Source organism: Thamnophis elegans, chromosome 10 (assembly GCF_009769535.1).
Source record: "Thamnophis elegans isolate rThaEle1 chromosome 10, rThaEle1.pri, whole genome shotgun sequence".
Lineage (NCBI taxonomy): Eukaryota > Metazoa > Chordata > Lepidosauria > Squamata > Colubridae > Thamnophis > Thamnophis elegans.
The window spans coordinates 16,284,958-16,357,046 of NC_045550.1; the positions used below are offsets into that span (position 1 = coordinate 16,284,958).

Sequence of the window (72,089 nt, forward strand, 5' to 3'; positions counted from 1 at the left end):
TCTCTTGTCCAAGAAAGTAAGAAAAGAAGCAGTGAGTTGGAAGAGTCTACCAGGTAGATAGGGATGTAGTGACTCAGTGGCTAAGATGCTGAGCTTGTCGATCAGAAAGTGATGTGAATCTCTAGTGCCGTGTAATGGAGTGAGCTCCCACTACTTGTCCCAGCTTCTGCCAACCTAGCAGTTCGAAAGCACGTAAAAATGCAAGTAGAAAAATAGGAACCACCTTTGATGGGAAGGGAACAGCACTCCGTGCGCCTTCGGCATTGAGTCATGCCGGCCACATGACCACGGAGACATCCTCAGACAGCGTTGAAATGGAGATGAGCACCGCCCCCTAAAGTTGGGAATGACTAGCACCTATGTGCGAGGGGAACCTTTACTTTTACCTTTTAGTCGGTTGATATCAAGAAGATATTCCCGACTTGTACAAGCCATCAAAAACTGGACCAGATTGTCACACGAATTGGTGACTGCTCCTTCGTTCAAGATCTTCCCAGAGAATCTATGAAAGCTGCCCCAGTGGATCCTTCACTGAGCAGGAGTTTGGATGAAAGGACTTGTAAACTTTGTTCCGATTCTGAGACAGTCACACAAAGGAATGCTTCTCGTCCCACCAGTAGCACAACCCAACATCTTCATAAATAAACCAAAAATGATGGACCAATATTATCCAACGACCTCATGAGTAGAGTACACGGTTCCCTGGTGATTGGCCCAGTCACCCAGCTGACTTTCATGCAAAAGGCAGGACTAGAATTCCCTATCTCCTGGTGATTGCCCCAAAGCCACCCAACCAGTTTCTAGGCCTAAGGCAGAGCTACAACTCACTGGCTCCTGGTGATTGGCCCAGTCACCCAGCTGGCTTTCATGCCTAAGGCAGGACTAGAACTCCCTATTTCCTGGTGATTGCCCCAAAGTCACCCAACCAGTTTCTATGCCTAAGGCAGAGCTACAACTCACCGACTCTTGGTGATTGGCCCAAAATCACCTATCTGGCTTTCACGCCTAAAACTGGAGTTGAACTCACCACCTCATGGCTTCTTGACACCAGGGGTGTCAAACGTGATATCATTGAGGGCTGCATTAGTGTGGCCAGCTCGACATCACTCAAGTTGTGGATGCCTATGACGGGCCAAGCGTTCTGCTGTGAAAACGGGCTCCCGAGCTCTGTTTTCGGCTGTGACGGCTCCCTGCAACTCTTTGCAGAGGCACTGCGGGGCGGTTCTTTGTTGTTTCCACCGTGGCCCCTCGGGCTAGATCTAAGCCCCCCACATGCTGGATTCGGTGTACAGGCCTTGAGTTTGACACCCCTGGACGAGGCTCAACTGGCCAGTGGTGGGTTTTCCCACTTTTTTTTACTGCTGGTTCGCTCACACGGTCTTGTGCCCTCCTGCGTGCGTGCAATGCTTCTGTGCATGCTCAGAAGAGTCCAGGCGGGTGGGCAGAGGCTCCCGCCACAGCTACTACAGGTTCGGCCGATCCGGGCCAAACAGAGAGCACCTCTGCAACCTGCCCTTGCTTCTATCTGTGGGTTGCAGGACACCCACTTCCTGGAGGAAGCCGTTCCACAGAGACACGAAAGGGGCAGGATAGGTGGCAATGATGCCCGCAGTGGCCGTCGTCCCCATGATGTTAGGTTGCCTCCTGTGTAATCCTACAGAGCATCTAAAGAGGGAAGAAGAAAGTCGGTTTGTGGGGAGCAAACATAAAAACACAAAAGGGAGGTTGGGGGTGGGGGAAACCCCAACAGGTAATCCTTGACTTACAACAGTCCATTTAGTGACCGTTTCAACGTTACCACAGGACTGTTTCTCACAGCTACGACCTTGGCACCTTCCAAATTCTTTTTTTTTTTAATAATTTTTTTTTTAGTTTTTTGTTACATAAACAACCCATACCCACAACAGTGGGGGAAAAAATCAAAACAAACAAAAAAACAGAGAAAAAAAACACAACAAGTATATGTTATAAAAAAAGTATATCAGCTGGTTACAACAGGTTTTTGTGCATCTCTTCCATTAATTCATATTAATTCAAATATCTTAACTCAAATGTTTACCATATTAACATCATCATATCTCCACTTTTAGTTGACTACAGTTGTTTAAACATCTTTCATCCTTAACTATACCAAAGATTTAATCCATAACCACATACTGGCATTTCATTTACTTGTTTATAAAATCCTCCATTAACATCAAATCCTCATATCCTATTTTAGCTAAACATCCATAATATTTAATACCAAAAATTCCATCCTCCATGTATATAATTTATTATCATTCTCCTTTCTTTATTTAATTATATCGTATATCATAGCATTTTCCCCATATTAGTTAAGATTTAGCAATAGCAATAGCAATAGCAGTAGACTTATATACCGCTTCATAGGCCTTTCAGGCCTCTCTAAGCGGTTTACAGAGAGTCAGCATATTGCCCCCAACAATCTGGGTCCTCATTTTACCCACCTCGGAAGGATGGAAGGCTGAGTCAACCCTGAGCCGGTGAGATTTGAACCGCTGACCTGCTGATCTAGCAGTAGCCTGCAGTGCTGCATTTAACCACTGCGCCACCTTGGCTCTGTGTATAGTTTTATTTTATTTTTTATAATAATAATTATTGTGATTAATAACCTTTATATATAGTCCAAGGATATTTCTAACCTTCCCTTCTCACATCCAATTATTATTTATCATAGTAACTCAACATTATATACATTACTATCATTATCAATTATTATTCAACTATAATCCAAGCCCCCAGAGACTTTGCGAATGTCTCTGGGGCCACTGGATCTCCTCCTACCTTTCACTGTCTCTCCGGGACAGCTTGGGTCCAAAAAGGAACCGTCCAAATGCTTCAGAATAGGGGAATTTCAGGAATAGCCTGAAAATCCGTCTTCTCACTGCTAAGCCTCGCCTTCTCCCCTCAGCACCTTCCAAATTCTGACGCTTGGCCAATAATTCATATTTATGACGGTTGCTGCATCCCAAATTCACATTTCCCCCCTTTTTGCAACCTTCTCCCAAGCAGAGTTGATGGGGAAGACAGATTCGCTTAACAGCCGGGTGACTCGCTTATCGACTGTAGTGATTCACTTAGCGGAGGCAAGAAAGGTCGTAAAATGGGGCAAAACTTACCTAACAAATATCTCATTTGGCAACTGAAATTTTGGGACCAATTGTGGTCACTGGTCGAGGACGACTTGGCTACAGATTCCAGGGGAGGGGTGCTAATTTCTGCCATCACCTCCACCAGGAATGATTTTATGACTCCCCACTCTTCCCTGCAGCCTTCAGATCTCCTAGTGGTCTCTCATACTCATTGAGGGGGGGGGACTGATCCCCCCCTAATTTAAACTATCTTAATCAGGCACTGCCCCCTATTTGGGGGGACTTGTTAAAGGAGGAGATGAGATCATCCCTAAGGAGAATTCACCTTTTGTTTTTGTTTTTCATTTTTTTAAATATCTCCTGCTTCAAAACCAGTAGAAATTATCTCAGTAGTCATGCCAGAGAAAAAATATAAATAAAAGTTCCTCAATGAACCATCAGCAGAATAATGGAGACTATCTAGAGGCATTTTATTTTATCTAACAAAATGAAATTCAATGGTGAAAAAAAGTAAGATTCTACATTTAGGCAAGAAAAATGAAATGCACAGGTACAGTATAGGTGGTACCTTGCTCAATAGTAGTAACTGTGAGAGGGATCTTGGCATCCTAGTGGACAACCATTTAAATATGAGCCAGCTGTGTGCAGCAGCTGCCAAAAAAGCCAACACAGTTCTAGGCTGCATAAACAGAGGGAGAGAATCAAGATCACGTGAAGTGTTGATACTGCTTTATAAGGCCTTGGTAAGGCCACACTTGGAATACAGCATCCAGTTTTTGTCGCCACGAAGTTGCCACAAAGAAGAGGGAGTCAAACTATTCTCCAAAGCACCTGAGGGTAGAACAAGAAGTAGGGTGGAAACTAATCAAGGAGAGAAGCAACCTAGAACTAAGGACAAATTTCCTAACAGTGAGAACAATTAACCCGTGGAACAATTTGCCTCCAGAAGTTGTGGGTGCTCCCAACACTGGGGGGGTTCAAAAATAGACTGGACAGCCATTTTGTTGTCCATGGTATAGGGTCTTGAGAAGTGGGTTGGACTAGAAGACCTCCAAGGTCCCTTCCAAATATCTGTTATTCTGTTAATTAACCAGTGGAACCGTTTGCCTCCAGATGTTGTGGGCGTTACATCGCTCTTTCAAGAAGAGGCTGGACAGCCATTTGTCTGGGATATTATATGGCAGTGATGACAAACTTATGTGCCGGAAGTGGCACACAGAGCCATCTCTCTGGGCATGCCTGCCATCACCCATGGCTCGTCTGGGTTCCAGTACGCACATGCACACTGGCTAGCTGGTCTTCCCATGTGGGGGCACTCGAAACCATAAAAGCAGTTCCCTGGTGTGCATGCACGTGAGAGGAAGCTGAGCTGCTGGTTTCTGGCAAGCAGATGCGCTCCAGTCAGCTGGACCAATGCAAATAGACACGCCGGAAACCGGAAGCTCAGCAACCCAGGAAACTACTCTTCCAGTTTCTGGTGCTCTGGTGGGGAGCTGCTGCTCCAGTTTTTGGCACTGCCCCATAAACATGTTCACACCCCTGTTTTGACACTTGGTGCCGAAAAGGTTTGCCAACACCAGTCTAGGGTTTCCTGCTGGAGCAAGGGGTTGGACTAGAGGATCTCCAAAGGTACCTTCCAACTCTGCTCCTCTGTTAATTAATGAGTGGAATGGCTTGCCTCCAGATGTTGTGGCTGTTCCATCACTGGAGGCTTTTAAGTGGAGGCTGGATAATCCTAGGCCAGGATGCTTTAGGGTTTCCTACTTAAGCAGTTGGTTCAACTAGAAGACCTCCAAGGTCCCTTCCATCCCTAGGATTCTATGTTCCACCTTTTAAATGTTTTTAGATGCATTCATACTTCATTTCATCTTCCCATATAGTCTCCGCATCAATCAATACGGGAAATTTCCCATATTTTTAAGAGGATGAACTGGAAGAGGCCGGCCCACAGATCTGGACGCCAGCATCCACAAGAGCAATGTTGGCCCTGGTTAGGTAAAAGTAAACATTCCCCTTGCACATATGTGCTAGTCGTTCCCAACTCTAGGGGCGGTGCTCATTCTCCGTTTCAAAGTCAAAGTGACAGCGCTGTCCGAAGACGTCTCTGTGGTCATTGGCTGGCATGACTCAACGCCAAAGGCCCACGGAATGCTGTTCCCTTCCCACTAAAGCTGGTCCCTATTTTTCTACTTGCATTTCTTATGTGCTTTCAATCTGGGATCAGCAGAAGCTGGGACAAGGAACAGGAGCTCACTCTATTACATGACACTAGCGATTCAAATTGCTAAACTGCTGAAATTCTGATTGTCAAGCTCAGCCACTGAGCCACTGCGTCCCTTTTGGAGCAATTTTCAGAGAGGAAAAAGTGCATGACACAGAAATTTCCATCAGAAAAGCTTTCCTGATGAACTCTGAGGCTGGATGAGGAGGGTCCCAAGAGTCAGATGTCCTGGCTGTGGATCTAAAAAATGGGTGGGAAGTGCTGCCAGTTCTACTTGGACATGTTCCACGATCCACATGGCTCAAAGGTCACAAATATGAATCTCATACTTTGGCTCCCCCCACTTTTTCCATTTCTATGTTCGCCATTCCCCGCTTGAAATGATTGATACTACCTGGATTCACCCCTTGGACCTAAGCAGGTGATTGGATTAACTAGACTAGCAGAATAAGAGGGAAGGGACCTTGGAGGTCTTCTAGTCCAACCCCCGGCTCAAGCAAGAAACCCTATACTATTTCAGAGAGCTTTTGATCCAATCTCTTCTTAAAAACCTCCAGGGTTGGAGCACCCTCAACTTCTGGGGGAAAGCTGTTCCACTGGTTAATTGTTCTCACTTTCAGGAATAACTGATCTGGAAGGGACCTTGGAGGTCTTCTAGTCCAGCCCCCTGCTCAAGCAGAAAACTCTATACCATCTCAGACAAATGGAAAGACCACACTGGGAATCCTGCACCCAGTTTTGGTCACCACGATGTAGAAAAGATGTGGAGACGACTCTAGAAAGAGTGCAGAGAAGAGCAACAAAGAGGATTAGGAGACTGGAGGCTAAAACATATGAAGAACGGTTGCAGGAACTGGGTGTGTCTAGTTTAATGAAAAGAAGGACTAGGGGAAACATGATAGCAGGGTTCCAATATCTCAGGGGCTTCCCCAAAGAAGAGGGAGTCAAACTATTCTCCAAAGCACCTGAAAGCATCACATGGAACAACGGATGGAAACTAAGCAAGGAGAGAAGCAACCTGAAATGAAGGACAAAATTCCTAACTGTGAAAACAATTAACCAGTGGAACAACTTGTCTCCAGACGTCGTGGGTCCTCCATCACTGGAGGTTTTCAAAAATAGATGGAACAACCATTTGTGTGGAATAGTATCATGTTTCCTGCCTGAGCAGCGGGTTGGACTAGAACGTGACCCGACAATTGCGTGATAGACATATGCGCACCGACAAAATTGCGCCAATTAAAATGCGATATCAAAATCGCAACAACAAATTTGCGACGACAAAATCGTGATGACAAAAGCACGATGACAAGCACAATAAAATCGGAAAAAAATTAGGGTTAGTGTTAGGGTTAGTGTTAGGGTTAGTGTTAGTGTTAGGGTTATAACGTACGTATACTCATCCCACTATATAGTTTGTTGATTTTGTCAGCACACATATGTCGGCACGCTTTTGTTGAAAATCAATTAGCGGTTTTGACAGCGCTCATTTGTCTGTCTCAGTTTTGTCAGTGAACTGACTAGAAGACCTCCAATAAAGTAAGACGTAAAGTGAGATTTGGACATTAAGTGTGCAACCTACTGGGTCAGGCTGGACAGCCTCTCGGGTCCCCTTTACTTCTATATTAAAAAGCCACATCAGCAGAGTTGCAGCTTGCAAAAGAACAGGAAGCAAGTGCCTAACCACAAGATGTTCTAGCCAACATCCCTATGTCAAAACCTATGTCAAAAGTCCAAACCACAAGGTTCAGATAAAGTTCATTAATGCCATGTCGTCCATACCTGTAACAAAAGGAGAAGTAAGACCCTATCTCCTTATAAGGCTTTCTCCTCAAGGTAACCACTAAGAAATGAGTTAAGTGTTTCCATGTTGCAATGCTTTAGAGAATGTATAAGAACTTGTGCTTCAATAATGAAGGTTGTTCAGAACTTGCAATGCTAGCCATGGGCTAGCTTTCTGAACCTGGCTGCCAAAGAAACTTTTCCTGTATCCTGAGAAGTCTAAAGTCTGACATTTTCTGCAACACCAAGGTCCATTCAAACCCTGTTGCTCTGTTATTTAAATGGCTGTCCAGTCTCCTCTTAAAAACCTCCAGTGATGGAGCACCCACAACCTCTGGAGGCAAGCTGGGTCAAGCGACCGAGGTTGAGAACGATTGCAGTCAGAAATTCCCCTGGATGTTCTCAACAGGTTCTGGATTTCAGAGGAAAGAACAAAGCCTCTGTATGAAATATTCATCCCACAGTCACCCTCTTCATCCAGCTATTCTGTCTCATACGCAAACTCCCTTCCTACCACTTGTCCTCGCTTAGTGACCGTTCAAAGTTACGATGAACCCCCTCAAAACTATTTACCACATATTTCGGTTTACAACCATTTGCAACCTTCCGTGGTCACCTGACCCTATATTTTTGACGCACATACCCAGAACCAGCATTTATTTTCATTTTCCTGCAAAACTGGCCTGTCGTAAACCATTGCTTCACTTACTGACCGTGTTCACTTACTGACCACCGCAAAAAGCCAAGCTTCTCTAGGGCCTTCACAACGTGCAACCGTAGCCTCCATGAGGGTCATAAGTTGAGAATGAGCCCATGTTTTGTCTTTCCACTTAGGAACTCCAAGCTTACCTGCAAACATCGCCCGATAATAGTCTCGTGTTTTAGTCCAGGTGTGCATTTTATCCTTGCTTCGGCAATCAGCATCGCAAAGGTCGATTTTGTCATCACACTGCAAGGGTCACGCATAGGTCCGCTCCATCTCGGCCCATAAAACATTAACTTTTACAACCAGGCAAACTGAGATACGAAGGAGTTAAGGCTTCTCCCCGGGTGGAATCGTGCATCATTTTAACTGGCTATTAATCTAAGTCAGCGTTTTTTCAACCTTGGCCCCTTTAAGAAGGGTGGACTTCAACTCCCAGGATTCCCCAGCCAGTTGAAGTCCACCCCTCTTAAAGGGGCTGAAGTTGAAAAAAACCACTGAACTAGATTTTTGGCATCAGATCTAGAAATGGTCCATGGAACATTCTTCATTTATTCGATTAGTTATCCCGCCTTTGTAAGCAGTCCTCGACTTACAACAGTTCATTTAGTGACTGTTCAAAGTTACAATGGCACTGAGTAGTTTAGGAACGCATCCCACAGTTTACGACCTTTGCGGCATCCCCGTGGTTCACGTGATCAAAATTTGGATGCTGGGCAATGGACTCCTCTTTACGACGGGTCATGGGGATCCACTTTTGCAATGAGCAAAGTACAATGGGGAAGCCAGATTCACTTAACAACTTGAGGGATTCACGTAACAACTGTGGCCAGAATTATCGTAAAGTTGGACAAAACTCACTTAACAAATGACTCACTGAAGGATGGAAATCTTGGGCTCAGTGGTGATCGTAAGTCAAGGAGTATCTACATTACATATTCAAGGTGGCAAAGATGCCTAACTCTTCTTTCTCCTGTTTTCTCTTCAGCAACAACCCTGTGAGGGAGATAGACTGGCCAGTCACTCAGTTGGCTTTCATGCTAAAGGTAGGACTAGAACTCACCAGCTCCTGATGATTGGCCCAAAATCACCCAGCCGGCTTTCATGCCTAAGGCAGGACTAGAACTTTCCATCTCCTAGTGATTGGCCCAATGTCACCCATCTGGCTTTCATGCCAAAGTGGGACTAGAACTCTCCATCTCCTGGTGATTGGCCCAAATCACCCAGCTGATTTTCATGCCAAAGGCAGGACTAGAACTCACTGTCTCCCAGTGTTTGGCCAAAGGTGCCCAGTTAGCTTTCATACTTAAGGCGGGACTAGAATTTGCGGTATCCTGGTGATTGGCCTAAAATCACCCAGCAAACTTTCTTACACAGGCGGGATTAGAACTCCCAATCCCATGATGATTGGTCCCAAATCCCGCTTTAATTCCTAAGGCTGGATTAGAACTCAGGGTCTTCTGGTGATTGGCCAAAGTCACCCAATTGGGTTACCTGCTAAAGTGGCACTAGAACTCCCCATGTCTCCTGGTTTCTAGCCACTAGGCCAAATTTGCTTTTGGTTGGCCAACAGTTAGAGCCAAAGAGTGCCTGGTGTGTGTGTGTGTGTGTGTGTGTGTGTGTGTGTGTTTGCCAGCTGGCTCACCTTTCTCTCCAGTATTTCTGTTGTTACTCCTCACCCCTTACCCACCCCCTTACTAAATGCTAGATATGCCCTAAAAATACCCTGAAGAAGCCCTTATCCTTCAACACTATTTAACTATGGAACATATCAGGGTATTTTTGGACATTAGGTAAAAGGAAAGAATTGTTAAGCCTCTCTTGGCTTATTTGGTTTTATTCACAAACAGATTTATGTTACTTCAGTTCCCCAGATAATTTCCCTCCCTTGCTGGACTAGAAGCAGAAAAATTAAAACCTAGTCCTGCCGTAAGCATAAAAACTTGTGGAAAGCCTCCCCAAACCCAGAAAAATGAACTATTTGGGGAAATATTAAAAAAATGGCAGAATATTATATTTCCCTAAGCTGACTGGAACAGCATACATTGTTTGGACTTTCTTAACATGTCCCAGTCAGTTTCTCTGCATGATCAGTTTTTTTTTGTTTTTTGCCTCTTTCCAGGATTTCTTTTTTTTTAAAAAAAAAAATCTACCTATTCGCCTACTTCCTGGTTGTTGGTCTCTCGGCCCTTGAAGACTTCCTGACCATGCTAAGATTTTAGGAAAAAGGCCGATTGGTGCTGCCATCTGCTGCAAAAGGGACCACTTGGAAAAGCTTTTCGGAAGAGGAACGTTGGGCAATTCCTATATCAGAGCAGTTTAGGAGACATAATACAGAGCATGACTTCAATTTCTCCTCATTCCTTCTTGCTAATGAAAGAGAAAGAGAAGGAAATGAAAGATTAACGTTGATTGGGAGAGGATGATCAATGTCGCAACGATACGGAGGTACGGTCTCGATGCTCCGAGACCGCAGCCAATACTTTTGCTGCTGGGTGGTCCAATCGGACCTAAACCATCCCGCAGAGATGGTGAACAGGAAGAATATGTCTTGCTGATCTCAGGAACATCACAAAGTCCCTGATCGATCCAAGAGAAGTTCTTCAAATCGGTGACAAAAAGTCCAGCCACCAGGCTGATGAAGTTGAGGTGGCTTTGAAACAGAAGGATACAGAAAGAGAAAGTGTTTCCAGCTGGGGAGGAATTTTAACCATTTTAAAAGAGACTACCTAAAAAAGTTAAAGTTAATTTAAATTTGAGAACAGAAGAAATAAGCTGCGGAATTAAGCTTGAATGGTTTTGGACAGTAGGTTATCTCACTTTTTAAATGTTATTTTCATGGATGGAATTAATGCAAGCCTTTTAAAACAAATGGATTAAGTTTTCTTCTAATTTTTTCATTATTATTTTTTGCAATCTTGTAAAAACTTTCCAAGCCAGAGCAGCAGTGTTTGTCAGCTGGATATAATGGCATAATCTCAACAGCAGAAAGAAACTTTAAGTTTGCAAAAAAATATTGTTAGAAATCCAGAATTATCAAACACATTTGAGAGGACGGAGAAGAAGATGGAAAATCTAGAACATCTAATATTAAAATATGATGAAGAAGTTGGAGATGTTTATCGTGGAAAAAGTGGAGGTTAGAGTTCTAAAAACTGAAGAGGAAAATGACCATAAAGAAATTAAATCCGCGGATATCTATGGTGATTGGTTTGTGTCTGGAAATGGAAAGAGTGGAATACAGAAAGAGGAATTAAATGGAGGGGAACTCTATCCCAGATGGTAAGATACAGAAGAAGAAATAAAAAAATATGGATTTAAAGAGAGAAATGTTGTTAGCAACATCATTGAAAACACCACTGACATTGAAAGATAAACTGATTAAGGAAACAGAAGAAGAGCATCAAAATTATATGAGAGACTTAATAAGCAATGAGTTGCAAAGTGGAGTCCATACAAATTTGATTAAGGAGATGATTAGAGAACTGATACCACAAATGGCAGAAGACATGAGATTGTTTTGCTACTGGAAAGATACAGGTTGATAGATGAAAGGGTATAATCTAAAACTAGTTAAACTTAGTGAAATTTAGTGACAATAGATATAGTTAAATAAATAATTGATAATGATAATAATGTATACATATATGTTCTGACTCCCTCTTTCATCCAGTAACAGGCTTAACTGGAATGTATTTTAATAGCAAGAAACCAAAACCTCAGTGGCTGAAAGTCAAGCATAACAAACAGATAAGGACCTTGGCAGCAACTCAGACAAACTTTGCCAGCAATCTAGCCTGCCAAGCTAGTTACAAAATTTATCCAAGTTTTAGTCAATGCATTGACTTCTGCAAAGAGGGGCGTGTGCACAAGTAGCCTTTTTATAGTCTGGAGAGGAGCCTAATGACTAGCAGCTGAGTGCAATTATCTCCTGTACTTGCACAACTGTTCATGATGCCTAGTAGCTCTTCAGTGCCGGGCATCCAGGAACAACTCACTGCTGGCTTCCGGCTCACTCTCCCTTGTCTCCTCCCCACTGGTCCAAGGCTCAGGCGCCTCCTGGTGGCCAACCAGCCTCTCTGCGCCCTGCTCAGAGTCGGAACCCTGTTCAGGGTCCTCCACATCCTCCAGAGCCAACTCATAGGGGCCCCTGCTGTCAGAATCTGGTGGCAGCTCCAACGGCTCCAGGTTGGCCACAACACATATGTATTGCTATAAGTAATAATTGGATATGAATATTGAATGATACCTATGAAAGGAAGATTAGAAAAAATGTTGGTTATATATAAAGGTTAATAAAAAAGAACTAAGCTAAATTTAGTTAAGTTTTGTTTATTAGGGGGAAATTTTTATGATAAAGGACACAGTCAGATAAAGGAGGGATAATGATAACAACATATATACATATATGCATGGGTACAACATAAGGAAAGTGGTTGTAAATTGTAAACAATGATTTGGAATGGAGGATTAGAAATTTTTGTTACTAAATATTATGGATGTTTAGCCAGAATAGGCCGTAAGGATTCAGTGTTATTGGAGGATATTAGAAATAGCAAATGAAATGCCAGTATGTGGTTATGTATTAAATCTTGGTATATTTTATGATGAAGGACGTTTAAACAACTATAGTCAAATGAAAAGGGAGATATGATGATGGTGACATGTTTAAATATTTGAGTTAAAATACTTGAGTTAATATGAATGATGGTTGCTGACTGTGGAAGAGATGCACGAAAGTCTTTTATAGCCAACTGATACACTTTCTACAGTATGTAAAGAAGGAGGATTCTTTGTGTTGTGTCTGTTTTGAAAATTAAAAATTTTGTGTGTGTGTGTGTGAGAGAGAGATATTTGTGCATATATATATATGTATGTGTGTGTGTGTATGTGTGTACACACACACACACACACACACACACACACACACACACACATATATATATATATATATATATATATATATATATATATATATATATATATATATATATATATATAAAGTCACAACCCCTGGTATGCCCAAATATGGGAGGAAGTTCACTACTTCCATTCTCTGTCATTCGGCTCATCACAAGAGACCATCCAGACAGAAACCCAATATTTTTTACTGTTGCCTTTTTGTTACATTTGTTATATTTGTGCTGATAAATAAATAAAGGGAGACTAGTATAGATCTATTTCAAGCTGTTTAGCTCTCATCAGCTAGCCATACCCTTACTGAGAATCGAGCCTGTGCTGTATTGCCTCTTAGGCAGATGTGTTAACCACTGAGCTACAGAGCTCGACTCCTTATCAGCGAGGCCAGGGTGAAAGGTATATATTTAAAGTCACAGTCGCTGATAAGGAGTCGAGCTCTGTATATATATATATATATATATATATATATATATATATGTATATGTATATGTATATGTATATGTATATGTATATGTATATGTATATGTATATGTATATGTATATGTGTATATGTGTATATGTGTATATGTGTATATGTGTATATGTGTATATGTGTATATGTATACATATATACATATATATATAAAGATTAACGTTGATTGAGTGAAGGCAAATATATGAGTCCCAGGATAATGTCTATGGAGCTTCTCCGTCATTCAGGTCCTGGTTGTCCCAAAGGTGCTTTTTCAAGAGGCAACAGGACTTGGTTTTTCTTTGAAGATGTTTCACTTCACCTCCAAGATAAGTGAAGAAGCTTCTTGAATGAGAAGCAAAACATCTTCAACCCCCCCCCCCCCTGAAATTCTAGTCTTCTGAGAACGCCTGCAGGAGGCTATCTTCAGGGAACTTCTCTCTACCAGAATATATGCTTCAGATTATTCTATGCTTCGTACTTATGTGGTGCCGTCCCATTGGTTGAGTGGTGTGTTGATGGCCGGCAATTGGCTGTTGTTTCCTTGTGCTGCCAAGCCTCAGCTGCTAGGTACCTGATTGGCTGGTGGTAAATCAGCACACCTGTTGACTGATGAGGGCTCCGTTTCATGGAGCCCTCGTCGTCCCCGTTTAATGATTTCCCTGACTGTTTTTGTACCTGCTCGGCCAACAATCTTAATAGCTGCTAAATTGAATGCATAGTCTTCTTCATTGCAATGTGAGGCTACCAATGGGTTTGGGTAATGTTGATTGGCTTTCTATTTACCCACAACCTTAACACAGAATGTGGCTTTTAAGATGCTAGTTTAATGAAAAGAAGGACCAGTGGTGACATGATTGAAGTCTTCCAATATCTCAGGGGCTGCCCCGAAGAAAAGAGAGTCAAGCTATTCTCCAAAGTGTCTGAAGGCAGGACAAGAAACAAAGAACAGCATAGCATAGCATATCATGGAATAGGAATGGAATGGAATAGACATATATAGGGTTTTTACAGTGAATCATCTGGATGGTCCTTAGAACTGAGGTTACACGTGTAAGTACAAACTGCAGCAATCTGCAGAAAATATTTGCTTGTCAGCTATTCTTTGCTTGAAGTGTGTTTCCAGGCATGAAGGACATGGGATGGTGAAACAAAGAATAACCTGCAACATTTTATTCATTTGAATGACAACACTTGATTCATTCCGCTACAACAACTTGCACATTCTCACGAACACCAATGATGTAAGGACTAACCAATTATTGTCCCTTGGAGACTTGTTAGCCAGTAATAATATAACACACAAAGTAGGTAGAACTCAAGAAGCTGCAAACACTATAAGAATGATGTTTCATGATTAATAATTTTGCTGTTGATTCTGCTATCTATGGAATGCTTTGTTCAATAAACTTTTGTTGGTTTAGCTATCTGTGGGCGGATTAGATTCTTTCATCTTCAGCCTTGGGACCCTAATCACTACAGACATAGACATAGAAATTAAAATAGAATAGAATAAGAATAGAAATAGAATAGCATAGAACAGAATAAGAATAAGAATAGACATAGACATAGAAATTCAAATAGAAGAGAAGAGAATAGAAATAGAAATAGCATAACATAGCATAAGATAGCATAGAAATGGAATAGAATAGAAAGAATAGAATAAGAATAGAATAATAAGAATAAGAATGGAAATGGAAATGGAAGAGAAGAGAAGAGATTAGGACCTTGGAGGTCTTTTAGTCCAGTCCCCTGGTCAAGCAGGGGGACTTATACTAGTGATGGTTAACCTTTTCCGGACTGAGTGCCCAATGTGTGTGTGAATTGGTGTGAATGCGCACGTGTGCACCCAAAACGTCCAAATGCAATGTGCATGCAATCCCATGGCAAGCGGCATGCCTCCTGTGCTTGCATACATCCCCCCCCACACACACACCCCGTCTCCTGCACATGTGTGGCAGGGATCTGAAGCCCAGCTGGCCAGTCGGAGGCAAGCGCTGCGGAGCTGAACTGAGGAGACAGCTTGTGTGCCCACAGAGAGGGGTCTGCATGCCACCTCTGGCACGTGAGCCATAGATTTACCATCAGGGACCTGTACCATTTCAGAGAAGTGACTGTCTAGTCTCTTCTTAAATGGATGGAAACTAATGAAGGAGAGAAGCAAGCTGCAATTAAGGAGAAACACCCAGCGAGTCAGAACAATCAAGCAGTGGGACAACCAGTCTTCATAACTTGTGGGTGCTCCAACTCTGGAAGTTTTAAAGAAGAGGATGGACAACCATTTGTCTGAAGTGATATAGAGTCACCTGCCTGAGCTAGGGGTTGGACTAGAACATCTCCAAGGTCCCTTCCAACTCATTTATTCTGAAATAATTGGAGAATTCCACTCAGTTCAAAGTTTATTCTGATTATGACAATAGCTGTGATTCATGATAACAGCAGATAATTGTGTTCAGTGAGAGCATTGATATCTATTTTTAATAGGGTATTTCTCTAACAGACACTGGGACTCTGAATGTAACAGCATCTCATATTGTTGTTTAACATATTATCTTTTATTTCGTGCGTAAAGTCTTTCCAGTAATGAAACTGTTTTTGTCCAATCCAAGAAACATCCAGCAAGTGAAGGGCAGCTCAAATGTCTGGAGAAACCACAGATGCCTTGATATGCCCTGTAACCCCATAAGAAAGAAGGAATTGTTAGGTGCAAAACTGATTCCAAGGAGATCTGAAGCCACAAAGGTCGTTCAAAGCTGAAGAGGTCAAGAAACTCCGAAATGGAAAAGCTGCCAGTGTCTAAAGCCACTGAAGCAAACTCCGCTCTGGAACCAGAAGCTGCATTGAATCACAAAAAACTTCACAACAATTTTATTTATTTCTTCATCTAAATTAACTAGTTGTCCATCTCACAAAGGAAGAGATTCTGGAAGGTCTACAAGGAAACTAAAATGCAGGGAATCTTTGGCCTGCGACCCCAGTCAGGTCCAAAACTTTTGTTGCTATGCGAGATGGTTGTTAAGTGAGTGTTGCCCCATTTTACAACCTTTCTTACCACCTTTGTTAAGTGAATCCCTAGAGTGGAATTAAGGAGAAACTCCTGGACAGTGAGGACAATTAACCCCTGGAATAGCTGCCTTCAGGAATCATGGGAGCTCCATCACTGGAGGCTTTCAAGAAGAAACTAGAGAGCCCCTTATCAGGAAATAGTGTAGCTTCTCCTGCTTGAGCAGGGGCTGGACTAGAGGACCTCCAAGGTCACTTCCAGCTTTATTCTGTTCTGTTCTGTAAGTTAGTCACGTGGTTGTGAAATGAATCCAGCTTCCCCATCGACTTTGCTGGTGAGAAGGTCACAAAATGGGATCACGTCCCTCCTGGGACAGCGCAACTGTCATAAATGTGAGTCAGTTGCCAAGCATCTGAATTTTGATCATATGACCGTGGAGATGCCGCAACGGTCATAAATGTGAAAAACAGTCATAAGTCCCTTTGTTCAGTGCCGTTGTAGACTTGAACTGTCACGAAAAAACTGTTATAAGCCAAGGACTACAAAATATCATATAAGATAATGTAACATCACATCACGTAATGTCATATATCATATATCATGAATCCTGTATCCTGCATCATATATCATGTACCATGTAAGAATAAAGTGGATCAGCCATAATCTTGGTTGGGGTCTTTGGAGATCCAGCAGGTGGAGAGCCTCCCTCCCTCCCTCCCATTGGGTCATTCCATAGGAGACCCCTGGCTTTGCTCCTCATGATATGGCCAATGTGATCAAGGGGACCCTCCATATCCCACCCCCATCACCTGGGGGAGTGGGAGGCCCCTGGGGTCATTGCCTCAGCTGCCCCCATGAGACATAAAGGATGTTGTGATGTCATGGCCCCTGAGGGCAGACCAAAAAGGCCCAAGGGAGGAGAGGAGAGCGGTGGAGCCTTGAGTTAAGCAGCTCTGCTTTCTCTCTGCTGCCTGTCGCTCGCTCTCTGTCTTCTCTCTCTAGAGGAGTTTTAGTTTGGTTGCGGTGCCAAACCAGACAGTTGTAGAGGTACAAAGGATGATAATTCCTCTGTAGAATCAGCAGCTCCTTGGCAGTCTGAGCTTTCTAAGTTGACCCAGGAAGAACATGGGATAGGTAGATAGGTAGATAGGTGGATAGGTGGATAGGTGGATAGGTGGATAGGTGGATAGGTGGATAGGTGGATAGGTGGATAGGTGGATAGGTGGATAGGTGGATAAGTAGATAGATAGATAGATAGATAGATAGATAGATAGATAGATAGATAGATAGATAGATAGATGATAGATAGATAAATAGATAGATAGATGATAGATAGATGATAGAAAGATAGATATAGGTAGATAGATAGATGATAGATAGATAGATAGATGATAGATAGATAGATAGATAGATGATAGATAGATAGATAGATAGATGATAGATAGATAGATAGATAGATAGATAGATAGATAGATAGATAGATGATAGGTAGATAGATAGATAGATAGATGATAGATAGATAGATGATAGATAGGTAGATAGATAGATAGATAGATAGATAGATAGATAGATAGATACATGATAGATAGATAGATAGATAGATAGATAGATAGATAGATAGATAGATAGATAGATAGATAGATGGATGATAGGTAGATAGATAGATGATAGATGATAGATGATAGATGATAGATGATAGATGATAGATAGATGATAGATAGATGATAGATGATAGATGATAGATGATAGATAGATAGATAGATAGATAGATAGATAGATAGATAGATAGATGGATGGATGGATGATAGGTAGATAGATAGTTGATAGATGATAGATAGATAGATGATTAGATAGATAGATAGATAGATAGATAGATAGACAGACAGACAGACAGACAGACAGAACCCCCAATGACCCCTCTGGAGTTACAAACCTTCTCCTTTGTTGATAGGATCTGCTTCCAGGTGTAGCGTTCATTCTTCACGGAAAGATGTCTCACATGCTGAACAAGTTGCTCTTTCGAAAGAAGGACAGCCAGGAGGCCCATCCACAAATCACTAATAATGACCCACAGTGGTGGAACAACCATAAAGCCCAATTCTCGGGTTCCCACCCATCCACTTCTTCAGCTGCTCAGCGAGCTACACAGGTCCTGCCTCTGCTGATGAAATCTTCTCCAGCTCCAAAGGAGGTCAAGAAGAAGATTCAACTTCCAGCACTGGGGCTGCCCGATATGGCCCAGAAAGGAACTGTCAAGACCCCTCCGAGGGCTCCTCAAATGGAGGTCAAGCATGGCCAGAAGGAGCCTCCTTCCCTTCCAAGAGGGCCTGAGAGGGAAAATGCTCGGAGAAGCATTCTTGACCAGGGGAGAAAACGCTCCCAAGATGCCATCCTATCTTTATATCCAGGTATCTATGCTACAGGGCTGGGCTACCTCTGGAAACAGCCTTCTCTGCAATGCGCTCTACATGGGGCTGCCCCTGAAGAGTGTTCGGAGACTACAGTTGGTCCAGAATGCAGCCGCGCAAGCGATATTGGGTGTACCTAGATACACCCATGTTACACCTATCCTCCGCGAGCTGCACTGGCTTCCTATCGGTCTCTGGATGCGCTTCAAGGCCTACATGGCCTAGGACCTGGATATCTGTGAGACGGCCGATCTCACAGGCTGGGCCTCCTCCGGGTGCCGTCGACTGGACAATGCCGTCTGATGACCCCTTGGGGGAGGGCCTTCTCTGTAGCTGCTCCGGCCCTGTGGAACGATCTACCCGCAGAGACCCTTCCCACTCTCTCGGCCTTCTGAAAAGCCACTAAAACCTGGCTGTTCCGGCAGGCCTGGGGCTGTTGACCCATGAATGAGGTCCAGCCCCATCTAGGTTTGAGTATATGCTGTGTTGCTTTTAAATCTGTTTTCGTTTTTCCCTATTTTATTTTTATTTTACTCTTGTATTTGTAAGCTGCCCGGAGTCCTACGGGATTGGGCGGCATATAAATTTATTAAATTACAATTACAATTAATTCTCCTATCACATCAGCCCATCCCACTCTATCAATCAATCTATCTATCAAAACAGAGCCAGAAGGGACCTTGAAGGTCTTCTAGTCCAACCTCCTGCTCAAGCAGGAGTCCCTATACCATAACAGACAAGTGACTGTCCAGTCTCTTCTCAAAAGCCTCCAGTGATGAAGCACCCACAACTTCTGGTGGTGGCAGGCTGTTCCACTGGTTGGTTGTCCTCACTGTTTGGAAGTTTCTCCTTAATTTCAGGTTTCTTCTTGATTAGTTTCCATCCGTTGCTCCTTCTTCTGCCTTCAGGTGCTTCGGAAAATATGTGGACCCCCTCCTCTTTGTGCCAGCTCCTCAAATACTGGAAAACTCCTCTCATGTCTCTCTCTCTCACACACACACACACACACACACACACTGCCCTTCTTTTCTCTAGATGAGAGAAACCCAACTCCTGCCACTGTCCTTCATCAGGCAGGGAAGAAATGGCGGAAACCCTCTCAGCTCTTGAGATTTTATTTGCTGCTTCGAAATTTCACAATGTTCTAATCTTATCATTTTTTTAAAAAGTGGCCACCCTGAATCAATCTTCATATTCCATGGCTAATTTTATATGTTTTTTTATATCTTGATTTCTCTGTTCCTTCTCCAGAGGGTTGTCTAAGGACATGAAGATCAGGGACTCGAGGCTTGTGACATGGTTTGATGCCTCCCTCAGGCTCAGCCTGGCCCTCCCCTACACACCCCTTTCCCCTCAAGCCCTCCAAGACGGAGTGGCTGTGGTTTCCGTCATCCTGATTTTTGCATCTTATTCCATCTTTGATGACAGGGGGACAAATTTTAGCCCCCTCAGAGAGGGCCCGCAATCTGGGCGCCCTCCTGGATATGCGGCTTAGTTTAGAAGAACACCTGACTGCCGTGACCAGGGGGGGCCTTTTACCAGGTTCGCTTGGTACGTCAGTTGCGCCCCTTCCTGGGTCGGGATGCTCTGTGCACAGTCACTCATGCCCTCATCCTTTCTTGCTTGGACTACTGTAATGCTCTCTACATGGAGCTGCCCTTGAAGAGCACCCGGAAGCTTCAACTGGTCCAGAATGCGGCTGTGTTGGTTATCATGGGGGCACCTAGGTGCTCCCATGTTACACCCCTTTTAGGCGGCCTGCACTGGTTCCTGGTTGTCTTCCAGGTGCGATTCAAGGTACTAATTATGACCTTTAAAGCACTCCATGGCTTAGGCCGAGGGTACCTGCGAGACCACCTACTGCCACGGTAGCCTCCCATCATCCAGTGTGATCCCACAGAGTAGGCCTCCTCAGGGTGCCGTCAGCCAGAAAGTGTTGGCTAGCAACCCCCAGGGAGAGAGCCTTCTCTGTGGGAGCCCCTTCCCTCTGGAATGAGCTGTCCCCAGAGCTTCGTATAATCCCTGACCTCCGGTCCTTCCGATGCGCCCTAAAAAGTTGGCTTTTCCAGCAAGCCAGCCTGGCCTGAACAAAACAAAATAAATTATTGATCACTGTTAATTTTAATTTGATTTTTTTTTAAATGTCATTGTCAATTTTAATTGGGTTTGGGATATTCTATTTAATTTTTTTAAACTTTTGTAATATGTGTTTTTTTATTTATAATTTTTTTATTTTTGTTACATACACGCAACAATAGAAAAAGAAAAAGAAAAAAGAAAAAAAACACATACAAACAAAAAAACAAAGCCCATCATCATATACAGTACGTCGTTTGGTTACAGGTGTTTTAACATTTATCATTCTTATACATTTATTATTTCATTTAATAGATTATAATTTAGTATCGTTTCTTATTCCCCTACCTGTGGCAATCCATCCCAACTACATTTCCCCCCCACACACACATACCGTATCTCTCTGTTATATATTTAATACACACAACAATAAAATAAAAAGAAAAGAAAAGAAAAGAAAAAAAAGAAAAAGAAAAACCATCATCACATATAGCATGTTGTTTGGTTACAAGTGTTTTAACATCCACATCCTCGAATAATATTTACCATCTCAAACTTTTCATCTATATGTTTTGTGTTTTTTTAATGTTGTACGCCGCCCTGAGTCCTTGGGAGAAGGACGGCATATAAATCTAATAAACCTAAGCCTAAACCTAAACCTCTTCCCTTCAAGAAGGCTCCTCCCGCCCAATTACCCCTCAATCTCACCCTGTCTCTCCTTCCCAGAACTCTCGGATGAACACTTCCAATATTTGTGGGAGAGCAAACGGTCGCTCAAAGGCAAATCGGTCAAAGAAATCTTGGACTCGATGGAGGACAAAGAAATATTGGATACCATCTTGAAACATCTTCATCCTCCCCAGGTAAGCAGCTGGGTTTGTGTTGCGGGGCCCCCGGAAGTTCTTTGTGGAGAGGTTGCAGAAGCCACTGCTGCCACGATGGAGATAATTGACCCCCAAAGTAGACAAAGGTGGTTCTGGAGAAGTGGCTGGACGATGGGGCCCTTGGTGGGGGGAGCATGGAAGGACCATGGAATGATTGACTGAACCATTTCGGACTCCACCTGAACATCAGGACAATGCGGTCCTTAGAGTCTGTTACCAGCCCTGGAACGCTTCCAATCCATGGAGAAAATCCAAAGAAGGTGGAGATTTTTGGGTATCTGGGATCCCACCTCCAAGGAAAAGGTCTCTGACCCAGGCTTCCTTAAAAAGCATGAAACAGAGTCTTGGTCACAACTGTGAATTTCTTTCATTGAGAGTCAGCCAGGCTTGGTAAACAGTTTTTCAGAGGAATATTTATCTACACGAACCTTATCTCTCTTGGAGAGCTGCCAGATAATCAGTTTCCAAACATAGGGTAAGGCAACACTTGGCACAGAGTCTCTTATAGTCACAAATAGATCTTCCCACTCTTGAAACAGCCAACCAACCAAATGCCTGAGCCCACGTCTGACCCATGTTCTTCTCCAACCTTCTCATTGTCCCACCCTGCTGCCAGCTCCACTGGAGGGCCACAACAAAAGGGAACATTAATGGCAAGGTGCAAGCAAGGATGAGTGCAGCCTGGATGCGTTGGCGAGAATTCACTGATGTGTTATGGGAAACACAGATGCCAACCCGTCTTGAATCTAAGACCTACAAGAGAACCATCCTCCTGTTGCACTGTGTGACCCTGAATGATGGGCAGTGACAGGAGGGAGCAAAATCTCTCTCCATGCCATGGAAATGCGAAGGCTCCTTTGGATATCGGGCACCTCCCTTCCTGACAACATCACACATGACACCGTTTGACCACATTTTGGTGTGGCACCAATTACAGAGAAGATGAGAGAAGTCTGACTCCGCTGATAAGGACACATCCCAAGAGCAGCACCTTCCACCGTGGCCAAGGCTGCCTACCAACTAAAAGTCAATGATTGGTGACCTTGTGGGCATCCAAAACAGGGATGGCAAGAGGCCATCAACAAAGATATGGAAGCCACAGGCCTGCAACTAGGAGATGCAGATGACGGTGTAAAGTGGCGTTCAATGATATAAAAACCACACCCTGCACCTGTGGGAATATGGTAGGAAGAAGAAGATGGGGCCCTTGGTGCTCCCTGAACTTGGTTCTTTAGTTACACAGATTTCATGACCCAACTACATTATCAGTGCTGGTGAATGTGATGTTTGCTCTCTGCTTTTTCAGGGCAAGCTACTGTGTATAAACAGAGAGCAAACTTCACTCCCTTCTAGCTCTGATTATATTTCCTAGTTGGGCCATGAAATGTCTGCAAGAAAACCCTTCTTCTCCTCCACTCTGAAAACTTTGTACTCCCTTGTACTACAGACAAGGTTCCCTATGTGAGGGATGCCCGAATTAATCATGAGCCTCAACCCAACCTTCAAAAGAAATCCAGTTGTTTATTAGGAGCTTCGTATCTACCCCATCTAAGTGGAGCCAACTCTGACCTCACTTTTTTGCGTGTTAGCTCTGACCCTATTTCCCCCTCCCCCAAGGTGGGTCATCAGTCACATTCCCCAACTAAACAATTTCACAGGTTGTAGATGTTGATTAATCAAGGACTACCAACCTCTGGAGACAGGTTGCTTCCTGGCCATTCCAATCAGAGGAAAAAAAATCCACGCTCTTCATCTCACTATTTGGAGCAGAGCTTTTCCTTCCGTTCCTCTCAAAAGCTCTCTTGGCTCCAGCTGATGCAATCCGGATGGTCCTTCTTAGGGGCTTCATGTCTGTCCCAGCTAGAAAAGTCGAATCATTGATCCGATGCACCCTGAGGCAGAAGGGAGACCAACCCTCCCCTTGGAAACACAGAAAAACTTCTTCCTTCCTCTGCTCCTTCACTTCCTCACAACTTATTTTTTTTGTCCTTGTTGTCCTTGTTGTCAAAGCAGATTCCTGCAGACCACAAAGTCACCAGGGGGAAAATGAGTGGATGGCAGCCGATCAGCCAGAAGCCTTCAAGGCAACAAAGCGCTTCCTACTTCTTGTCTAAAGAGAAGGTAAATATGCTGAGCTTTTCTCCTTTTAGGACAGCAGTTGTCTTAGACAAAGGTCAGAAAAGGACAACTTGCTTATTTCCATCAATTTTTCTCTCTTTTCTTCTTCTGTGCTTTGAAGTCTAGGGTAGAGTTCCACTTCATCCATCACCCCTTTCCATATTCCGCTCTTGCCATTACCAACCACGCTCACTTTGTTGTCAGTATCCACAGTTTTCTTATCTCTTTGCTCATTTTTTCCTTCCATCTTTTGAATTCTGTCCTTCACTTTCTTCATTTGCTAAACATCCTCAGTTTCTCCATCATATTTTTCTGTTTGTATTCCATATTCTCCAATCTCTTCAATTCTCTCTGTCACAACTAATAGATTTTGAATTTCAAACATAACCATTTGCAATATTACAGTTTCTTTTTCCTGCTGGGACATTCTTTCAATTTTTCAGATACTGTCACTATAGGGTTCAAGGCTATTTTAACAACAGGTTCATTTATTATCTTTCAAGTTAAAATGTTGTCTTCCCTCCAATGCAAAATTGAAAGAATGGCCCAGCAGGAAAAAGAAACTGTAATATTGCAAATGATTATGTTTGAAATTCAAAATCTATTAGTTGTGACAGAGAGAATTGAAAAGAGATTGGAGAATATGGAATACCAAACAGAAAAATCTGATGGAGAAACTGAGGATGTTTAGCAAATGAAGAAAGTGGAGGACAGAGTTCAAAAGATGTAGAAAAAAATGAGCAAAGAGATAAGAAAACTGTGGATACTGACAACAAAGTGAGCGTGGTTGGTAATGGCAAGAGCGGAATATGGAAAGGGGAGATGGATGGATTGGAACTCTACCACAGACTTCAAAGCACAGAAGAAGAAAAGAGAGAAAAATTGACGGAGATAAGGAGAGAAATCTTGATAGAAGCACTAGTGATAACCAAAGATAAGCTGATGGAAAGAGCAGGTGTTGGGTTTCAAGCTTTTGTGAGATACGAAAGGAACAGCATGTTGCCGAGGGAGGTTTATAAAGGATTTATTAAGAAAGTAACTAGAACATTAATGCCACAAATGGCAAGAGATATAAGACCGTACTATTGCTGGAGGGATACAGGTTGATGCAATGAAAATGTGTAATAAAAATTAAGGTAAATTTAGTTTATTAGTAATATGTATAAAATGAAGTGACAATAGCTATAGTTAAATAATGATTAATAATGATAGCAATACACATAGATATATTAGTTTGATAATATGATATTTTATATAAACAATATATGGAAATTATGAGAGGAGGTTTAAAAGCTTTATCTAGAATATGCTATAAAGATGCATTGTGATTGGATAATTTTAGGATGATTTAATGGAATGTTATATAATCCTATTCTAGATTATATATAAAAGGACGTAATAACAATTATAGTCAAATTAATGTTGAGATATAATAATTGCAATATACATGAATATAGGTGAATTTAAAATATGTGATTTGATATGAAAAGCAGGTGATGACTAAGGAAGAGGCGCATGGAAGTACTGTAACCAACTGACACACTTTCTACAATTTGTAATGGAAGATGGCTTTTTATTTTTATTTTTGTCCTTGTCCTTGTTCATAAACAAATAAAAATTGTTTAAAAAAAGAGGACAAATTCCTGTAGCCAACTCTCCACTGCCCACTAGTCACGGCCAACTGCTGTGGGTTAATTCAACAATTCAAATGTTTTCCAATAATGTTAAAAGTCATGTTAACGTTTGTCGTTTCATTTTGTCTCTCCTTTGGCATCCTTTCTTTGATGCTCATATTCCACATTTCTTCAATAGTAGACAAACAAATGAATATTAGAATTACAGACTTGGAAGGGGGCCTTGGAGATCTTTTAGTCCAACCCCTTGCTCAAGCAGAAAACCCTTTTCCATTTTAGCAAATAGTTGTCCAATCTCATCTTAAAACCGTTAAGTGATGCAGCACTCACAACTTCTGGAGGCAAACTGTTCTACTGGTTAATTGTTCTAACTGTTAGGAAGTTTCTACTTAGTTCTGGTTGGCTCACGCCTTTATTAGTCACAGAATAACATAATAAGAGAGTTGGAAGGGACATCGGAGGTCTTCTACTAAGATCTTCCACTAAGAAGTTTCTACTTAGTTCTAGGTTGGTTCTCTCCTTGATAAGTTTTCATCCATTGCTTCTCGTCTTGACTTCTGGTCCCTTGGAGAATAGGTTGACTCCCTCTTCTTTGGGGCCACCTCTGAGATATTGGAACACTGCTAGTAGTGCAACTCTTGTTCCCTGCAGATTTGACCATGGCAAGTAAGCCATGCTTAGTTGGAAATGGCTCAGTGCTTGACCACACTTGCTCCTTTTCTGATCATTCTTTGTCCTGTGCTTCCTTTTCCTGGATGATGGGTGGAGCTCCCTCGGACTCACAAACTCTTTTTCCAACCTTCAGATAAACCTGTACAAATATTATGGCTTAAAATTGAGAAATACCAAGCAGAAAGACCTTGTGAAACATCACCTCAAGAAGCTTCTGGCAATCTCATTTGCAGAGGAGACAGACAGAGAGGTGAGTGGGAGTGGGCTGCCTGTGGGGGCTGAGACCTCCAACTTTGTGGGGTCCTTGGTGCTCTCTGAGCTTGGTTATAAGAAATGTAGACCTTTTGCGACCCAACTAGGTCATTTCATCAGTTCTAGAAGGGAACAGGTTTTGAAGAGGGGAGGAGAAGGGAGGCGAAGGGAATAGGAGAGGAGGAGGAGAGGGAGGAATGGGAGGAGGAGGAGGGAGGAGGGGAGGAGAGGAAGAAGAGGAAGGAGGGAAGGAGAACTGTGGAGTTTTTGGAGGAGGAGGAGGAGGAGGAGGAGGAGGAGGAGGAGGAGGAGGAGGAAGACTGTGGAGTCCTTGGTGCTCTCTGAGCTTGGTTGCAAGAAATGTAGACCTTTCGCAACCCAACTGGGTCATTTCATCAGTTCTAGAAGGGAACAAGTTTTGAAGAGGGGAGGTGAAGTGAGGAGAAGGGAATAGGAGAGGAGGAGAGGGGAAAGTGGGCGGAGGAGGGAGGGTGGGAGGAGAGGAAGAAGAGGAAGGAGAGGAGGAGGAGGAGAACTGTGGGGGTTTTGGAGGAGGAGGAAGAAGACTGTGGGGTCCTTGGTGCTCTCTGAGCTTGGTTGCTTTTTTGCAGACATTTTATTACCCAGTTAGGTAATTTCCTCAGTGGTAGAAGGGCCTGGGGCTTGCAAGGAGGAGGAGGAGGAGGAGGAGGAGGAGGAGGAGGAGGAGGAGGAGGAGGATGATGATGATTAAAAAAAGAAAATGCAAATGTCCTAATTCACAAGCATCACTTTGCCTAGGGAATCTCGGAGAGCATCCACCTCGCTGCATTCCATCATCTGCCAGAAATTCTCTTGGTCCTCAGGGAGGTTGGTAACATTGCACAGCCCAAGAGACCATCTCTCTTGGAAGGCTCCCATGAGGTAAGACCAGGGATGGGGTTCCAAGGTCCAAAGCTCAGTAGAGAAGAAGGCTATGGGATTCTGGGAAGGAAAGTCCTAGATGTTTAGAAGTACGGATGCTCCAGGCGATCTGGCCTCTTCAGACTAGTCATAGATCTCAAAGACCTGAGATCAGTGCTGAGATTGTAGGTGGGGCTGGAAATTCTCCACCTCCATCTCCTGGAGGACCATTTTATAAGTCTAGAGAAGATCATGAATTGCCCAACAAACATCTCAAGTAGACTCAAAGGTGCTTTTTCAAAGGGCTTAGTTTATCCTTGAAGACATTTCGCTTCTCATGCAGGAAGCTTCTTCTGTTTTGACCAAAGTCAGAACTGAAGAGGCCTCTTGGATGAGAAGTGAAACCTCTTCAAGGAAAAAAAGAAGTCCAGTTGCCTTGGAAAAAGCTCCTTTGGGACAACCATGACCTGGATGACTAAGAATCTCCATCTGTTTCCATCCATGGCTTCTTGTCTTGTCTTCTGGTGCTTGGGAAAAGAGTTTGACCCCCTCGTCTTTGTCCTGGCAGGAGCCACAATATGTGTCTGACAGACGGATTAGGACAACATTAATCCTCTGCTATGGACAAGCAGCCCAGGGAGCCTCCCCTAAAGACCTGGGTGTTTTCATCCAACCCATCGTGTCCGAAATTCTCGTCCAGTACTCCACCATGAACAAGGTAGGCTGGTTTCTACTCTCGTGTCAGTGCTGGCAGGACTGTTGCTTTCCTCTTGTTGGTTCCTTGATCTGTTGTTTACTGCTGCCTTGTTTGTCTGGGGTTAATCTCTGCTTCTCTGGATTTCAATTGATGGTGAAAAAATATAAGAAACGTCTGTAAAAACCAACCAAGCTCAGGGAGCACCAATGGCTCCACAGTTCAACCCTGAGCTACAAATATCCCCTTTTGGTGAACAAGGACAACCTGACTGCAGTTCTTGGAGGTTGCTGGGGAGAATCTTCAAAAGGCGACCTCCAGCCCCCAGTTATGCCTCCCATTCAGATCTGCTTCCTGTTCCAATTGCCCTGGAGATGATGAAATGCTAGTGGTTTCTTTATCTATGGTCATATCACATTCATTACACTCAAGGCAGCGCATTATCCTCTTTCTTCCTTTTCACACAATTTCAATTCAATTTCAATTTAATAAAATTTGTATGCCGCCAACTCCCTTGGGACACAACCACAACAACCCTGTGATGTGTGTTGGATTGAGAGAGAAGAACTGGGCCAGATGTGGACTCACCCAGCTGGCTCTCATGCTGAAGGTGGGATTAGAACTCACAGTCTCCTGATGATTGGCTCAGACAGTTGACTTTCATGGCTATAGTAGGAGTAGAACTCTCCATCTCTTGGTGATTGGCCCAAAGTCTCTCAGCTGGCTCTCATGCCTAAGGTGGGACTAGAACACCTCTTGGTGATTGGCCCTAAGTCTCTCAGCTGCCTCTCATGCCCAAGGCGGGACTAGAACTCTCCATCTCTTGGTGATTGGCCCACAGTCTCTCAGCTGCCTCTCCTGCCTAAGGCGGGACTAGAATCCAGAATGTCCAGGGGGTATTTTGATTGGGAGCCCAATCAAATTGGGCTCCTAAGGTGGGACTTGATTGGGAGCCTAAGGCGGGACTAGAATCCAGAATGTCCAGGGGGTATTTTGATTGGGAGCCCCCCGGAGTTCAAGAAAAGACAGTCAGCTATGGAAAGGTTGAAATAAATAGATGCACCCTCTTCCTCCTGGTGTCTTCTCACCTCACCCTCTTCCCACTTGGGTTTCCCAGGACGAAGGCCTGAAGAAAGCCTTCATGAGGTCCATCATCATGGTCACCAAAGCGGCTGCCCTCAGCAGGAGGCAAGACCTCCATCTACCCCAGAAACAGGAATTGGTCACCAAGATCATCGTAAGTGGGGAGGGGGGTTAGGTGCTCCTGGGCATATTTAAGTTTGAAAGAGAATTTGAACTGAATTGAGTTCCAATCAATTGGGCCCCAAACGATTCTGTTGCTAAGTGGGACAGCTGTTAAGTGAATTCTGCCCTATGGTATGACTTATCTTTCCACCGTTGTTAGCTGAATCACTGCCATTAAATTAGTCACACGGTTGTTAAGTGAATTTGTTTTTATTATTAGTATTTATTTTTATATCCAAAGACAGACAGACAGACAGACAAACAGAAAAATAGATGATGATAGATAGATAGATAGATAGATAGATAGATAGATAGATAGATAGATAGATAGATAGATAGTGTTCTGACACCCTCCTCCATCCAGTAACGAATGCCGAGACAAACTTAACTGGAATGTACTTTATTAGCAAGACACCAAAACCTCGGTGGCTGAAAGCCAAGCATAACAACAGATAAGGACCTTGGCAGCAACTCAGACAAGCCTCGGCAGCAATCCAGCCTGCCAATCTAGTTACAAAAGTTCTCCAACTTTTAGTCAATGCGTTAACTTCTGCAAGAGGGGCGTGTGCACAAGCAGTCCTTTTAATCATCTGGAGAGCAGCCTAATGAACACCAGGTGAGTGCAATTACCTCCTGTAACTGCACAACTGTTCCTGACGCCTAGTAGCTCTTCGGTGCCGAGCATCCAGGAACAACTCACTGCTGACCTCCGGCTCACTCTCCCTTGTTTCCTCCCCACTGGTCCAAGGCTCAGGTGCCACCTGGTGGCCAACCAGCTTCTCTGCACCCTGCTTGGAGTTGGAGCCCTGTCCAGGGTCCTCCACATCCTCTAGAGCCGAATCATCGGGCCCCTCGCTGTCAGAGTCTGGTGGCAGCTCCAACGGCTCCTGCTGGGCCACAACAGACAGACAGACAGACAGACAGACAGATAGATAGATATGGATGTATGGATGTATGGATGTATGGATGGATAGTGAGAGAGAGAGAAAGAGAGACAGACAGACAGATAGACAGATATTTAATATATAAAGTAGAAAGACAAATAGAAATGGAAAATTAGGGGAAGAAAGAAGAAAAAAGGCATTGAGACTTTCTAGAAAAAACTACACAGCCAATGTCCAGAAATGCAGAGGGCGGAATTGTATAATTTTAAGAGCGGTGGATTCAACTCCCAGAATTCTCTGGCCTTCATGGATTTTGGGAGTTGAAGTTCACAGGTCGTAGTGAGGCCCTACTTACCCATCCCTGACTTAAACCATGGTCAGGAGACACTGCAAACTGCCATCAATGCAGGCTAGTTGCCAAGCGACCAAAATATGATCCTCTGATCCCTGAGGAAGAAGAGCCTCTCAGAACTTCAAATCTGGGTCATAAGTAGTCCTTGGGTGTTAGAATTAGAAGAACAAAGTTGGAAGGGACCTTGGCGGTCCTCTAGTCCAGCCAGGAAACCCTATACCATTTCAGACAAATGGCTATTTGGAAATGCAAATTTCCCCTTAGTTCTAAGAGGGATCCTGGAGAGATCCGTCATAACTTTAAATGGTGGCTAAGTGACCAGTTGTAAGTTGAGGACTTCCCATGTCAACCAGGAAAGGCATAGGGATGGGAATAGTGCCAGCTGGATGATGGCCACATCTCAGGAGCTTCCTTACATGACTTTCCTTCTCCTTTCAGGAAGTCATTGAAGATGAGCCTGTGAGGCCCTTGTCTGTCATAATTCTCCATCAAGCCATCGTCACCATCACCTGCATGAGGTACGTACCTGCACCACCCTCATCTTCCCACCAGCTGGGGAGGAACTTGGAGTTGGACCAAGTGATGGGATTTCCATAGAAAGTCCCCATGCTCTAGAGCAGGGGAGGGGGTCAAACTCCATTTCATTGAGGAACACATCAGGGCTGTGGTGGGTGGGTGGATGGATGGTTCGATGGATGGAGCGAGAGAGGGAGGGAGGGGGAGGGAAGGATAGATAGATAGATCCAGGAGAGCAGGAGTTCAAACTCCATTTCATTGATGTGTTGGAAGAAATGTCCTTCTGGTTTCAGCTCCAAGTGAGGAAAAAGACACTGGAGACATGGAGGCTGCTTGGAAAGATGGTTTTAATGGTGGACAGGACCACATGGCTTGAGTCATAAACAGAAAAGGTGATCACATGCTTCAATGTTGGTGGAGAAGAGAAGCTGAGTCTCTGGTTTTATGCCCTCTCTGGCCTTTGATCTTGATCTTGCATTCTGATTGGTTGTCAGACTCCCATGGGCCCATGCAGGGGCAACTCTCTAGGCTGCATTTTGAATACAGGTTTGGTTGAGTTCTCAGATGCCATGTGGTGAGTTGGGTCAATATTATCATGCCTTAATCCCATCCCCCTGGAGCTGAAGGGAAGAACTCTTTATTATTCAAAGGGACTGGCTTGGCCATTTTAATGGCCTACTGACAAAGGGGGTGGGGGCAGGAAGCTGCAGGGAGCTATTCTCTCTTCCTTTTCACATCCAGGGAAATATTCTGCCTTTTCAATATTTTCTAGGATATTTCATTTTTCTGGAAGAGGGCTGGGTGATAACTTTCCACAATCCCTACTTTTTTTAAAACATGTGAGTGGAACACACAGCTTCTTGGCAAAAGATTAAAATTGGTCTGGTCAGGGAGACTTAATTTTTTTTTCTGATGGAAAGTCATTGAGTGACAGCAGAAGGATCTCTTCAGTGCCTCCCCGAGAGCTTTTAACCATGAAAGTCTAGCAGCCAGGGCACAATTTCTGGAAAGAAATTTACAGTATCCAATTTTCCTTGTCAATTAATATCATATATCACTTTCTGTGAGCTTCCAGACAGGTTTCAAGCAAGCAGAGGTCCCAAAATTCTTCACAGCCATGCTTTTCCTTTAAGTTACAGCTGCCCAGGGAGGGACTTGAACCTGCCTTAGCTCTTATTTTAGTGAGGCCAAATTGAGTTTAGCTAGTGTGCAATCCAGGCTATTTCGTATTTTTAAAATTACACCCATTGAGCTTGGGGACGCCTACTCATGAGATCACCAGTCCAACATATTTTGCTTTACTGGGCAGTGGGGCAGCATCATTTTTGAGTCAGTCGGGCTTGGGTTTTGAAGATCCTTTCTGCTACTCTTCAAGTGGGAGAATTGCCTGAGGCGAATTGACCCTCCCCCATGGGATTAACAATTTTCCAGATCCAAAATGATCCAAATCTTGGATGGACCTCTGCCCCTCTGCAGTGAGTACCAGCACCTCCTCTCTTTACACACAATGGGCCTTTGCTTTTTTGCTTTCAGAGGACAAAAGCAACAACAGCAACAAAATTTCATTCACTTTTCCATCCATTTTCACACACGCTCTCCTTTCCCTAACAGAAGGTCCTGTGCTCTGGCCTGACCCTAATACTTTCCAGGGTCTCTTGATAAAACACACAAGAACCAAAATCCAGCTGTGATTGGGAGAAAAATTTCATTATCACTCACACACATGCAGGCATACACACATTTCCATGCTTTGCCATGCTTTAAAATTAAATTTTAGAGAATTAAAAGTTAGAAGTACTCACCCTCTTTCCAGGCAGCCTTTGAGCTCAAAGTCAAAACCCCTTTAAAACCTAGATCCAAATGGCTAAGGCCAAGATAAAGTCCACCCACAGACTCAATGGGGTCTGTGCCAGCATGGGAGGCTTACCTAGACTATATCCATTGGTTAGGCTAGCTTAGAGTCCCATCTAGGGTGCCAATTGTTGGAAGAAATGTCCTACTGGGTTCGGCTTCAAGTGGGGAAAAAGACACTGGAGACATGGCGGCTGCTTGGCTGCTTGGTTTTAATGGTGGACAGGACCACATGGCTTGAGTCCTGAACAGAAAAGATGATCACATGCTTCAATGATGGTGGAGAAGAAGAGAAGGGCTGAGGGAGGGGCTTGCTAGGCTTTTTATAACCTGTTCAGTCCCACCTCTGTTTCCTGTTCCTGTGTAACAAATGTATTCTGATTGGTTGTCAGACTCCCATGGGGCCATGCAGGGGCAACTCTCTAGGCTACGTTTTGAATCCAGGTTTGGTTGAGTTCTCAGATGCCATTGGGTGAGTTGGGTAAAGGGCCAGTATCATCATGCCTTAATCCCATCACCTGGAGCTGAAGAGGAGGATTATTTATTATGTAAAGGGACTAGCTTGGTCATCTTAATGGTCCATTGACAAAGGGGGTGGGGGCAGGAAGCTGCAGGGAGCTATTCTCTCTTCCTTTTCACATCCAGGGAAATATTCTGCTTTTTCAATATTTCCTAGGATATTTCATTTTTCTGGGATAGGGCAGGGTGATAACTTTCCATAGAAGGACACATCAGGGCTGTGGTGGGTGGGTGGAAGGATGGATGGATGGATGGATGGATGGATGGATGGAGAGGGAGGGAGGGGGGAGGGAGGGAGAGAGAGAGAGATAGATAGATAGATAGATAGATAGATAGATAGATAGATAGATAGATAGATAGATAGATAGATCCAGGAGAAAATTCTTTACACTGAGAACAATCAGTGGAAGGGTTTGCCTCCAAATGTTGTGTGCTCTCCATCACTCGAGGTTTTCAGGAAAAGAGAGGACAACCATCTGACTGGGATGGTTTAAGGACCATCAAGCAAGAGTTGGAGTAGAAGACATCCAAGGTCCCTTTTAGCCCCCTGAGTCTAGGATCTCCTCACATCTCCCTCCTCTTTTCTTGTCTTTCATCAGCCGTATGAAGCCCTCCTTGAACTCCGAGGTGAGGTCTAAAGTGGTCAACCAAAGCATCTGGAAGGTGTTTTCATTGCCAGCTATCAAGGTGTCCACAATGAAAACAGATAGCCAACCCCCATCATCTCACTCTCAGGTGAGCAGTCCAGATGGAGCAAAGCAATAGGGGATCCACCTGGAAACAAGGATGCAGTGAACAGGATTCCTGATTTCCTCAACAGCCCTGGATCCATCCCTCGAGCCAAAGGTCCCCTTGGCTTGCCCCTTCCTCTTTGGTCTTGAAAGTCTGCTTCCCCTTCTCGTTCTACATTTCTGAATCCCAGGAGTCCCTATTTTGAAGCCCTAAACATCTCCAGGGGTTTTTCCTCCCTATCTTTTCCCTCTTCCCCACTTCTCTTTTATCTGCTGGTTGAAGGATCTTCTCAAGACCAATTCCCATCTCCTCCCTTTGCCCCCCAACAAAAGAAGGGCCATGGTGGGGCAGAGCAACCATGGTCTGCAGGCATTAGCTATGATTCCTAGCAGAGGTGGGTTCCTATCAGTTCACACCAGTTCAGTAGAACCGGTTCGTCAAATCCACCGAATCGTTTAGAAGAGGTTCCACCAGTGGACCCAGAAAGCAGGCCACACCTACAGAAGAGGTTCCAAATTTTTTTGAAACCCAACACTGACACACACAGAGAGAGAGAGAGAGAGAGAGAGAGAGAGAGAGAGAGAGAGAGAGAAAGAGAAAGAAAGGAAGAAATAAATAAAGAAAAAAAGAAAAAAGAAAAAGTGAGAGAGATTAAAGAAAAAAAGGAAAAGGATACAGAGAGACAAAAGGAAGGAGAGAGAGAGAGGGAGAGAGAGAGAGAGAGAGAGAGAGAGAGAACACATGGCCAGCAAGCTACTCCCACCAGGTCACATGGCCGGCAAGCCATTCCCACAAAGGAAGCCACACCCACAGAGTAGGTTCGAAATGTTTTTGAAACCCACCACTGATTCCTAGGTAGTATCAGATAACCCACAGAATTCACATGCTTAGCAACCGAATCAGATTTATGACGGTCGGAGTATTCTAGGGTCACATGACCCTAGAATGGGTCTGTTACCTTCTGACTAGTAAATAGGGAAGCTGGATTCACTTCACAACTGTGTGATCAACTTAATAACCAAAGAGATACACTTAACCACTGTGGCAAGAAAGTTCATAAAATGGGGGCAAAATTCACTAATGTCTCACTTAGCAGTGGAAATTTTGGTCTCAATTGTAGTCATAAGATGAGGACTGCCTGTATTTGAATCTCCCAGAACTGTTAAGGAAGAAAAAACAGCCCTGCAAGTCAACCACTCCATTTACTGCAGACCTCTGGACTTCAACTCCCAGAATTCCATGGCTGGCTCAGGAACTTTGGGAGCTGCAGTGCCCCAGTCGTAAAAGGGCCATCAGTTCCCCACCCCTGGATTTCTGCCACTTTCAGGGGCCGTTGCTTCCTTGACGCCCCTCCTTCCTTTTCTCTTTTTTTAAGGATTTCTATCATCAGACAGCCACTGCCTGCAACAACATGCTGACCGGATTGCTGTCTGAAGCTCCCAATTTGGATGCCCTGCAGGACATCCTGATGGTAAAGAGAGATCCTTTCTTGGGGTGGGTTGCCCGGTCAGCCAGATGTTCAGGCTGGATTTGGCCCTTCTATCCCGCTGTGGAGTCTGTGGCTCTTCCAACTGGGAATGACCCATTCCTCCTTTCCTCCTTCTCCTTCGTTTCCCCTGGCAGGACATAAATCCCTGGATCGACTCTCCCAAGAGTCACGAGAGAGAGAGGGCCCTCAAGACCATCAAGCACCTCCTCAAGTTCGTTTCAGACAATGTCAATTTCGACGTAAGTCTCCCTTTGGGATGAAAAGCAAAATGTTTTCAAAGAAAGGAAAAACCCCAAGAAAGTCCAGCTGCTTTTTGGGAAAAGCACCTTTGGGATGTGACCAGGAGGATACAAGGAGTCTGCCTGAGCAGAGGGTTGGAGGAGAAGACCTCCATGGTCCCTTCCAGCAACTGCGGTTCTGTCATGCTGTGATATTGAGATTCTGTAATTCTCAGGTTCTGTGATTCAAAGATTCTGAGATTCTGTAATTCTCAGGTTCTGTGATTCAAAGATTCTGAGATTCTGTAATTCTCAGGTTCTGTGATTCAAAGATTCTGAGATTCTGTAATTCTCAGGTTCTGTGATTCAAAGATTCTGAGATTCTGTAATTCTCAGGTTCTGTGATTCAAAGATTTTGAGATTCTGTAATTTTCAGATTCTGTGATTCAAAGATTCTGAGATTCTGAAATTCTCAGGTTCTGTGATTCAAAGATTCTAAGATTCAAATATTTGATAATTCTACGATTCTAACATTCTGTGTATCTAAGATTCTGTGGTTCCGTGGTTCTTATTCCCTGATTTCAGCTGGCTGAAAGCTTCATGAGCCCCCTCCCCTTCTCCTCTTTCCCCTCCTTTCCCCTTCCTTTCTTTAGACCACAGCTGACTTCTCTTTGCTGGGGCAGCTGGTGGCTTTGCTGGCCCTGCACATTGGCGACACCAGCCCAGAAGTTGGCCAGACGTCTGCAGAGGCTGCCTACTACCTGCACCACCTCCTCATGAGCAAAATGGGTGAGAACTTTGGACTCCAAGGGTTGACTTGCTGTAAGAAGACCAGGGGTGCCCCCTGCCCAGGAGAGCATTGGGTGGCACAGCCTGTGGCTTAGCCAAGAAACGTTGGGTTGTTGGGCTTGGCAGAGATGCCTGGAATTGGCAGTTGATATTGGCATTTTTCAGGGCCAGGGGTCCTTTTAAGAAGGTGATTCTCACATTAAGTGAGTCAATTAGGGAGGAGGAGGTGGGGGAGAAGGAGCAATGAAGAGAGAGTCAGGGAGTGAGAAGGAGGAGAGGGAGAAAGGGAGACAGGGAGGAGAAGCAGGAGGAAGAGGAGGAGGAGATAGGATAGAGTGACAAGGAGTGATGAAGAGAGAGACAGCAAGGAGGTTGGAGGAGAGAGGGAGGGAGAAAGGGAGACAGAGAAGAGGGGGAGGAGGAGGAGCAGCAAGTGGAAGAGGAGATGAGAAGGGAGGGGAGAGAGAGGAAGAGAGGGAGGGGGGAGGGGAAGGAGAGAGTAGGGGAGGAAGATGAGAAGGAGGGGGGAGGAGGTAGTGAGAAAGTAGGGAAGAGAGAGGGAGAGAGGGAAAAGAGTTAGAGGACGAGAAGGACTGTGGGGTCCTTGGTGGTCTCTGAGCTTGGTGGTTTTCTTCTTGACATTTCATGAAACAACTAAGTAAGGTCATCAGTACTTGAAGGGAGGGATCTTTTCTATTTGCTTCCATAAGTATTGATGGTCATCCCCCCTCATGACGTTCCCTAGTTGGGCAATGAAACATCTGCAAGAAAAAACCCCCAGGTCAGAGAGCACCAGGGACCACTATGGTCAACCCTGCGCTCCAGATCTTCTCTTCTCTTGCAATGACTAAACCAGCCGTCAGACAAAGGAAGTTCCCAGGTTCTGAAGGCCAAAATCTTGTGGTTTTTCCCCCTCCCTCCCAAGCAAAAGAAATGGACAAGAAACAGAAGAACAAAAAGGGGAACATCGTACATTGGCTGAGGGAGGATTTTTTTGTTTCGGGCTCTGGGATCTTCCACAACAATATCTCCAAAGTGGCGAAGGTAAGTTTTGGATCAGCCATTGGCCTGGCCTCCTTTTGCTCCTCCTCCTGACCTGGAGAGCCTCAAAGGAGTCAATCTCACAGTGGGGACGGCATCCTCCCAAGGTTGGGCTTTGGGTACCCCTCCCCCCAATGCCTAGGAGGAAGAAAGGGCAGCTGCCATGTTGGCTTCTTTGACCCCCATCTGAATTCCACCTGATGGAGGACATGGAATAAGGCTGCATCTCTACACAGTGTGCTGTTCCCCAATCTGGGTCAAAGTCTCAAGAGAAAGGCATCAAAGCCCCAAGGCATCTCTGCATGGTCTCCTTTCCTTCTCTCCGATAGGCCTTTGGGGAGCATCTCAGCCCATTGCAGCTAACGCAGCTGATTTTGGAAACCCTGGAGGCTTTGACGCACGTGGACAAGAACATCTCTCAGTCTGCGGGGCTGCTCCTCAACGCCATCCTGGTGGAGTGTGGCATGGATATGGAAGAGGTAAGAACATTGCAGGGTTTGGAGCAAAAGGGATGTAGGAGATTTTGTAGAAAACAAAGATGAGAATGGCTGAGACCTTGTTGGCACAGTGATGACACTTCTGTGGTTTTAAGAAGGGTAAGGCTGGATGGGAGGCCACTGAGCGATCTTAGGGCTGTTGACAAAGTTGTCCAACCCTCCCAGAAGAAGGTAAGGGCAAAACAAAGGAGCCATATTATTTTCATGAAAATTAACATTTTGTGAGCCAGTGTGGCAGTGATGAAGGCCCCAGATGTTTTTATGGCTTTGTCAGCTGCCTTGAGTAATCATGTGCGAATAGGTGGCAATATAAATCTCCTAAAATAAACCAATAAATAAAATATCACAGGCAGCTGGACAAATCAGGAGTTTTTTAAAAAAATGTAGGGCAAATGTTGACATTGTGGGGGCCAATTTATTTCCCCCAATGAGTGGGAGTTATCGTCCCTACTGCATCTCCAATGGAGACCAACACTGAATCTCATCCTCCAATCCCTCTTTTGCCATAGCTACCCATGATCTTGAAGGAGATCTACCACCGTCTCCCGAATATTACCCACCCAGCAACAAAATATCTCACCCTCAAGGGCGTATGTCACTTGGCCTCCAAGAGGGTCAACCGAGTTGTGGACATATTGCTGGAATCCTCCATTGGCTGTGATGGGTAAGAAGAACTTCAAGGAGATGGGCATCCTGTTGTCTTGGATTCCTCAGAGTCTCTCAATCCTTTGCGATGGGGCAAATCTCTACAGCTCAGATGGAGGAAGAGGGTGGAGGTTGGTTCTCTAAGCTTCTGCGTTGGTTTCCAAATGTTTTGTTACCAGGCAAGGTAACATCTTCAATGGAGTTTAAGGAACACTAGTGCTGGTGATCTTCTGCCTGTAAGGGCTTGGTGTGGTCAGTAGGTCTTGTGATGGAAAGGTCACATCAGGTGTGGGTTGTCTCAGGTGAGGGTCATATCAAGTGAGGGCCTTGTGATGGGGAGATCACCTCATATTGAGGGTCATGTCAGGTGAGGATCTTGTGATGGGACTTCTGATGGACCAGGCGAGAGTCATATCAAGTGAGGGTCTTGTGATGGGGAGGTCACCTCAAATTGAGGGTTATGTCAGGTGAGGATCTTGTGATGGGTCTTGTGATGTGGAGGTCAGGTGTGGACCATATCAAGTGAGGATCTTGTGATGGGTCTTCTGATGGACCAGGTGAGAGTCATATCAAGTGAGGGTCTTGTGATGTGGAGGTCATCTCAGATTGAGGGTTATGTCAGGTGGGGATCTTGTGATGGGTCTTGTGATGTGGAAGTCATGTCAGGTGAGAGTCATATCAAGTGAGGGCTTTGTGATGGGGAGATCACCTCAGATTGAGGGTCATGTCAGGTGAGGATCTTGTGATGGGTCTTCTGATGGACCAGGTGAGGGTCATATCAAGTGAGGGTCTTGTGATGGAGAGGTCATGTCAGGTGTGGATCATATCAAGTGAGGGTCTTGTGATGGGGAGATCCCCTTAGATTTAGGGTTGTGTCAGGTGAGGATCTTGTGATGGACCAGGTGAGGGTCATATCAAGTGAGAGTCTTGTGATGGAGGGGTCATGTTAGGTGTGGATCATATCAAGTGAGGGTCTTCTGATGGGGAGGTTATCTAAGATTGAGGGTCGTGTCAGGTGGGGATCTTGTGATGGGTCTTGTGATGGGGAGGTCAGTAAAGGTCATGTCAGGTGAGGGTCTTGATGGATGTTTTGATGGGCCATGGGTGTGTCACAGATGAAGTCTTCTAGTGGGAGGTCACATCAGATGAGGGTCGAGATGGGAATGAACTTTGAAAGATATTTTATGACTTTTCTTGTCACATTCGTTAAGTTGTCAAGAGGGAAACATGGTCATTAAGTGAATCTGACTTCCCTATTGAATGTGCTTGTTAGAAGGTCACAAAATGTGATCACTTGACTTTGGGATGGTCAGTTGTTCAGGAGTCTGAATTTTGGTCAGATGATCCTGAGGATGCTGGAAAGTGTGAAAACTGGGAATAAGTCACTTTTTTCAATGCCTTTCCTTTGAATGGCTCCTGGAGAAATGGTTGTAAGTCGAGAACTACCTGTGTATATATATTTTTCTGGCATGAGAGCCATTCATTTGGTCTTCGGTTTTCCAATCCTTCCTTCTGTTGGGGGGAGGGGTTCATCTCTCTGGCTGGCCGTCTCTTCCGAAATGGGGAAAGGATCTGATTCCCTCCCAATCGGTTTCTCCCCCCCCCCCCGCAGAAATGCCAGGGAGATTTGGGGGGCGCTGGCTGCAGACCCTTATGCCAACTTCAAGATCATGAAGCCCCTCTTGAAAAGGCTGCAGGACCAAGACCCCAGCACCGAAGCCCTCGCAAGGAGGAACAGCAAGTCCCTCATGCCTATTGCTGTAAGCCCTCCACTGGTGGCTCTCTTTCCCTTGGATCTAGAGGTGGGGAATACCTAAGGGAAGGGGAGAGGGAGGCAGTGGGAAAACTGCTGGGGCTAAAATTGGAGCATCATTTGGCATAAGCCCCCCTCCTTTTTAGGTGGAGGCAGATGTTTCTCTTCCTGGGCTCAATGAGAATGTATCTGTTGAACAAAACTCCTCATTGGCAACAGGAAGGGCATCTGGCCAGTAAACCCTCAGCTCCATTGTGTTAGCCAGACTCCACCCCGCAAGGGATTCTGGGGAAGAGGAAGAAGGTGATGAATCTAAGTAACCTGGGGAGCCCAAGGTGACTCTCCCTTCATCCCGTTTCTAGGCCACCAACGCCCTCTGTTTCCTCCTGTCCCTCCCAAATGCTGCTGAGCTCCTCGACAACAAATTCTCCAACCTGCTCCTTGCCCTGGTCACGCAGCTGTACTTCCTCCTGGGAGCCAGCAAGAGTAGATCCAGGTCCAGCAGAGTCATGGACCTTTCAGAACAGATCAACCTCTTGAGGTAAGGAATCTCCTGGGACCAATCTGGATCCTACTGGATATCACTGGAGGGGGAAGAAATAAAGGGAGGGTGATTTGCTGTTGTGTTTTGTGGTTGCTGCACAAGCCGCCAAGTGAAACCTGGAGCTTTCCTGAAGGGCAGCGGGAGGCCAGTTGGCGTCATGGGAAGCCTGGCCTTTACAGGGGGCATCGGCCAAAGCATTGGCACCAACTCTTCTCCCTTCCTTTGATTTAGCATGGCAGTGCAGGCGATCAAAAACCTCATCCTGTCTGCCGGATATGAAGAGGAATACAAAGATTTGGGGACTCTGGGATGCTGGGAGATGCTGTCGAGCCCAGATGGTCTGTTTGAGGGCATTTTCCACCTGGTCCGGTAAGAACTTCAGAGTCCAAAGAACTTGGCTACAAGTGGCAGTGGGTGAGAGAGGGAGGGGAGGGCTGAGGGAGAAGAGGAAGAAGAGACAGAGAGAGAGAAAGTGAGGGAGAGGGGGAAGAGGGAGGGAAGGGGGAGGGAGAGAGAAAGAGAGGAAGGGGGAGGGTTAGATAGAGGAAAAGGAAAGAGGAAGGAAGAAAGAGAGTGAAAGAGAGAGGAAGGGAGGGCAGAAGGAGAGGAAGAAGAAGAGGCACAGAGAGAAAGAGAAAGAAAGGGAGAGTGAGAGGGACGAAAAAGAGAGAGAGGGAAGGGGAGATAGAGGAGAGGAGAGGGATGGAAGGGAGAGAGCGAAAGAGAGGGAGGCGGAGGGGGGAGAGAGGGAGACAGAAAAGGATAGAGAGAATGAGAGGGAGACAAAGAAAGGAGAGGGAGAGAGGAAGAGGAGGGAGGGAGAAAAAGACAGAGAAAGAGAGGGAGTGTCAGAGGGAGACAAAAGGAGAGAGAGAATGAGATGTAGAGGGAGGGAGGAAAGGAGAGGGAGGAGAGGAAGAGAAAGACAGAGAAAGAGAGGGAGGGTGAGAAATTCTGTAAATGGACTAATTCATTGAGTAATTTATTTAGCCATAATTCATATAATCATTTCTTTAGCTTGGTGGTTTTCTCCTCACTCACCAGCAGATCTTATCTCATTTCTCCCTATTTGATTTTTAGGAAACTCTTCACCTACTCTAAAGTGGAGCTGAAGATGATGTTCAGACATGCCAACACCTACCTGCACCGTCCCAACTTAAGGGAGAAGACAATTGGCATGGTGTTCTTCTCGGAGGTGAGGATGCACCACAACATTGTGGAGCTCCAGGAAAGTTATGCAGGGTTCAGGGGGACTTTATGATTAAGAAGTTGAAGTTGTGGGGGCTCCATCACTGGAGGCCTTGAAGAAGAGACTGGACAGCCATTTGTCTGACATAGTAGATGGTCTCCTGCTTGGTCAAGGGGTTGGACTAGAAGACCTTCAAGGTATCCTCTTATTCTGTTAATCGGTGGAATTGGAGGGAGGGAGGGAGGGAGGAAGATTCAATGACCCCAAATTCCGTTCCCTCTTTGCATTATAGACAGTTTTGTATTGCCATTCTGTAGTCCTCAACGTAAGACTGTCATAGAACCTCCAGTGGTCACTAAGTGATCGCAGCAGCCCTTAAGCCAATGCCGTGGTCATACACTTAGGATAAACCAGATATTTCAGTGATTTTCTTCTACAGGTTGTCCTCGACTTATAACCACAACTGAGCCACAAATTTCTGTTGCTCAGTGAAACAGTCCCTAAGCAAGTTTTGTTCTATTTTACCATCTCCTTTGCCACAGTTGTTAAGTGAATTGCTGCAGTTGTTAAGTTAGTCACACGATTGTTAAGTAAATCTGGTTTCCCCTTTGACTTGGCTTATCAGGCGGTCACAAAAAGGATCACGTAACCTTGAAACACTGCGACCGTTAGCATGTGAAGCTGACATCACGACGATACAATGTGCAATCCCGCCGTCAATATGTATGCCGCTGGACGGTCCTTTTGGACCTAAACCGTCCCATAGAGACCATGATAGAGAAGGGCACATCCTGCTGATCCCAGGGACATCGCAAAGTTCCTGGCAGATCCAGGAGAAGCCCTTTTTTCTGACCACAGAGAAGCAGCCATTGAAGCTGTTGAAAGTTGGGACAGCTCCAGAACAGAAGGAAAGCGAGAGAGAAAGTGTGTCGAATTAGTGAGATAAATTTTATTATTAGAGAAGAGAACACTCAAAAAGATCAAAAGTAAAGTTGAAATTGAAGACAGAAGAGGTTAAGCTGCGAGATTAAGCCTGAGTCAAACTTAGTGTGTTCTTTAATCTTTTTTTAATATATTTTTATTATTTTTACATTTAAAACAATGCAGTACCGCAAAGTCGAAGTGACCATACATTCACATTATATACAGCTAGTCTCAACCATTAACAATTAGCCTACTTAATACATTGTGTATCCTTCTGTCCAATCACAAAATATACAGTTTGTTCCAGTCTTGTCACCTTGTCTTATACCAATTATAAAATCTGTTCCAGACTTCAAAATATTCTGATTCCCCTTTATTTTTAAGTTCAAGAGTGAGCCTATCTGCTCCCACATAGACCAACACTTTTCTGATTATATCTAGCTCTGATGGTGTATTTTCTTTTTTCCAATATTGTGCATAAGTTATGCATGCCACAGTTAGTACATGTAAATTAGATAAAGTGTATCTTTCTTAAACCCCTCCCATATTATACCTAGGAGAAACATTTCTGGTTTACACAAGATTTGGTCTCCCACCATTTGTTCTAACCGTGATTGAATCATTTTCCATTTTTTTTGCCTCATTGCATGTCCACAACATATGATAAAAAGTGCCTGGTGTTTTTTTACACTTCCAACAATTTGGGACTAGATTTTTAAACATTTTGGAGAGCCATGCTGGGGGAAGATGCCATCTGTAGAACATCTTATAAAGATTTTCTTTATAAGCTGTAGCCATTGTTAGTTTCTGATTGTATCCAAAGTTTTTCCCACTTAGCCAATTCCACATTATAACCAAAATTTTTCACCCAGGCGACTATAGTTTCTTTGACATGTTCCTCCTCTAGCTTATATTCCAACAAAAATCTATCTACACTTTGATCAGCCTGTTTTCTGTCTGTATCAAAAGTTTATCTAATATTGTGTAATCTTTGGCAATGCCTTCCTTCTTCCAACCCTGTGCAAACCTTGATTGTATCTGTAATTCTGAATCTTCAATCTCTTCAAGTTACCAGTATGCCCTCCCGCATCAGCCATCTGAAGTTAATTTCGTATTTATTCAGCACAGATGTTAAAAATTGATAGGGCCTTCTTAGTTCTCTGATTCTCCTCGGTACCTGTTTTAAGACTGTTAGTTCTCGTTGATTGTGTATTATCGGATTGTCTCTTGTTCTATTCAGCACCTTGTCGCTTATTGATTTTTTAATGAACTTTACATGGACTTCCCTCAGGAGATTGTTCTTTTTTGCGAGTTTGTCTGAATTCAATATGTCTTATCGATCTCACTTGCCATCTCATCCTTTCCTATTCCCAAAGCCTTTGCCATAAGGTCTGCCATCGTGTCTGATAAATCCTCGACTTTTTCTTCCTTTACATTCTGAAATCGTAGAATTTGGGCCGCTTTCTCTGATTCTAACCAGAGGACCATTAACTCAAGTTCTTTGTTTGCCTGGATCAGCCTAGAATTTAGCTCCTCCATTTTTCCCCTTCATTCTCCAACTTTCCTTCTATTACATTTTGTTCGTGTTTATTGATCTGTTCCTGGAACTTCTCAAATTTATCATCCATCTTCTGCATCCTCTCCTTTAGTTCTCCTGTATCATTTCTTATTTCTCTAATATCCTTTTTAGTTCTTTGTGATTTTTAGCCATTGCCTCTTGCATAGTCTATAATATCATCTGAAGCTCCTTAGTTGAAAGGGATCTTTCTCTCTGGAGCATATCCTCCGATGATCTTTGGTTTGAAGGGCTGGCAGCCGCTAGAGACGCCTGGGGTGCTGGCTTCCTCCCCGTGCCAATTTTTGTTAGATTTGTAGTGCTTGTCATTTTTTGGAAGAATTGGATCCCTAATTTAGTTATTTTCCAGAACTCCCACTTTCTTCTCTCCCTCGTAACTTTCTCCAGTCCGTCCTTCCTTCCTTCCTTCCTTCCTTCCTTCCTTCCTTCCTTCCTTCCTTCCTTCCTTCCTTCCTTCATTCCTCTCCCTCTCCTCCCTTTCCCTCTTCTTTTCCCTCTTCCTCTACTCAATAATCAAATTTAAGGAGTATTAAGGGGTGGTATACTCTATATATTAATAGATTCATATATTATGAAAACAAATATCATGGGATAGAAAGAACAAGAGAGACTTATTAATTTACCTCTATGTCGGACATAGCAGCAGGGCGGCCAAAAGCTGCTTTTTTTCTTTTTGCCTCACCAGCCATAAACCTCACCGCATGTCACTGAATCAAACCATCTCCTTAGTTAATCAATACTAATGCCAATAATATCAAAAATGGTGGAATTAATAATCTTATAGCAATAACAATAGCAATGACAATAACAATATATTCCTTTGATAGTAGTATTATAACATTAATTCCTATTCTTTAAGTTCAACCTTACATATGACCCTCCTGAATTAAGTAATTATATAAATATTCTGAGTCCTTTGGTCCAGTAAATCTTCTTTCTCTCTCTCCGATTATTTCTTTTAGTAATGTCCAAAGATTAACATCAATGTTCTCCAATAGTCAGGTCTCTTGTTATCCAAGGGGTATAGTCACCAAAAGTTCTGTTTTCTCTTAAGGTATACTATGGGGTAGGGGGGATTCCATATTTCATCAGTAGATGTCACTCTTCCACAAGCTAACCAAATACAGACTAACAAGAAACAGACTTGACAAAATGCACTGCTATGAGTCAGCTTTTTTTCTTCTTCAAACCTTCAATAGTTAACTCATTTCCCCTGAAGGCATCCATGTAATCAGAGTTATTTACAGCTGGCCTTTGTTGTGTTAACTCGCTGCTATAAAGGGTGGGGGGGATAGAAAAAAACAACCACCCCAATTCTTAATCTTAATCTCTTGAGCTGTTTTGGAATAAAAATACCTTCTTCCAAGATCAGGAATCTGTTAAGCCACTCGCGACTTCTGCAGCTTCTCACTTACTTTGAACTGCTGTCAGCACTCTGGGACGGCCTTTATAGATCGCCCTCTTCCACGCCCGGAGGTATGAAGGAAATTTCAAGTGCAGACCATGAATTGCCATCCTATGGTCCAGAGGTGGGTTCCTACCAGTTTGCACCTATTCGGTAGAACCGGTTCATCAAATTTACCGAATCAGTTAGAAGAGGTTCCACCAGTGGACCCGGAAAGCAGGCCACACCTACAGAAGAGGTTTCAAATTTTTTTGAAACCCACCACTGGTCCTTGGATATGATTATTCTACACTATTATGCTCCTATTTATAAAACCCAGTGCCTCTGTGAAAGGTAAGGATGACTACTGCGTTTGTGGTGCAATCAGAACATTGCGTGTGTTGAAGTTGTTTTAACGCAAACCAAAGATGGCTTTTAAAAAACAAGTTTGCATCATATTCTTATGCATGCCAGTGCTGTGTGTGAAGTAATTTAAGGTGGTTCTGACAAGTGTCATCGGCATCCTCATATCCGGTCACATGGGCGGCAAGCCACTCCCATCTGGTCACATGGGCAGCAAGCCACTCCCACAAAGGAGGCCACACCCACAGAGTAGGTTCGAACAATTTTTGAAACCCACCACTGCTATGGTCGTGCCAAACCAACCTTCTCTTCAGTCTTCCCTACAGGAAATCTTCGGTTTACAAAAGTCTTTCCAGAAACCCATCCGAATGCCAGATCCAGCTGCTCTTCATGGAACTCTCTGTCCAAGCAGCCATTCATGCTGGCAGCTAGCCCTGCCCCCTCTGTTCTTTAATCTTTTTATTGATGTAATTTTTTCAAACGCTTCTTACTTTTTAAACTGGACCAGGTTTTTTTTCCTTCTTCTATTTTCTTTCTTTTTCTATTTTCAATTCTCTAGCGCATATTCTTTTTAAGAACTTTTCTTTTTCTCCTGAAGTTTGGAATATAAAGTGGGGAGTAAAAGTAGAAGAAAAGAAGTTACACTGCCACTTAGAGTCTTGGAGGCTTGGAAACATTGTTTTTCTTTTTTTTTCTTTGAACATTTGATTTACATTTCAAGGTCTCTGAGCTTGTTTATTGAAAATGATAGCCAGATGAGCATGGATTGTTTATACAGGTGCTCCTCCATGGTACTATCAGTAGCTGGACTGGAGTAAAAAGAAAGCCTTGAAAGAGAGAAGAATTGCAGTGAACTTGTTTGGAAAAATAAAAAAGCCTTGGATTCTATAAAGTGGCAGTTTATACTATCTGGAGGAATGTTGCAACACGAAAAAGAAAAGAAAGAGAATACAGAATATTAAACAAAGAACAGAAGAATTGAAGAAAAAGATGAACAAAAAGATAAGAAAATTTGTGATATTGACAGGAGATTGAGGATGGAAAAGACAAGAGTAGAATATTGGAATGGGAGATTGATAGATCAGAATTCCAGAATTCCAGAATATAGAAGAAAAAAAGGAAAAAAATGGTCAGCTGTAATGATAGAAATTTTGGCAGAAGCATCGGTAATAACCAAAGGGAAGTTGATGGAAGGAACAGACGAGGGATTTCAAGTCTTTACAAGATATGCAATGAAAAACAAGTTGCCAAGAGAAGTCCATATAAGATCTACCAAGAAAGCAATTAGAACACAAATACTACAAATGGCAAGAGATATAAGATTTCACTCCACTATTGGAAGGATACAGGATGATGTAATGAAGTGCTATAATAAAAACTAATTTAAATTTAGTTAGAATATTATGCATAAAATGAAGTAATAATAGTTATAGTCAAATAAATGATTAATAATGATAATAATGCCTATGAAATTCTATATAAATTATAAGTGAGGACTATGGAGAGGATGTATGAAAGTTTTGTAACCAAAGATAAATAATTTTATATCGAATACAATGTAAAGATGTAATATTACTGGATGGTTTTAGGATGATGTAATGAAATGTCATAATATAAATCTATTCTAAATTTAGAATATCTCACATAAAAGTAAGTAATGATAATTATAGTCAAATAAATGTTAAATAATTATAATTGTATACATATATATTAGATTGATAATATGAGATTCTATATAAATTATAAGTGAAGGCTATGGTGAGGAGGTACAGGAGTTTTGTAACCAATTGACATACTGTATGTAACTGGAGGATGGTTTTTATGTTATATGTTTATTTTGTTTGTTTAAAAAGAAAAAAAAGAAAAAAAGAAACACTGTGACCGTCATAAATACGGACCGTCAAGTACCCAATTTTTGATCAGGTGACTGTGATCAATGGTCATGAATCTGAAAAATGGAGTTGTCCCTTTATTTAGTGCCGTGGTGACTTTCCGCAGTCACTATATGAGGACTGTCTTTTCCCCCCTCTCCCCGTAATGGCTGAATGTGGCATCTCTTCATAGAGGCTTTGAGGAAAGTTCCCTTCCTTTGCTTTGTTAATAATCCGTCACTCCACTCTTCTTCCCCAGCTTCTCTATCACCCGGAGCTCGGACACTTCTTCATCATGCAGGACATTCTCAATATCCTCCAAGAATGGATGGCTCAGCCATATCCCCTCATCCAAATATATGCTATTCGTGGTCTGAGGTATCTTCTCCAGCACCCCTTTGAGGTAAGAGATGGGGGGCAGGAAGTGAGGGACTTTCAAGGGAGCAGCAGATGTTACCTCATTCTCCAGGAATTCTACAAGGTTAGGAAGGATAGAAGGAGTAGAAGAAGACAACCACCAGAAAGTGGATGCCCTCAGCTACAGTGGCCTCTCTTCTACTAAGATGGGGGCATCCCTGGAAGATCTGAAGGATCAATTTGGAGACAGATCCTCTTGGAGGACATCTAAAGTAGAACAAGTTGGAAACTAATCAAGGAGAGAATCAACCTAGACCTCAGGAGAAATTTCCTGACACTGAGAACAATTAATCAGTGGAACGACTTGCCTCCAGAGGTTGTGGGTGCTGGAGGCTTTCAAGAAGAGACTGGACAACCATTTGTCCAGAATAGTGTAGGGTCTCCTGCTTGAGCAGGGGTTGGACTAGATGACCTCCAAGTATCTTTTCAACCCTGTTATTCTATGTTCTGTGGGCTTCTCTGTGTTTGTCATTCGTAGACTCAGAAAATGCCAGTGATGATGTTTAATTGCTCCCTTCTTTCCCTCCTTCCTCAGAATACGATGTTAGAGCTGGTGCTAGTCCCTGTGGTCAACTGTGCTTGTCACCCAGATAAATTTGTGGCAAAGGAATCACTCTGGACCCTTCAGTTTCTTTTCCGGCATCTGAATGCTCAAACCTATGGATGGAAAGCTGTTAATCTTATTCCGGTCCTGGGGAAGTATTTTGCTGATGTACGTCAACCAAATCACAACAAACTAATCCACCCCCCCTCTCTCTCTTCCTCTCCCTCCCTCCCTTTTCTCTTTTTCTCCCATAAAGATCACCTGGGTATCATCTGAAGAATTTTAATTTTATCAAAAAGTCTTAGAAATAGTTCAGCAACAACTGTGTTGTTCTAATCTAAAAGAGTGTGTGAGCTTGCAGATGAACATTGAGTTCATCCAGAGAGCTGGAGAAGTGCCAGGTGGAGTGGAAGAGAATAAAGATTGCCACTCTCTTCAGCTTCACCAAACCACCATCAATCAATCTCCATATTTATTAAAAATCCAGATTGGTGTTGCTTGATCTCAGACACTTTAAGGTGTGTGGATTTCAACTCTGCTGGCCTGAGAACTCCAGAGGTTGAAGTCCCCACATCTGAAAGCTGCTGAGATTGGGAAACTCTGGTCTCCATCAGTATTTCTCCCTCTTGCCAACTTGAAGAGGTGAGGACTTCAACTTCCAGAACTCTCCAGCCAGCATACTGGAGTTGGAGTCCTCACATCTGAAGGCTGCAAAGATGGAAAAAAAAAAACTCAATCACACCATAGAGGTTGGTCTGCAAGCCTTTTACACCCATGGCCAACCATTGGCATGGCCTTGTCTAGAGAAACAGTTGCCAGACTCCCTTGCTTTGTCTCGTGAGTGGGAAACTAAGGCAGATCAGATGAAGAGGATGGGGGTTATGAAGGCTTTTATTGTAGGTTTAGTGGATCCCTCCCTGCCTTTCTCTTTAAGGAAACAAAGGAGAATCAAATGTGAGACGTTTTCTCACCTGAAATTTCTGCTCTCAGATTTTGCTCAGCTGACTGTTGTGGGTGTTGCAGTTTGTACTTCTAGGTTCTCACAACACCTCCCACTTTCTAAATGCTATTGGAGGGACTGACATATTTCTCTTCCTTGTAGGAGGACACCGAGTTGCGCAACACCTCCATTACCGTTTTTGGCCTGGTCTTAAAAGGGGTCAAGGAGGCAGAGGGGAATCTGACCGAATCCATCCTGCGCAACCTGATTCCTCTCATAATCCAGTTGGCTAATAGTTGGACCCAAGAGGTGAGTTGAAGGGTGGGGTCAACTAAGTTCCTGCTCTCTTCATGCTCCCTTCTCCATGAGACCACACTGTACCCCCATCTTCACTCAGAGCATATGGTTGCATCATGTGGACCCTTTGGAAAAGGCAAAGAAATTCTGCAATCCTGAAGTTGTGAGGTCCTTGGTGCACTCTGAACCTGGTTGTTTTCTTGCAGGCCTTTCCTGACCCAACTAGGTGACAGCATCAGTAGGTTGGAGGGGAGGGTTTAATCTCTGCTTAATGCTCGATCATTTTGATGTGGGTGTAGGTTTTCTGTTGGGTCATTCTTGGATTAGGGGACTGTTTTCTGCTTGATGGTTTGCCTGGTACCAATAGAAGAGAATCAGGGTTAAATTGTGGGGAATTCTGGCCTTCAGGGGCCCCCTTGCCCTGCCATAGCTTCCTCCTGGAGTGGCTCATCCCCTTTCCCACCCCTGAGCAAGGAGAAGGCTGGGTTTTCTCTGCAGAAGATGGACAACCTCAGAACCAGCTCCTCTGACGCCTCCTTTCCTCCCTCGGCACAGATCTCCAGGAACACCCTGAACTCCTGCGTCTCCTTTATGAAGTGGGAGGAAGTTCCAGAGACTTTGTTTGACTACAAGATTTACACCAGTCTCCAGAGCATGTATTCCAGCATCTGCTCGGAGGTGGTAAGTAGGAGCCTAGCTGGTGCCTTTTCTTCCGGATTAGAGTATAATATTTTTTTTTCTCCTGCCTTTCTCCTTTTGATAAATCATTCAAGATGGTGGATGTCCCTAATGCTTCTCCTCCCCCTCCTCTGATTTCCTTCCCAACAACCCTGTGAGGTGGGCTGCCTTGAGGGAGAGGGACTGGACCAAAGTCACCCAGCCAGCTTTCATTCCTAAGGGCAGGACTAGAACTCCCCAAGTCACCCAGGAGGCTTTCATGAGAAAGGTGGGACTAGAACTCACAGGCTCCTGGTTTGTTTGCCTGATGCCTCAACCACTAGACTAAATTGGCTAGAGGGATTCTTCTTGGGTTGTTGATCCTTCGGGAACACCAGAGGTTCCATGCCACCTTGAGGACTATAAACCTTGCTGATTTGTGGGTTTGAGGATCAGAATTTAAAATTAAATTTTTTAAATTTATTAGGATTTATAGGCCGCCCTTTTCCCTGAGGGGACTCAGGGCGGCTTACAATCATTAGGGAGGGGGTGCAATTCAAAAATAAACAATATGTGAACAACGTAAAATAATAAAAACACAACTTGCATTCAACACTCAACACTCGGGTGGGGCGATTAAGAGCTTATCCCCAGGCCTGTTGGGATAGCCAGGTCTTGAGGGCTGTGCGGAAGGTCTGGACGGTGGTGAGGGTGTGTATCTCGACGGGGAGGTCGTTCCACAGGGTTGGGGCTGCAACAGAAAAGGCTCTTCTCCGTGTAGTCGCCAGTCGACATTGGCTGGCGGATGGGATTGGCTGTGCGATCTTATCGGTCGGAGGGTGGTAATCGGCAGAAGGCGGTCTCTCAAGTACTCAGATCCACTACCATGAAGGGCTTTAAAGGTGGTCAACAACACCTTGAAGCGCACCCGGAGATCAACAGGTAGCCAGTGCAGCTCGCGGAGGATGGGTGTTATGTGGGCGAACCGCGGTGCGCCCACTATCACTCGCGCGGCCGCATTCTGAACTAACTGCAGTCGCCGGATGCACTTCAAGGGCAGCCCCATGTAGAGCACATTGCAGTATTCCAGCCTAGAGATCACAAGGGCTCGAGTGACCGTTGCGAGAGCCTCCCGGTTCAGGTAGGGTCGTAACTGGCGGACCAGGCGAACCTGGGCAAATGCCCCCCTGGTCACAGCCGACAAATGATGGTCGAAAGTCAGCTGTGGGTCCAGGAGGACTCCTAAGTTACGAACCCTATCTGAGGGGTATAAAATTTGACTCCCCAGCCTGATAGATGGAACATTGGCCAAATTGTTGGGAGGGAAACACAACAGCCACTCGGTCTTGTCCAGGTTGAGTACCAGTTTGTTAGCACTCATCCAGTTCTTAATGGCCTCAAGACCCTGGTTCATCACGTCCACCGCTTCATTGAGTTGGCACGGGGCAGACAGATACAATTGCGTATCGTCTGCATATTGATGGTATTTTATCCCGTGCCTCCGAATGATCTCGCCCAGCGGTTTCATGTATATGTTAAATAGTAGGGGGGATAAGACCGAACCCTGGGGCACCCCATATTTTAGGGGCCTCAGGGACGATCTCTGCCCCCCGACCAACACCGACTGCGACCTGTCCGAGAGGTAGGAGGAGAACCACTGCAAAACAGTGCCTCCCACCCCCACCTCCCGCAGTCGTCGCAGAAGGATACCATGGTCGATGGTATCGAAAGCCGCCGAAAGGTCAAGGAGAACCAGGATGGACGCATGGCCTCCATCTCTGGCCCTCCAGAGATCATCAGTCAATGCGACCAAAGCGGTTTCTGTGCTGTAACCGGGTCTGAATCCGGACTGGAAGGGGTCAAGATAACTAGCTTCCTCCAAGGCCCGTTGAAGCTGGAAGGCCACCACCTTCTCAACAACCTTCCCAACAAAGGGAAGGTTGGAGACAGGACGGTAGTTATTTAAAATGGCTGGATCCAAGGATGGTTTCTTCAGTCTAGTTCAGTCCAGTCAAGTCTGTTAGGTAAGCTCCCCAGTTGCAAAACTTACAATAGCTCACGCTGATCACTATACGACACTTCTAACAGCCAGCTCCCAAACACTCAGATCAGCATCTAACAGTGATTCTGGCTCCATCTTATGGCCGCTTGAGGAAACAGCAACCAATGACATTTACAGCATTATTTAAAGAAACAGGTACAGCATTGTTATATGATTTATATATTGCCAACCCAACCATTAGATTATATGCCTAACAAAATCCAATATAGTATAATAATATTGTTTAGTATAATAAAATATAGTATAGTATAACAATCTTATAGTTTAAAGTACAATATGATACAATACAGTATAATAAAATGTAATATGTTATGGAAGACATTGTTGTTGAGAACATGAGGACTAGAAACCTTAGAAAGAAAGAAAAGAGGAAGCTACAGAGTTCATTGCTTTGTTTGTGGCCATGTGTTCCTCAGATCAATCGATGCAAGGAAAACCTGCCGGAAATGTTGGCGCAGATGCTGGAATTCCTGAAGAGCCGGAATTCTTCATCCCGAGAGGCAGCTGCCCTCTTAATTGGTAACCCCAAATGCAAACTCTGGAAGGAGGGGAGGAAAAACCAGGGCAGGCGGGCGGCCTAAGGCCAGGCATGCTGACCATTATCTCTCTCTCTCTCTCTCACACACACACACACAGCCCCGTTTCTTAAGGGTATCCCTGTGGTTGTTAAGTGAAATACGTGGTTGTTAAGTGAATCGGGCTTCCCTCTGGAGTTTGCTCGCCCGAAGGTTGCAAAAAGTGATCAGGCAACCCCCCCCCCCCAAGACTCTGCAACCATCATAAATATGAGTCGTATGAAATTCTTTCCATCCGATCTCTAGACAGACCCAATTCCTGGGACCATCCTGTAAAGTCCTAAAGCGACTCTTCCAAATATAAACAAAAGAATTCTGCATTTTCTTTCTTGAATCAGTTGATTTAGCCGTTTCTGCCAACTCCACCAACCTTTTCTTTGCATGTGTCTAGGCTGCTGTGCAGAATACATGAAACGGAATGTGGTGACTTCCAAACAAATCGAAGAAGTTTTCCTGGGTGAGTTTCAAAGTTCCCTCGCTTGAAGCGGAGACTTTCTCTCCAGAAGCTCTGTCGCTGATCAGAGTTGGTTCTCAAGGTGGATCCTGGAAATCATTTCTTTTCTGGATTCCTTCTAGGTCTCCGGGATCTGCAAGAGGATCGCGAAGCCTCTGTGGCTCACGCTGCAGCTGAGTCCATGGAAGTAATCTTCCGGCAGTGCGGCCATCGGATCAACCCTGATCTCATTAGCAGCCAGCTCCTCTCCAAAGTCATCCGGAACATCTCCGTGACCAAACTGTCATAGTTAAATAGTTTAATCCTTTACTTTATTGTCTTGGCACCCCATACAACAAAGTTGTGCCTTCTTCAGTGTATATTATATATTAAAAATAAAACTATACAATTGTATACAACTGTATATTCTATACAATGAAATTGGAAACTCCTAATATTGCATTTGTGTTGCCCTCTACAATAGAATTCAAGATAGTTACTGCACTGGGATGGAAGCTCTTTTTCAGTCTACTTGTCCTTCTTTTTATTGTCCTGTACCATCTGCCAGATGGTAATAGTTAAAAAAATGGGTGCCCAGGAGGAGATGGATTTTTAACGATGTTTGGAACTTTCTTAAGGCAGCAGGATCTATAAAGCTCTTCCAAAGAGGGAGGGGGCAACCAAGGACCCTCTGGGCATCTCTCTTTCAGCTGGTCTTTGGGAAAAGGGAGGAAGCATGAAGATAATTCCTATGTTGTGAAAGACCATGAAGGAACATCATGGAAACAGGACCTGGCAGGGAGATTAGTAACTCATAGGTATCTGATTGGCTGTTGACTGACGAGGGGCCCGTTTCCTGGGCTTCAAACATTTCTCTGGCTGTTTTTGTACTGCTCGGCCAACAATCTTAGTAGCTGCAAAATTGAATGCATGTCCTTCTTCATTGCAATGTGAGGCTACCAATGAGTTTGGGAAATGTTGATTGGTTTCTATTTAACCACAACCTTAACACGGAATGTGGCTTTTGAGATGCTCAATTTCAAATTAAGATGTGGATAGTGGTAACAGCAGATATTCTGTTATTCTGTTAATTATGTTCAATTAGGACTCAAAGTATCTAGTGACATTATTGGATAGCCACTTAAATATGAGGTAGCATATGATGCAACAGCCAAAAAAGCCACCACAGTTTTAGTTTTGGTTGCCATGATGTAGAAAAGATGTGGAGACTCTAGAAAGAGGATTACGGGACTGGAGGCTAAAACATATGAAGAACGGTTGAAAGAACTGGGTATAAGAGCCAAGGTGGCGCAGTGGTTAGGGTTCAGTACTGCAGGCCATTTCAGCTGACTGTTATCTGCAGTTCAGCAGTTCTAATCTCACCGGCTCAAGGTTGACTCAGCCTTCCATCCTTCCAAGGTGGGTGAAATGAGGACCCAGACTGTGGGGTCGATATGCTGACTCTGTAAACTGCTTAGAGAGGGCTGAAAGCCCTATGAAGCAGTATATAAGTCTAACTGCTATTGCTATTGCTATTTCTAGTGTAATGAAAAGAAGAACTAGGGGAGACATGATAGCAGTGGTCCAATATCTCAGGGGTTGCCACAAAGAAGAGGAAGTCAAGCTATTCTTCAAAGCATCTGAAGGCAGGACAAGAAACAAAGAATGGAATGGAATGGAACAGAATGAACAGAAATAGAATAAGAATAAGAATAGAAACAGAAAAGGAATATAATAGAATAGAATTAGCATAACATAGAAATAGAATAGAAAAAATAGAATACAATAGAAGAAAATAGAATACAATAGAATAGAAAAATATAGAACAGAACAGAACAGAACACAAATAGAAATAGAATAAAAATAGAAATAGAAATAGAAATAATAGAGATAGAAATAGAAATAATAGAGATAGAAATAGAAATAATAGAGATAGAAATAGAAATAATAGAATAGAATAAGAATAAGAATAAGAATGGAAATGGAAATAGAATGGGAGAGTGGGATGATGTCGCGGCAGTACGATGGGTGATCTTGCAGCTCCAGAGATATCTCTGACCTAAACCGTCCCGTAGAGACAGTGACAGGGAAAGGCATATCCTACTGATCCCAGGGACATTTCAAAGTCCCTGGTTGATTCAGGAGAAACCTTTCATCCAGCAGCTGTGAGGCAGCCATCAAAGCTGCTGAAGTTGGGGACAGCTCCAGTACAGAAGAAAGAGAAAGTGTGTTGATCTGGTGAGAGGACTTTTCATCATTATTATTCGAGAGAACACTCTAAAACAGTGGTCCCCAACCCCCGGTCCGCGGACCGGTGCCGGGCCGTGGAGTACCTGGCACCGGGCCGCGCAGCGGCCGTGGGCCATGATCGCTCTTTTAAATCCGCTCCTCTTAAATGCATTTCTCTCCCCCCCCTTTGGTCCCACCCTCGGCTCTCTCTCCCTCCCTCCCTCGCCGTCTCCTCCCTTCTCTCTCCCCCCCTCCCGCACTGATCCATCGCCAGGGAAAGAGAGAGTGAGAGAGTGAGAGAGGAGAGAGAGAGGGAGAAAGGGAGGGAGTCAAGAAAACTGTTCCGGCCACCGCTGAAATGACTCAGTAACTTTTGCGCTTGGATCTGCTTTTTCAAACCTCCCCCAATCATCATCGCCACCCTCTTCCTCCTCCACCACCACCACCGTTTGTTCCGCTAAAGCTCCGAGATGTATTCTTCACCCCTCTGCCTCGCCCAGATAATTAAAAAGCTTTCTCACCCCCCCAAAAGAAACATTCTCCTTCGCACCCCCCCTTTCTTCCCTTCCTTCCTTCCTTCCTTCCTTCCTTCCTTCCTTCCTTCCCGCCCTGCCGCGCTTGGTCTGGCTCTTTTCTTTTTTTGCTCCCTCCTCGGCTTTTCCTGCTTTCTCCCTGCAATTTTGTCACCCAGATGCATGCTGTGGTTCGCGAGTGCGGCTCGGTTTTATGTGTCCGCTTCTCTCCCTTTCTCTCCACACACACCCCACCTCCATTTAATTTTTTTTTTTTAAAAGAAAGAAAACCGTAGTTCTGCCAATTGCAAAAAAAAAAAAGTGTGTGTGCGTGCATATCTGCCGGCGGGTGTGTGTTTGTGTGGTGTGTGTGTGTGTGTATGCGCGCGCGGAGAGAGACTGGTTGGAAAGGAAGGACAGGACTGGCGGTGTGTGTTTCTGCAGCCCCTCTGGTGGAGGCTGCACTAGCCGTCAGATCTGGTGTTTTTTTTTTCCCCTCTCCTTTTTCCGGCAGGTCGTTTTAATCCTTGCTAATTACTTTCTGTTCTTCGCTTGCCAGCTTCCTTCCCACCCTCCTTCCTCCTCCTCCCCCCCCCGGCCGGGTGCGCCTCCCCGCTTTTACTCCCAAACAGTTATATATTTATATATATATATTTATTTTCTCTCTCTCCACGGCATTCGCGCGCGCGCGCTCTGTTCTTTGCCCGCCGAATGTGGTGGGGAGGGGGAGGGCGGGCAGAAAGGTTGGTCCGGGTTGAGGGTTCAGGATGGTCTTTGAGGAACATAAGTCTGTCCAGGTGGGGGGGGCATATTAAAGCACTTTATATTTATGTAATTGTATTTTATTTTGTAAGGCATGTTTAAATACAATAAAATAAAAGTTGTTTAATCAAAACAATATGATATATAAACAATCAATGTGTCATCGCGAACAACGCCCCCCCACCCCTGCGCGCGCTCAGCGGGCCACGGTAAAATCATCAAAGGCTGACTGGTCCGCGGCGATAAAAAGGTTGGGGACCACTGTCCTAGAAGAGTACCTATATAAACAATCTCCCATGCTCATCCCACTATCATTTCATAAGCAGGCTTAAAGTTCTTGAAATATAACATCAGTTCTTAACTTTTTTTTAACTTTTCTTTAAACACTCATACAAGAAAAAGAAAACAATGTTTCCAGGCCTCTAGATGGCAGTGTTATTTATTCTCTTCCACTTCCCTCACTTTCCTTATACTCAAAAAAGAAAAACAGATTCAAAAAGGAAATACATTTAGAGCCTTGGAAAGAGAAAAAAAGTAGGGAGGAAAAAGTCTTAGACAGCAAAAATTCTTATGCAAATATTTAAGAAAGAAAAGTCAAAAAACCCCAGTCCAGTTTAAAAAGTAAAAGACATTTGTAAAAATCCAGCCAAATTCCAACAATAAAAAGGAAGAAAAAAATCCACTCAACTTGACTCTGGCTTAATCTCGCCGCTTAGCCTCTTCAGTCTTCAATTTTAAATTAACTTTTAGTCTTTTAGAGCAGTGGTCCCCAACCTTTTTATCGCCGCGGACCAGTCAGCCTTTGATGATTTTACCGTGGCCCGCTGAGCGCGCGCAGGGGTGGGGGGGCGTTGTTCGCGATGACACATTGATTGTTTATATATCATATTGTTTTGATTAAACAACTTTTATTTTATTGTATTTAAACATGCCTTACAAAATAAAATACAATTACATAAATATAAAGTGCTTTAATATGCCCCCCCCCACCTGGACAGACTTATGTTCCTCAAAGACCATCCTGAACCCTCAACCCAGACCAACCTTTCTGCCTGCCCTCCCCCTCCCCACCACATTCGGCGGGCAAAGAACAGAGCGCGCGCGCGCGAATGCCGTGGAGAGAGAGAAAATAAATATATATATAAATATATAACTGTTTGGGAGTAAAAGCGGGGAGGCGCACCCGGCCGGGGGGGGGAGGAGGAGGAAGGAGGGTGGGAAGGAAGCTGGCAAGCGAAGAACAGAAAGTAATTAGCAAGGATTAAAACGACCTGCCGGAAAAAGGAGAGGGGAAAAAAAAAACACCAGATCTGACGGCTAGTGCAGCCTCCACCAGAGGGGCTGCAGAAACACACACCGCCAGTCCTGTCCTTCCTTTCCAACCAGTCTCTCTCCGCGCGCGCATACACACACACACACACCACACAAACACACACCCGCCGGCAGATATGCACGCACACACACTTTTTTTTTTGCAATTGGCAGAACTACGGTTTTCTTTCTTTTAAAAAAAAAATTAAATGGAGGTGGGGTGTGTGTGGAGAGAAAGGGAGAGAAGCGGACACATAAAACCGAGCCGCACTCGCGAACCACAGCATGCATCTGGGTGACAAAATTGCAGGGAGAAAGCAGGAAAAGCCGAGGAGAGAGCAAAAAAAGAAAAGAGCCAGACCAAGCGCGGCAGGGCGGGAAGGAAGGAAGGAAGGAAGGAAGGAAGGAAGGAAGGGAAGAAAGGGGGGGTGCGAAGGAGAATGTTTCTTTTTGGGGGGTGAGAAAGCTTTTTAATTATCTGGGCGAGGCAGAGGGGTGAAGAATACATCTCGGAGCTTTAGCGGAACAAACGGTGGTGGTGGAGGAGGAGGAAGAGGGTGGCGATGATGATTGGGGGAGGTTTGAAAAAGCAGATCCAAGCGCAAAAGTTACTGAGTCATTTCAGCGGTGGCCGGAACAGTTTTCTTGACTCCCTCCCTTTCTCCCTCTCTCTCTCCTCTCTCACTCTCTCACTCTCTCTTTCCCTGGCGATGGATCAGTGCCGGAGGGGGGGAGAGAGAAGGGAGGAGACGGCGAGGGAGGGAGGGAGAGAGAGCCGAGGGTGGGACCAAAGGGGGGGGGAGAGAAATGCATTTAAGAGGAGCGGATTTAAAAGAGCGATCATGGCCCACGGCCGCTGCGCGGCCCGGTGCCAGGTACTCCACGGCCCGGCACCGGTCCGCGGACCGGGGGTTGGGGACCACTGTTCTAGGATACTATCAGTGTATGGCATTTGGGCATGAAAGAAAATTTGGAATTCAAAGAAAGAAGACTGTAGTGAACTTGAAAAGACAACTGCTAATTTTGTTTGGAACTTAATATAAGAGCCTTGGATTTTATGGTGGCAGTGTTTCCCCTTTTTTTCTCTCTCTTTGTACTCCCCTACTCTCCTTCTCAATTTACCACTTCCAGCTGGTCTGAGGCCTTCTGCAGAAGAAGTTTGGCTTCCCACTTTTTTTTTCTTAAAAAAGGTGTGTGCTTCTTTTCTATTTTTCTTGTCTATTTTTTGGGATACATATATAGAGATATATTTTCCCCTTTTCCTGCTGGATTTTGTTATTTTATTTCACTGAACTTAATTAAGATAAAGAAGAACCTGAAGACTTTTATTATTGTTACTTTTATTTATTTATTTTGTGAATGATACATTTTTTTCTTTTTTTTTCTTTTAAACAACTGGAACCAATTGGATTTGGGCAAACAAGAGCCTGAAGATTTTTTCATTTTTTTCATTCCCCCCCCCTTTTTTTTCCATTTCCTTTTTTCTCTCTCTTCTTATTAGGGCCACTTGGGATTATAACTGTCCTCTATATAAGTGGATTAAGGTATAGAAGAACCTGAAGACTTTGTATTTCTCAGCTACCATATAGTATATCAACTGTTTTGAAATGAGTAAAAAGATAATGGCCGCTGGCTCTGCAATACCAATTTTCTCTTCTTCATCATCTGGAGGACAAAGATCAATTCACACAATGTTGCAACAGGAAAAAGACAAGGAAGTGATACTGCAGATGATTTTGCAAGGAATACAAAAAATACAAATAAGAACAGAGAATATAGAAAAGAGAACAGATAACATTGAAAAGAGAATACAAAATATAGAACAAAGCACAGAAAACATCAAACAAAAAACAGCGAAAGCAGATGGAAAAATTGAGAATATTCACCAAATGATGATGAAATATGAGGACAGACTTCAAAAAATTGAAGAAAAAGATGAGCAAAGAGATAAGAAAATTGGATATATTGATACCAGATTCAGTGTGGTTGAAAAAGATAACAGTGGAATGCTGGGATGGGAGATCAATAGATCAGAATTTTATCTCAGATTTCAGATTTTATTTCAGATTTAGAAGAAAAGGGAGAAAATCTGGCAGAAATAATGATAGAAATTCTGGCAGACATCTTGGAGATAACCAAAGAGAAGATGATGGATGGTATAGACAAGATGTTTTGAGTCTATATAAGATATGCAGCGAGAAACAATCTCCCAAGAGAAGTTCATATAAGATTTGCTAAGAAAGCAATTAAGACACAAATATTACAGGAGGCAAGAGACAAAAGACTGGAATATAAAAATAAGGAGATTGCAGTTTTGAAACAAGTACCAAGAAGAGTGAAAGAGAAGAGAAGAGAATACCAATTTGTGACTAAAATTTTACTTTAAAAAGTTGTTAATTATAGATGGCTGATATCAGAAGGTCTCATGTTTGTATGGCAAGGACAAAGATACAGAATAGATTCAACTGTGAAAGCAGAACTATTCTATGCAGAACATATGAGAGGGAAAGATGCGGAGACAGGAAAAGAAAAATCACTAATTATACTCCAAGAGGAGTGCATAGTTGTGACTGAGAAAGAAGAAGGTGCGGTAGGCAGCATTGATCTTAGAGAATAACAAGAACCGAGATCTACTAGAGCAGCAAATTCTTCTTATAAAGTATAAGTATGGAAGAGAAAAAATTGATTACAATTAATATAAATGGACTTAATTTGGCTATTAAAAGAAGGAAAACATTTCATAAGTTAGAGAAATTAAAACTGGACATAATCTGCCTACAAGAAGTACATATTAAAAAGCAACATGAACAAATACTGGTGCAGCCAAAATTAGGGAAATATTTACTGTGTTGCCAAGATGTAAGAAAAAAGGAGTGGTTTTGTATATCAAAGATATAATCCCAGAGGAACAAATCTACACAGATGACGATGGAAGAATTTTGATGGTGGACATTATAGACAATAATAAGAAAATACTTTTAGTAGCAATTTATGCTCCTAATGACAACTAAGATGAATTTTATAGAAAATTACACATGAAAATAATTGAATTTGATTATGTTAATATTTGTATGATGGGAGATTTTAATGGAATTGTAGATCAAAATATGGACTATAAAACACACAAAAAAGAAACTGAATAGAAAGACTCTTCCAAAATCTTTTTTTTAATGACTGATGAAATAGATTTTAAAAATGTATGAAGAGAAAGAAATCCCACAAACAGACAATATGCCTCCTACTCAAATAGACATTCATCATGGTCCAGAACAGATACGATATGGATTTCAATGGAATTGATTTGTAACATACAGCAAATTGACCTAGAAACAAGCACTTGGGTGGACCACAATCCTATGAAAATTAAATGGAAAGGACAAAGGAGAAGATCTAAATGGACGCTAAACAATACTCGAAATATATCTAAACTGATTTACAGAGGGAAGGAGGTGTTTCAACAGGAAGAGATTCAAAAGGCATTTCGGGAATTTTTTACAGAATTGTATAAAGGGGATAAAATTAATGGTCTAGATATAGACAAATATTTAGATAAAGAGAAAATACCTTCAGTTAGAGAAGAGCACAGGCAAAAATTGAATCAACCAATAACCTCGGGGGAAATTTTGCAGGTAATTAAGCAATTAAAGTTAGGGAAAGCACCAGGTACAGACAGTTTGATAGCGGTTTACTATAAAAATTTACAGTTAGAAATGGTAGAACCTCTTAGAGAATTATTTAATAAGATTCAAATGGAAGGTAAAGTGCCTCCATCTTGGAAGACAGCGTTTATATCTTTGATACCCAAAGAAGATCAAGATACTACCCAACCAAAAAATTATAGACCTATCTCATTACTTAATATAGATTATAAAAACTTTACTAAAATACTAGCAAATAGGTTAATGCTGGTTATTCAACAATTGATACACACTGACCAAACAGGTTTTATACAGGGGAGACAGATGAAAAGTAATGTCAGATTAATTATTAATGCATTAGAATATTTGGGAAAGAACAACCAGATCCCTGCTGCGTTCATATTCTTGGATGCTGAGAAGGCCTTTGATCGAGTTAATTGGCAATTTCTGTTGAAGATACTGCAAAAAATGCAGATAGGAGATAATTTTTTACAGTCAATTAAAGCAATATATCAACAGCAAACAGCACAAATTATAGTCAATGGAAGTCTAACAGACTCTTTTCAAATTGGAAAAGGTACAAGACAGGGCTGTCCTTTGTCCCCGCTATTGTTTATTATAACTTTGGAAGTATTGTTGAATAAAATACGGGGCTTCGATGGTCTAAAAGGGATGAAGATTAGGCAGCAAGAATGCAGAGTGTGCGCTTTTGCGGATGATTTGGTCATAATATTGGAACAACCACAGGAATCCAGTAGGCTTTTAATGAATACAATTAATCAATATGGTCAAGTATCTGGTTTTAAAATAAATTTAGGAAAAACCAAAATATTAGCTATAAATATGAATACTAAACAAAAGGAAGAACTAGGAGGGACGCTAGGATGTGAGGTGGTCAAAAAAGTCAAATATCTTGGAGTCAATATTTTAACCTCAAACGGGAAATTATGTAAGCATAATTATGAACCACTTTGGCATAGTATACAGATAGAGATGAAAAAATGGGAGAAATTGCACTTATCTTTGCTGGGTAGGATAGCAGCAGTGAAAATGAACATTTTACCAAAATTTTTATTTCTCTTACAAATGTTACCTATACTTTAAAAAGATGTGAATCTTTTAGAATGGCAGAAGGGTATCAACAAATTTGTATGGGCAGGAAAGAAGCCGAGGGTAAAGATGAAAATAATGCAAGATGTACGGGAGAGAGGAGGCTTGAAATTACCTAACCTAAAATTATATTACGATGCAGTGGCGCTATCTGTAATTAGTAATTGGACTCATTTAACTAATGATAGAATACTGAATATCGAGGGATACGATCTGGTATATGGTTGGTATGCTTACTTGTTATTCAACAAAAAACTGGATAAAAGTTTAAAAGTCATATTTTAAGAAATGCTTTACTGTGGGTCTGGAAAAAATACCAATATAAATTAAATGACAAAATACCCATGTGGGCAATTCCTAGACATACAATTGAAAATATGAATATAGCATAAAAACAGGATAGAACTACCTATAGACAGCTTCTCATTTTGGAAAGGGGGGTACTACAACTAAAATCTTTGGAAGTATTAAAAGAGGAGAAGGTAGTTCAAACATGGTTCCAGTATGGGCAATTACAGGCCAGGTGGAAAATAGATTAAAAAAATTGGTTTTATCCAAGCTGAAAATAATTTGTTTAAACAAATAAGAGATCAAGGCTTAATGCATATAAAGAGGATATATAATGTATTAATACAGATGGATTCGGAAACAGAATTAGTTAAAGATTGTATGATAAAGTGGGCTCAAAATATTGAAGAACCAATAATGTTGGATACATGGGAAAGAATATGGGTAACAAATGTGAAATTCACACAAGCTCAAAATCTGAGAGAAAATTTTTATAAGATGTTCTATAGATGGCGTTTAGATCCTAAAAAGCTGGCTTCTATGTATCCGAATGTACAGCCTAAATGTTGGAGGTGTGGTTCTCTCGATGCTACATATTATCATATATGGTGGGCCTGCCAAAAGGTTAAGGCATTCTGGATAAAAATATGGTGGATTATGCAAAATATCTTTAAAAGAAGGATAAAGTTTACTCCTCAGTTATTCTTACTAGGTATATGTACTGATTTTACAGTGGTAGAGAGTAACTTGATTCTGCATCTAATAACGGCAGCAAGACTGTTGGTGGCGCAATACTGGAAGAAGGAAGACTTGCCTACAACTCAAGAATGGACATTGAAAGTTACAAACTTAGCCGAGATGGCTAAAATATCAGCATATATTACACTCAAATGAGAGACATAAACGAGACTGGAAAAAATGGATTGACTATATACAAAATAAATATGGGACCAAGAAATTCCAGTTAGCCTATGCTTAAAATCAGAAATGATTTAAATTGTTTAAAGTTAGTTCAGCAAGAAGAAGCTAAGGTCAATGTAGAATGTCATTAATTTCTTTATTTCTTTTTTTCAATAGATTTTAGACTGTGTTTGTTAAAAATCCATACCGTGTACGGGTTCTGGGAAGTCGGGGGGAGGAGGAGGGGGGCTGGGGGGAGGGTGGAGGGAGGGAGGGGTATGCATTAGGCTAGACAAGAATTTGGTGGTAAACTAGAATTATTTTGACATACAAAAAATTGTACTTCGATGTCTTACTGATTGAGGAATGATGAAATGTTTGTTCTAAAAGAAATAACACTTTTGAATACACACACACACAAAAAGAAAAAAGAAAATGCAAATAAACCAGGCAGATGGTTAGCATATAAATTGAAAAAAAGAGAGAGAAATGTCTCATCAGATAATGGGTTCATATTACCTTATGTGGTAGACGTGCATAGAAGCAAAAAGATATTGGGTTAAAATCCACACCTGGTTAGAAAAAATGATACAAAAACATATAGCCTTTAAACCAGAGATCTTTTTATTGGGAATCATACTGGACACTTACAATAGAGAATTGAAATATTTGATTGTAAATGTGTTAACAGCTAGAATTGTATTTGCTAAAAATTGGAAAAATGAGAAAATGTCAACACAAAAAGAAGTTATTCATAAAATAATGGAATGTGCTGAAATGAGTAAATTGACATTTGAAATTAGAGAACAGGAAGATAAACAATTTTATAAGGTATGGGATTTGTTCTACCAGTGGTTAGATTAAAAAAAATGGAAATGAAAAATCTTGGAGATGTTTTTGATATTGTAATAATAGAATGAGATAGGTGATACCATGATACCATAAAGACATATTATTATTAAATAGATTTATAATGATACAATGGAATATTGGTATATATATAATTATTCCTTCATTTTAAACAAAATATTTTGTTTGAAATGAAGGAATAACAATTGTAGCTGAATATATGATGTACAATGATAACAACATATCTATGTATATTTGATGGACAATTTGTGATTTTATATACAATTGAAAATGGTGATGCATAAGTACAAAATGTTGGAGAATTGTTTCATATGGTAGGAACAATAGAATGAGATAGGTGATACTATAAAGACTATTAGTACTAAATAGATTAATAATGATGTAATGGAATGTTGGTATATACATGAATCTAATCTTTAGAATATTTGTTTAAAAATGAAGGAATAACAAGCTGAACATATAATAAACAATAAGAATAATGTACTTGATGGACAATCTGTGATTTTATATATAATTGAAAGCAGTGATACACAAACGTTTGTAACCAAACGACATGCTATATGCTCCCCATGATATGGCCAATGTTATTGGGGGGGGGGCTGATCAAGGGGACCCTCTATATCCCACCCCTGTCACCTGGGGTCATGGCCTCAGCTGCCCCCATGAGGACTTAAAGGATGCTGTGATGTCATGGCCCCTGAGGGCAGACTGGGAAAGGCCCAAGGGAGGAGAGGAGAGTGGTGGAGTCTTGAGTTAAGCAGCTCTGCTTTCTCTCTGCTGCCTGTCGCTTGCACTCCGTCTTCTCTCTCTAGGGGAGTTTTAGTTTGGTTGTGGTGCCAAACCAGACAGTTATAGAGGTACAAAAGACAATAATTCCTCTGTAGAATCAGCAGCTCCTTGGGCAGTCTGAGCTTTCTGAGTTGACCCAGGAAGAATAGGTAGATAGGTGGATAGGTAGATAGGTAGATAGGTAGATAGGTAGGTAGGTAGGTAGGTAGGTAGATAGATAGATAGATAGATAGATAGATAGATAGATAGATAGATAGATAGATAGATAGATAGATAGATAGATGATAGATAGATAGAAAGATATAGACAGACAGATAGATAGAGGTAGATAGATAAATGATAGATGATAGATAGATAGATAGATAGATAGATAGATAGATAGATAGATAGATAGATGGATGGATGGATGGATGGATGGATGGATGGATGGATGGATGGATGGATGGGTAGATGGGTAGATGGGTAGATGGATGATGGATGATGGATGATAGATGATAGACAGATAGACAGACAGACAGGACCACCAATGACCCCTCTGGAGTTACAAATCTTCTCCCTTGTTGATAGGATCTGCTTCCAGGTCTAGCAGTCATTCTTCACAGCAGGATGTCTCACATGCTGAAAAAGCTGCCCTTTCTGAAGGACAGCCAGGAGGCCCATCCACAGATCACTAATAATGACCTGCAACGGTGGGACAACCAGGAAGCCCAATTCTCGGGCTCCCACCCATCCACTTCTTCAGCCGCTCAGAGAGGTCCTTCCTCTTCTGTTGAAGTCTTCTCCAGCTCCAATGGAAGTCAGGAAGAAAGTTCAGCTTCCAGTGCTAGGGCTGCCCGATTTGGCCTAGAGAGGAACTGTCAAGCCCCCTCTGAGGCTCCTCAAATGGAGGTCAAGCATGGCCAGAAGGAGCCTCCTTCCTTGCCAAGGGGGGCTGAGAGGGAAAAGGCTCAGAGGAGCAGCCTTGACCAGGAGAGAAAACGCTCCCCAGATGGCATCCTATCTTTATATCCAGGTATCAATGCTACAGGACTGAGCTACCTCTGGAACCAGCCTTCTCCTATCACATCAGCCCATCCCACCCTATCAATCAATCCATCTATCAGAACAGAGCCAGTAGGGACCTTGAAGGTCTTCTAGTCCAACCTCCTGCTCAAGTGTGAGTCCCTATACCAGCAATGGCAAACCTTTTTTGGCTCACGTGTCGTAAGTGGGGGGAGTGCAGGGGGGTCGTGTACAGGCGTGCTGCACCCATAATGCAATGCATGACCCCCCAGTGCACCTGCACGTACTACAGGCACGACCCCCATTTTTGTATGCTTTTTTCACCCTCCCCAGGCTCCAGAGGCTTCATAGGAGCATGGGGAGGGTGAAAACAGCCTCCTCGCCCCCTCCGGAAGCCTTCCAGAGGCTTCAGGGACCTTCAGGAGGCTTCTCTGAGCAAAGAGGAAGTCTGTTTCCGAATCTCTGGGGCATTTTCTTTGTGCTCCAGAGGCTTTAGGGAAGCTCATGAAGCCTCTGAAGGGCCTCAGGGTGGGAGGCTCTTTTTGCCCCCCCCCCCAGGCTCCTATAAAGCCCCTGGAGCCTGGGGAGGGTGAAAAATAGTTTTAAAAAAGCTGGCCAGTGCACATATGCACGCTGGCCAAATGCCATCACTGCCCTAGACCATATCAGACTTTTGGTGGCAAGCTGTTCCACAGGTTGGTTGTCCTCACTGACAGGAAGTTTCTCTTTAATTCCAGGTTGCTCCGCTCCCTTGATTAGTTTCCATCCATTGCTCCTTCTTCTGCCTTCAGGTGCTTTGGAAAATATATGGACCCCCTCCTCTTTGTAGCACCCTCAAATACTGGAAGACAGCTCTCATGTCACACACACACACACACACACACACACACACACACACGACGAGCGAAACCCAAATCCTGCAACTGTCCTTCATCAGGCAGGATCTCGAGGCTTGTGACATGTTTGACCCTCCCTCAGGCTCAGCCTGGCCCTCTCCTACACACCCCTTTCCCCTCTTCCCTTCAAGAAAGCTCCTCCCACCCAATTGCCCCTCGATCTTATCCTGTCTCTCCTTCCCAGAACTCTTGGATGAACACTTCCAATATTTGTGGGAGAGCAAGCGGTCGCTCAAAGGCAAATCGGTCAAAGAAATCTTGGACTCGATGGAGGACAAAGAAATATTGGATACCATCTTGGAACATCTTCATCCTCCCCAGGTAAGCAGCTGGGTTTGTGTTGCGGGGGACCCGGAGGTCCTTTGTGGAGAGGTTGTAGAAGCCACTGCTGCCACGATGGAGATAATTGACCCCCAAAGTAGACAAAAGTGGCAGTTGAACGATGGGCCCTTGGTGGGAGGAGCATGGAAGGACCATGGAATGATCGCCTCAACCATTTTGGACTTCACCTGAACATCAGGACAATGTGGTGCTTAGAGTCTGTCACCAGCCCTGGAACGCTTCCAATCCATGGAGAAAACCCAAAGAAGGTGGAGATTTTGGGGTATCTGGGATCCCACCTCCAAGGAAAAGGTCTTCTGACCCAGGCTTCCTTAAAAAACATGAAACAGAGTCTTGGTCACAACTGTGAATTCCTTTCATTGAGAGTCAGCCAGGCTTGGCAAACAGACTTTTAAAGGAATATTTATCTACACGAACCTTATCTCGGTCTGAGAGCTGCCAGAAAATCAGTTTCCAAACAGAGGGCAAGGAAACACTTGGCAAAGAGGCTTTTATAGTCACAAACAGAACTTTCCACGCTTGAAATGACCGACCGGCTGAATTGTTTTCTGCAAACGCCCCCGCCCCATTTGCTGCTCTGTTGCTTCCTCTGGGAGGGGCCAATCCCCTCCAAGGTGTGTCTTTACTCAGGAGGTTGGGAGTGGGGGGCACCGTTTTACAGTGGTTCTCCTTCTACCTGTCAGATCGGTCGCAGTTTGTGTTGACTGGAGGGCAGTTATTGACCCCGAGGCACATCACTTGTGGAGTGCCCCAGGGGTCGGTTCTCTCACCCCTCCTGTTCAACATATATATGAAACCGCTGGGTGAGATCATCCATGGTTTTGGTGTATGGTATCATCAATATGCTGATGATACCCAACTTTTCATCTCTACCCTAAACCGCCCAAACCGCCCTTGATGTGATGTCCCGATGCCTGGAAGCTGTGCGGATCTGGATGGGGAGGAACAGGCTCAAGCTCAATCCCTCCAAGACTGAGTGGCTGCGGTTTCCGTCATCCTGATGTGTGCATCTTGTTCCTTCTTTGATGATAGGGGAAGAAATATTAGCCCCCTCAGAGAGGGCCTGCAATCTGGGAGACCTCCTGGATACACGGCTTAGTTTAGAAGAACACCTGACAGCCATGACCAGGGGGGGCTTTTACCAGGTTCGCCTGGTACGTCAGTTGCACCCCTTCCTGGATAAGGATGCTCTGGGCACAGTCACTCATGCCCTCGTCCTTTCTCGCCTGGACTACGGTAATGCTCTCTACATGGGGCTGCCCTTGAAGAGCACCTGGAGGCTTCAGCTGGTCCAGAATCTGGTTGTCTTCTGGGTGCGATTCAAGGTACTAATTATGACTTTTAAAGCACTCCATGGCTTAGGCCCAGGATACCTGCGAGACCACCAACTGCCACCAGTAGCATCCCACCATCCAGTGCGATCCCACAGAGTTGGCCTCCTCAGGGTGCCATCAGCAGACAGTGTCGTCTAGCAACCCCCAGGTGGAGAGCCTTCTCTGTGGGAGTGCCTTCCTTCTGGAATGAGCTGCCCCCAGAGCTTCGTATAATCCCCAACCTCCGGTCCTTCTGACACGCCCCTAAAAAGTTGGCTTTTCCAGCAAGCCAGCCTGGCCTGAATCAAAATAAAATGAATGAATGATTATTGTTAATTTTATTGTAATTTTTAAAATGTTATTGTTAATCTTAATTGGGTTGTTTTTGGATACTCTTACCTAATTTTCTTTTTAACTTTTATAATATGTGTATTTTTAATGTTGTACACCGCCCTGAGTCCTTTGGGAGAAGGGTGGCATATAAATCCAATAAACAACAAACAACAACAACAACAGACAGATGCCAACCCGTCTTGAATCTAAGATCTACAAGAGAACCATCCTCCTGTTGCACTGTATGGCCCTGAATTCTGGGCAGCAACAGGAGGGAGCAAAAGCTCTCTCCATGCCATGGAAATGCTATTGCTCCCTTGGATATCAGGCACCTCCCTTCCTGAGAACATCACACATTACACCATTCAACCACATTTTGGTGTGGCACCAATTACAGAGAAGATGAGAGAAGTCCGACTCCGCTGATAAGGACACGTCCCGAGGAGACCCTTGGCCGAGGCTGCCTACCAACTGGAAGTCAATGACTGGTGACCTTGTGGGCATCCAAAACACTGATGATGTTCCCTGGTTGGGCCATAAAACGTCTGCAAGAAAACAACCAAGCTCAGAGAGCATCAAGGACCCCATAGTCCTCACCATCATCCCCCTCCCTCTTCTTTCCTTCCCTTCCCTCCTTTCTCCTCCCCTTCCTCCCCTTCTTCTCCTCCACTCTGAAAACCTTGTACTCCCTTGTAGTACTGACAATGTTCCCTATGTCAGGGTTCCGACCGATGTCCTAATTCAGTGGTTCTCTACCTTCCCAATGCCGCGACCCTTTAATACAGTTCCTCATGTTGTGGTGACCCCCAACCATAGAATTGGTGTCTCGGTTTCTAAGACCATCTTAGGCGACTCCTGTGAAAGGGTCAAAGGGTCCCTACCCACAGGTTGAGAACCACTGCCCTAAGTAAATCATGGGCCTCAACCAAACCTTCAAAAGAAATTCAGTTGTTTATTAGGGGCTTCATATTTGCCCCATCCAAGTGGAGCCAAATCTGACCTCACTTTTTGCGCATTAGCTCTGACCCTGTTTCCCCCTCCTCCAAGGGGGTCATCAGTCACATTCCTCAACGAAGCAATTTTGCAGTTTGTAGAAGTCCCTCCCTCCGGCCACTGTAGGTCCCCCTGGAGATGACCTTGATGTTGCTGCTGGAATGTGCTTTACTTTGACTTAAATGCATACATGTCTGCCACACCTATTCATCTCTGCCCCCCCTTTATCCCCCAGAGCTAGGGTGGGGCTTTGCAAGCAGCGGTGCCTCTTCTGTCCGATAGATTTCCACTGCTCTCCTCTGCCTTCTGGGCTTCCACTTGGCAGGCACTGGGCCCTCTTCCTCATTAGCTACCTCCAGACCTGAAGGCGGTTGACTCTCCATCTGAGGGCTGATGGACAGCTCAGGCTCTGCCTCTCTCTCTCCCTCTCTCCCTCTCTCCCTCCCTCCCTTCCCCCACTCTCTGCCAGCTCCATTCCACCTTCCCCCTCAGAGCTCCTAGGTTGCTTCAATGCTGACACTGACTCCCACACCACCTCCTCCTCCTCCCCCTCTGATTTGGCTACTGTGGAAGACAGGTCCCAACAATAAATGGTGATAAATCAAGTACTACCAACCTCTGGAGACAGGTTGTTTCCTGGGCATTCCAGACAAAGGAAGAAAATCCAGGCTCTTCATCTC

At 43.7% G+C, this 72,089-nt stretch overlaps 1 protein-coding gene across 1 annotated transcript; it reads left to right on the plus strand.

Annotated features, from left to right (window-relative positions):
- Window positions 1-18,184: 18,184 nt before the first annotated feature.
- Window positions 18,185-54,431, plus strand: LOC116514147 (maestro heat-like repeat-containing protein family member 7). Its single transcript, XM_032225612.1, has 25 exons — window positions 18,185-18,602; window positions 21,405-21,541; window positions 23,576-23,683; window positions 26,120-26,236; window positions 27,689-27,838; window positions 28,932-29,051; window positions 30,734-30,813; window positions 33,781-33,916; window positions 35,289-35,384; window positions 35,537-35,641; window positions 36,274-36,409; window positions 37,446-37,453; window positions 37,780-37,929; window positions 38,457-38,611; window positions 40,205-40,352; window positions 40,708-40,886; window positions 41,121-41,258; window positions 41,970-42,084; window positions 48,456-48,599; window positions 49,149-49,325; window positions 50,260-50,406; window positions 50,950-51,075; window positions 53,530-53,632; window positions 54,080-54,145; window positions 54,265-54,431. The coding sequence occupies exons 1-25, from the start codon at window positions 18,185-18,187 to the stop codon at window positions 54,429-54,431; spliced, it is 3,426 nt and encodes a 1,141-aa protein (XP_032081503.1).
- The last annotated feature ends 17,658 nt before the right edge of the window (window positions 54,432-72,089 follow it).

Excerpts from the sequence above, each read along its gene's own strand:
- LOC116514147 (XM_032225612.1), top strand. The coding sequence starts at position 18,185 with ATGTCTCACATGCTGAACAAGTTGCTCTTTCGAAAGAAGGACAGCCAG. Across the intron at positions 26,237-27,688 it reads CAGAGGAGACAGACAGAGAG|GAGCCACAATATGTGTCTGA; the intron begins GTGAGTGGGAGT and ends TTGTCCTGGCAG. Across the intron at positions 27,839-28,931 it reads AGTACTCCACCATGAACAAG|GACGAAGGCCTGAAGAAAGC; the intron begins GTAGGCTGGTTT and ends TGGGTTTCCCAG.